Here is a 72,089-nt window from a genome sequence, read left to right as displayed (position 1 = left end):
CATGTTTTTATCGGGAAGTTTTGTGTTACTTTTTTTTCATTTTAGAAAGCCAAACGAAGAGACCAAAAAGAAATGGAACCTGAGTCCATTTGTCACAATTTATATTAACTTTCCCTGCAAAAGAGTAGACCATTTGAACGTGCCAAATTCGTCCATCTCATAATGGTGATACCTACAGAATACGATTTCGTTTGCTGGGAAAGTGTTTGAAGAATATAAAAAATCAATGTCAAATATCTGAACATCCATTTGTTCATTTTAATGTAACAAAACAGTAATAATAGGTATCATTTTTGAAAGTAAACATCTCAATTATTTCTTGAGAACTTTCCAAAATATACATTTTTATTTAGGACTTTAAACTCAAATCAATGTCAAATATCTGAACATCCATTTGTTCATTTTAATGTAACAAAACAGTAATAATAGGTATCATTTTTGAAAGTAAACATCCCAATTACTGAGAACTTTCCAAAATATACATTTTTATTTAGGACTTTAAACTTATTGGTCTCTTTCCTAAACTCCTTAATAACGTACATATTGTCTTCTTAGAATAGTGTTATGTTAGTTTTGTTTTACAAGTTGCACTTCGCAAAATTTTAATCAGTTTATATTAATATTTATACTTAAAGTTACTACCTTGACAGGTCTAAGATATTTATTTTATTAAACAGTTCAAAGATATGGTTTTGTTTGAAAGGTCGAGACAACTAGATATAGTTAGGTATCTCTGCCTTTATCATCAAATCTTGATGACAGTCGAAAGAAGAATGGTCCTAGTTTGAACTTTGATCCACATATAGAGTAATGATGATTCATTACAACATTGCTGTGTAAGAGACAATCTTATTCTTTGCCAATGCTCCAACCTGCCTTTATCATCAAATCTTGATGACAGTCGAAAGAAGAATGGTCCTAGTTTGAACTTTGATCCACATATAGAGTAATGATGATTCAGTACATTCATTACAACATTGCTGTGTAAGAGACAATCTTATTCTTTGCCAATGCTCCAATAGCCACTCAACATATTAGTTTCCCTGTAAAAAATAACATTTTTTTCCGTCAGACTAGCACTGGAGACTAAACAAAGGTAGCAGTGATTATGGCAGATAATTAAACATCTTTGCACACAAACCCCCTATCCTATTCTGAATGAAACAAAACAACTTGCCACTCATGCACTGAAAAATAAAAACTAGGCAATCAACACAATCGAGGGACTGGGTTCTGGAACTCTAATAGCAGGAAACTCCACATTTTAATACAGTAGAACCTGGATATAAGAGAATCCTGGATATAAGAGAAACTTCTATATAAGAGAATTCTTGTACCTTGGACCTCTATATAAGAGAATTTGCTTAAATCGTACCTCTATATAAGAGAATTTGTCTCAAAGTCAACATTATGAACTGCAATTCCTGTCTCTACAAGAAAGTGGATTTAGTGGAAACCTGGATATAAGAGAAAAAAAGGGTGGTCCCCTGGATTCTCTTATATCCAGTTTCGACTGTATAGCATTCCAACACTCTAAATCACGGGAAATAACCCAATAATAGAATTCTTCAAATCTTCAACCCTAATCACTCTTTATTTTTTCAGAGTGGCATCAGCTCCATCACTTTAATAGATAATTAGGACTAATTTGTCTATAAATTTATTTCAACTTTTACCCTATCAGCAAAGTCAAGTTACCGTTTTCCTATAGCAATTAATTGTTTATCCTTTGTATTGATTACATTTTATTTGAAAGGTCTGGGAATATTTTTGACAGTTATATTGCATGATTGTACTCCCTACTATGTATACTTTTCCACGAGATTCCAACAGCTAGAGGGTTAACTCACATACGGTAGGTACTAAATAGTACCTCAAGTCATTGTTATATTTTCTATTTAGAATTTAGATGTTGTGATTCCCAGTTATTTTATGTCAAGACTTTCTTTACCTAGAATAAGAATTTATTTTATACTACGTTATTTCTTTGTTTTATATTAATTTATTTCCTGGAATTAACCCGTGAATAGTGGAAACACATCTTTTTGTGTTATTTTCCTACCTTGAACAAAGGTGTGTTCCGGCGGAACATTTGATTTTTGACAAAAATACGGATTGTTCCGGGAAATAACGTACGGTTGGCAACCCTAAATGGAGGTCTTATCATCCTGAAGTTTTGAAGAGAGGACAGAAGAGGTGGGAATTGAACACACAACCTAGAACATGGGTTGTCAACCTTTTATGGATTGCAAGCTACCCAGAAGACTAGGAGACCCTTGGTCAAAAAAACCTCTCGCAAGCTACCCGGTAACTTGTGATTGACAGGTTAGGAAATCCCTGACCTAGCACTTTTACACAGCAATATAATGTAACCTAATCTATTTTATTGTCAGCTACAGACTGTAGGTCCAAGTTATATGAACATGAATAAACATTTTTTTTATCCTATTCACCTATTTGAATTTTCAAAATAACTCTGTATTCGTGGGCACAGTTTCAATGTGTTCATTTATGCAATAATCAACAAACAAATGTGCTCAATAAAAACGGCACTTAAGTTGTGTTTTATTTAAAGGGGGAAAAAGTTGAACATAAAGGGAGAAGAACAGAATGATATACTTTTAATTTTAACCTCACTTCGGTCTGTCCATCATGGCAGAAAATAACTTTAATTCATTAAGTTATGTTTTATTTAAAGGGGGAAAAAGTTGAACATAAAGGGAGAAGAACAGAATGATATACTTTTAATTTTAACCTCACTTCGCTCTGTCCATCATGGCAGAAAATAGCTTTAATTCGCCTTTTATTTTTCACAGATAAAAAATTGAATCGAGTTTTAACTCTGAGGGAAGAGCTCCAAGTATACTTGCAGCATTCCCCGCTGTATAACCAAGCTGATTTTTTGCTTCAAATATGTTATGGCTCTTCCATCTCCGCTTTTTTCCATCATTATTTCCTCTGATTACCTAATTCACCTTTTATTTTTCACAGATAAAAAATTGAATCGAGTTTTAACTCTGAGGGAAGAGCTCCAAGTATACTTGCAGCATTCCCCCGCTGTATAACCAAGCTGATTTTTTGCTTCAAATATCTTATGGCTCTTCCATCTCCGCTTTTTTCCATCATTATTTCCTCTGATTACTACTTCTCTTCTCTCATTTCAGTCAATGCACTGGGCCACATTCAAGACCAAGGACCGCATGTTGGGAGAGGGGGGTGCAGAGGCCTCCACTTCCTCCCCTGCTGCCCGCTCCTCCTCTGTATCAGCCGCGGCCAGGAGAGCCTCCGAAGGGGGCGCTAACATCCATTGGGGAGCCAAAGGCACTATGAAATGGGACAAGGATGCATCCAGCGATGTGGTCAACAAGTTCCGAAACTACGAGATCTAAGCGGGCAGACGATCCCAAGTTCGCGAAATTTACGATAATTTTGTTTACTTTTTTTTTGTTATGGAGAGCCTCCGAAGGGGGCGCTAACATCCATTGGGGAGCCAAAGGCACTATGAAATGGGACAAGGATGCATCCAGCGATGTGGTCAATAAGTTCCGAAACTACGAGATCTAAGCGGGCAGACGATTCCAAGTTCGCGAAATTTACGATAATTTTGTTTACTTTTTTTTTGTTACATCCCTTTATACAAGGAACCACCTCTATTTTAATTTTTAAGTTTATAGAAAATTGAATTTCATTATAATTTTTAAGTTATAGAAGAACATTTGGGTTTCACTATCTTGCCGTTTTAAAGTTTTATGCGTTTATACGTTCATAGTTTAATATCTAGGTAGAAAATACACTTGTAGCGATCTTGCCCCATTTCCCGACCTTTGGAACAATACGTACCTCTATTTTCTTTTCGTCCATGTTTTTATCGGGGAGTTTTGTGTTACTTTTTTTTTCATTTTAGAAAGCCAAACGAAGAGACCAAAAGGAAATGGAACCTGAGTCCATTTGTCACAATTTATATTAACTTTCCCTGCAAAAGAGTAGACGATTTGAACGTACCAAATTCGTCCATCTCATAATGGTGATAGAATACGATTTCGTTTGCTGGGGAAGTGTTTAGATTTTGTAACCAAAACCAAATGTCAGCCCAAGGCAATCAACCTAGGTAAGGCTGCGACTTTTAATCAAGGTGCTTGATGGTCCTCACGAGGTTAACCTTGCCCCATCTAGGTATACACCTCACTGGACAACCACTGAATTCACAGATATCAGCTAGAAATATTTTAATTTAATCTGAATGAATATGTAATAAAATTATAATTACTTCCAACCCTGAAGTGTTGCTGGGTGTCAATTCAAATAGACGAAAAAATTAATGGTTGTCAACTTGTCACCACGACTCGACTGTAGAAAATTGGGTACAAACCTTAGTTCCCCAGTCCAGGATTTCAGCAGTTCCAACTGTTTAGGAATGAAAACATCTACCAATTCTGTGAAACAAGCAACAAGAAGACATTTTATACATCTAAATATTTTTTCATTTGCATAATCTAAAATTCCAGCAAATTGAATTAGGTTCCTTCAGTAGGAAAATTCTGGGACAAAATACGTGAGTGTAACAGACTACCTACATTTTTCTACATTATTTGTTTACCTGTGGCTGACAAATATACCTACCATTCATTTGGATTTCTAACATTTAAGTACTTTCTTCAATTTAAAAACCACAATATGTATTAAACCAGGAAATACATGATTTGAATAAATTTGAAGTAATACAAGAGATATTTTATTTTTAGAATTTTTTCCCCTTCCTTACATACCTACTTATTTCAAAAGGACTCAAAAAATTTGATTTTGATTGTAAACTCAGATTACCACATAGCAATAAAAAATAAACAAGTAGTTCAGTACAAGTCAGTAAGTACTGTATGTTATATATCTCTCTGTTGATAATTAATCTTTGCATAAAAATAAAATTCCATTCCACTTTCTTCAAATATATTCTCTCTGTTATTTTTCCCCCATTCCAAATTTTCCATGGAAGAATAAATTCATATTCATCTTGTGTTTTCAAAAAATCTTAAAAACAGTTCTCATTTATATAGGTACTTCAAATTTATTTTATAACTAAATTATATACTTAATTTTGGATTCATAATTTATTCATTATGAAGAAAGATAAATGTTATGATAAACTCATTGTTAAATAGTCTCTCTTCTTTGTGTATCTTACTTCCCACTTAGAAAGTTGAATGCAGTTGGTTCAGGGTTAGTGGTGGCAGCAGCAATTACTTACCTATACCACAGCCAAGATATTCCTCCATTTCTCTCTTCTTAGAACTCACAAGCACATCTTCTCTACTGGCATGTTGGCGGTTTTTCCTTTGTCCAACAGAATGTTTCAATTGTATCTGTTCCAGCTCCTCATCAAACCTAGCAAGATATCTGAAAGTAATAAGCAGGTGCCTTTAGGGAATTTGGAATAAAAGGTGCTGCAGTTTTTTCGCCAATACTAGGCATTTTATAGATTAATTTACTATATCAAAAAACTATTTAAAAAGACCCCTCAGACATACTTACAGTCTAATGAGTTCATCTAGAATTTCAGCAGTCATTTCTTTCATTTCTGGATTTATGTGTTCTTGAAACCATAGCAACTTTTCACCGAGAAGGTTTTGTTTCATGTAAGTTTGCATCTTTGATTTATCCCTTGATAATGCCCTGGAAAATACAATAAAACACATGATGTGAATAACTTGGAATTGTAAATGGAGTTTAGTGATTGGCAAAACCCAGGACCTAGATCTAGTCTAATGTGACAATCAGGCTTATCACATTTTTGACATTATGGGCCATTTTACATAGGTAATTGGAAAACAACAAATTGTTATAAACCCAAGTGTTTATGAAGCCTCTGTAATGGATTGGCAAAACCCAGGACCTAGATCTAGTCTAATGTGACAATCAGGCTTATCACATTTTTGACATTATGGGCCATTTTACATAGGTACTTGGAAAACAACAAATTGTTATAAACCCAAGTGTTTATGAAACCTCTGTAATGAAAAAAGAGGTGACTTACTTAATTTGCATAATCTAAAATTCCAGCAAATTGAATTAGGTTCCTTCAGTAGGAAAATTCTGGGACAAAATACGTGAGTGTAACAGACTACATTATTTGTTTACCTGTGGCTGACAAATATGCCTACCTTTCATTTGGATTTCTAACATTTAAGTACTTTCTTCAATTTAAAAACCACAATATGTATTAAACCAGCCTATACATGATTTGAATAAATTTGAAGTAATACTTACAAGTAGGAATACAAGAGATATTTTATTTTTAGAATTTTTTCCCCTTCCTTACATACCTACTTATTTTAAAAGGACTCGAAAAATTTGATTTTGATTGTAAACTCAGATTACCACATAGCAATAAATAAACAAGTAGTTCAGTACAAGTCAGTACTGAATGTTATCTCTCTGTTGATAATTAATCTTTGCATAATAATGAAATTCTATTCCACACTCTTCAAATATTTTCTCTCTGTTTTTTTCCCTCATTCCAAATTTTCCATGGAAGAATAAATTCATATTCATCTTGTGTTTTCAAAAAATCTTGAAAACAGTTCTCATAAATTATATGCTTAATTTTGGATTCATAATTTATTCATTATGAAGAAAGATAAATGTTATGATAAACTCATTGTAAATAGTCTCTCTTCTTTGTGTATCTTATTTGAAAGTTGAATTGCAGTTAGTTCAGGGTTAGTGGTGGCAGCAGCAATTACTTACCTATACCACAACCAAGATATTCCTCCATTTCTCTCTTCTTAGAACTCACAAGCACATCTTCTCTACTGGCATGCTGGCGGTTTTTCCTTTGTCCAACAGAATGTTTCAATTGTATCTGTTCCAGCTCCTCATCAAACCTAGCAAGATATCTGAAAGTAATAAGCAGGTGCCTTTAGGGAATTTGGAAAAAAAAGGTGCTGCAGTTTTTTCACCAATACTAGGCATTTTATGGATTAATTTATTACACCAAAAAACTATTTAAAAAGATCCCTCAGCCATACTTACAGTCTAATGAGTTCATCTAGAGTTTCAGCTGTCATTTCTTTCATTTCTGGATTTATGTGTTCTTGAAACCATAGCAACTTTTCACCGAGAAGGTTTTGTTTCATGTAAGTTTGCATCTTTGATTTATCCCTTGATAATGCCCTGGAAAATACAATAACATGTAATGTGAATTACTTGGAATTGTAGTTATGTTATACAAAGAGAACTTCAATAAGTTCTGGAATAGAGCTTAGTATTTGTCAAAACCCAACCCCTAGGTCTACAGTCTCATGTAACAATCAGCCCCAACACATTTTTGACTTTAACTCTTTGACCGGCACAGCTGCAATGTACATGTGTTTGCAGGATGCCACAACCAATTTTACCGCTCAAGTAACACCGGCACTGTATGAAAACGTTGAACAAAATTTTCACGCCAGTGCCGGTGATCCATGTAAATATTGCCCAGTAAACACATACCTACACCAAGCTAACATAAAAAATAAATAAATAAACCTAGTCCATATAATGAGCTAAATCTGTTGTGATTTTAGTCATACAACAAAGAGGGAAAAATTCCCTCCTTGTAAAATTTGAATTTCTTGTTTTCTATAAGTCTCAAGAAAAACCCTTAATATCCCTAGATTGCTAGAAGCCTTGAGAAGCCATTCCAGCAATCAAAAATCCTATCGGTGACAGGTACATTGAAGTAACACCAAGGGCTTCAAGGGTTACCTTGACGTAGCATGGTTTTGCCATTAGCACACAAAAAAGGTGTTACTTTGGCGTAACACTGGCAGTTAAAGAGTTAAGTAGGGGTCATTTTACATACTCAGAAATCACACATATTTTTATAGACCAAGGGTTTATGAAACCTCTATAATAAAAAAAAGAGGTGACTTACTTGTGGGTCTGTTTGGAAAGCTGCTTGGCCTTCCTACTGTTAGGGTGACTAATTGTTTTCACACTGATGCTTTTTTTCTTCCCCTGGAATGAGAAATAATTTGTTATTATCCTCAAGTAGCTTGTGGACCAATTGCAAAGATCAAGATGAAGATCAAAGGTATTTTTGGTAGAACCTTAGCTAAAAACTGAGTCCACTAACTAGAAAGACAAAAAATACTTGCTTTGTCAGTTATCAACTCATTGTCACTAAGGGATTGGTACTTGTGCAGAAGTCATGTCAGTGGAAGATTGCTACCAAAGGAACTGGCAAAAATGAGCAGTGACCAGTGTTATTGCAGGGTTAGGTTAAACGCAAAAAGGAGTTTTCACAATTAGAGCAGTGATTAGTGTTATTATAGGGTTAGGTTAAATACGAAAAGGAGCTTTCTTTTCCACTGTTGTGGCTTCTGCATAATTACCAAGGGATTTCAACAGGAACTGTTGCAATGGAGGTCTTATCATCCTGAAGTTTTGAAGAGAGGACAGAAGAGGTGGGAATTGAACACACAACCTAGAACATAGGTTGTCAACCTTTTATGTATTGCGAGCTACTCAGAAGACTAGGAGACCCTTGGTCAAAAAAAAACTCTCGCAAGCTACCTGGTAACTTGTGATTGACAGGTTAGCAAATCCCTGACCTAGCACTTTCAAGGCAACTGTGTTACCTTCCAAGCTAACAAGGCTGGGGACAAGATATACACATCTACCTCAAGTTATCTTCACCACATTCACTTTTACGTTACCTATACATACCATCGTAATATGAAATCTTCACTTTCCAGTTTCCAGTATAGTTTCAAAATTCAAATTCTTTAGTCTTGTTCTTGTGGAGTTGTGGTATTTCTGAAATATCAAAGTCCAAGAGCTTCAGCGGGTAGAATGTGTAAGGCTTCAATCCGTAATCCAGAAAAACCAGATCATTTAATCCAGAAAAATCAAAAAATCCAGAAAAAAAAAATGAAATGGATAAGGATAAAAAAAAACGATTTAAAATCGAATCGATAAACGAAAAAATCGATAGTTGGAATTCAATAACTTTTCTAAGCTCTTTCACACGATGCACAAAAGCCAGCGTTCCATTTAAAAACTGAACTTGGCCGGGCCCATTTAGGCCGGGTACTACAAAGTGAGTTTAAAATCCATTCAAATTTTAAATCTCGGTTCAGGCCGGGGCAACGAAGTGATTTTAACTCGGTTTAAGCAATCTGATTGGCTGAAATACTACTTTTTATTTAGGAATTGACCTTCATTCAATTTTTTTACACAAATGCATTCAATAGGTATATTTTGTTACTGAAACCCCTGAACTCTTCAGACAAGCTAACAAGGCTGGGGACAAGATATACACATCTACCTCAAGTTATCTTCACCACATTCACTTTTACGTTACCTATACATACCATCACTTTCCAGTCTTCACTTTCCAGTTTCCAGTATAGTTTCAAATTCTTTAATCTTGTTCTTGTGGAGTTGTGGTATTTCTGAAATATCAAAGTCCAAGAGCTTCAGCGGGTAGAATGTGTAAGGCTTCAATCCGTAATCCAGAAAATCCAGATTATTTAATCCAGAAAAATCAAAAAATCCAGCAAAAAAATTAAAAATTAAATGGATAAGGATATAAAAAAAACGATTTAAAATCGAATCGATAAACGAAAAAATCGATAGTTGGAATTCGATAAGTTTTCTAAGCTCTTTCACACGATGCACAAAAGCCAGCGTTCCATTCAAAAACTGAACTTGGCCGGGCCCATTTGGGCCGAGTACCACTTAAATTTTAAATCTCGGTTCAGGCCGGGGCAACGAAGTGATTTTAACTCGGTTTAAGCAATCTGATTGGCTGAAATACTACTTTTTATGTAGGAATTGACCTTCATTCAATTTTTTTTACACAAATGCATTCAATAGGTAGATTTTGTTACTGAAACCCCTGAACTCTTCAGAACATCAAAATTTCGTCAAGGCCGGTCTAGGTTAAATTAAATAGAAACGTAATAACGTAGGTACGTAACGCTTCTGTAGGGGGCTGTCTTGCTACATTTTCTGTTGTTCGGAAAAAAAATTGTTCATTTTAAATTACATTGCCTACAGTCCAATAAAAAAAAAAAAAAAAAATCGGGTTAACTTCACGACAATTCGGCCGGGCCTTGATTGACCTGGCCAAAAAAAAAAAAAAAAAAAAAATCGGGTTAACTTCACGACAATTCGGCCGGGCCTTGATTGACCTGTTTTCTCGTATTACACCGTGCATCGTCCAAACGTACCTTTTTTGATATCGATAGTTCATGGTATCGATTTTTTAAAAATCGATTTCTGTCCATTCGATATTGTAAACAAAAGCACGTGCTTCTCAAAATGGCATCTTCAGTTCTTCAGTCCTTTTCTGCTTTTCTCTTTTTTAACTGTTTCTAAAATTTAATGGCTCTCTCTTCTGTTCTGTTATTCTGTAGTGTTTATCATCTGTCTATAGTGTCTATCACAGTCGTTATCAATAGTTAATTATTGTTCTGTTTTCACCTCCTTATTATTCTACTCAAGGGCTTATTGGCACAGTTATTCTACTCAAGGGCTTATTGGCACAGTTATTCTACTCAAGGGCTTATTGGCACAGTTATTCTACTCAAGGGCTTATTGGCACAGTTATTCTACTCAAGGGCTTATTGGCACAGTTATTCTACTCAAGGGCTTATTGGCACAGTTATTCTACTCAAGGGCTTATTGGCACAGTTATTCTACTCAAGGGCTTATTGGCACAGTTATTCTACTCAAGGGCTTATTGGCACAGTTATTCTACTCAAGGGCTTATTGGCACAGTTATTCTACTCAAGGGCTTATTGGCACAGTTATTCTACTCAAGGGCTTATTGGCACAGTTATTCTACTCAAGGGCTTATTGGCACAGTTATTCTACTCAAGGGCTTATTGGCACAGTTATTCTACTCAAGGGCTTATTGGCACAGTTATTCTACTCAAGGGCTTATTGGCACAGTTATTCTACTCAAGGGCTTATTGGCACAGTTATTCTACTCAAGGGCTTATTGGCACAGTTATTCTACTCAAGGGCTTATTGGCACAGTTATTCTACTCAAGGGCTTATTGGCACAGTTATTCTACTCAAGGGCTTATTGGCACAGTTATTCTACTCAAGGGCTTATTGGCACAGTTATTCTACTCAAGGGCTTATTGGCACAGTTATTCTACTCAAGGGCTTATTGGCACAGTTATTCTACTCAAGGGCTTATTGGCACAGTTATTCTACTCAAGGGCTTATTGGCACAGTTATTCTACTCAAGGGCTTATTGGCACAGTTATTCTACTCAAGGGCTTATTGGCACAGTTATTCTACTCAAGGGCTTATTGGCACAGTTATTCTACTCAAGGGCTTATTGGCACAGTTATTCACTTGCAAAGTGTGGGTACATTGGTGGTGTAGTGGTCAAGGCGCTCGCCTGGTAAACAGGAGGGCGTGGGTTCAATCCCAGCCGAGGTATGGAATTTTATCCTCAATATAATTTGAGAATTTGACCACAATAATAGTAGTAGCCTACTGCTGGAGTAAAGGGACTTTACAGTCCTATGCGAGCAGTATAAATAAGCACTATTATTATTATTATTATCCACTAGTCATTTCTGGCAGATTGAAAAACAGACTGAAAATAAAGAGAGAAAAAAAAATCAAGTTTAGAGAAAAGTTCCAACTTTTTCTTTCTGGGGTTATGTAGGACTGTAGGTATAGGTAAGTGTTGAAAAAATAATGATAAACTTTATGAGCTTTCAATCCTTGTTTGCACTAAATTTATGTTGACTTGCAGTACTGACTTAATATTAGTTGATTAACAGGGCAAGTAACAGTGAAGTTTTAAACCTCTAGTAAGTAAGTCCAGTCTTTCAATCTCACTTTTCTATTTCTATAGCTGCATATGTAGGTACTTTGTTTAATCCTGAAATCTCCCAGTATCAAATACTGATGCTCAGTCATTTCCTGACTGAAAGGTCCACATGCCAGCCAAGAAACTTTCTAGAAAGTCCCCCCCTTTACTCTCAGTAATTTTATTAGTTCTATTAAAAAATGAAGATGATAATCTGATGACCTCCAGGGCATTATAAGGAAGAATGCAATTTTTCCCAGGACTCTGCTACTGCTAATACTGATGATTTTTGATCCTGAATGTCATATAGGTAAGTACCTATTTCATGTACTTAGGTACTTTTGCATGAGAAAGAGGAGGAACTAGAGGGAGAGATTAAGAGAGGCCTTCCCTCTCTTAATCTCTCCCTCTAGTTCCTCCTCTTTCTCATGCAAAAGTACCTACATGAAATAGGTACTTAGCTATATGACATCCAGGATCAAAATACATCAACTAGATTTCTACATAGGGTAACATAGGTTACCACAATGTCAACAACAAAGCCCATAACTACCCAATGCATCTATTGTGGATTGTGATTTGGTCTCTATTTACTACTCGCACCTCGCACCATTCCAAACAAACATATGTAGCTACATATCCCCTTCACCAGCGGCTCTCAACCGTTTTTCGCCTGCGTACCCCTTAGGTACCCGGATTTAATCTCGCGAACCCCCGCCAGCCACCATCATAATGAGTAATTGTAAAGGGTAACCAATGTTGATGTGTACCATTACTATAGAGTTCACCCATTGTCCGCCATTGTACAATTTTTTTCGTGAACCCCAGAGGGTCTCGCGTACCTCCGCTCCAGTTGAGAATCGCTGCCCTACACCTTCAGTTCCTCCTCTTTCTCATGCAAAAGTACCTACATGAAATAGGTACTTAGCTATATGACATCCAGGATCAAAATACATCAACTAGATTCCTACATAGGGTAACATAGGTTACCACAATGTCAACAACAAAGCTCATAACTACCCAATGCATCTATTGTGGATTGTGATTTGGTCTCTATTTACTACTCGCACCTCGCACCATTCCAAACAAACATGTGTAGCTACATATCCCCTTCACCACCGGCTCTCAACCTTTTTTCGCCTGCGTACCCCTTAGGTACCCGGTTTTAATCTCGCGAACCCCCGCCAGCCACCATCATAATGAGTAATTGTAAAGGGTAACCAATTTTGATGTGTACCATTACTATAGAGTATAGAGTTCACCCATTGTCCGCCATTATACAATTTTTTTCGTGAACCCCGGAGGGTCTCGCGTTGAGAATCGCTGCCCTACACCTTACAAGTTCATAATGGCCAAAATGGAAACTGCCTTTGAATAATAATTTCAAACGAAACTACGCGAGGAGTGGCAGGTATAGGGGAACGTGGGAGGGGGCTCTTAAAAATGGGCGCTTTCACAGCTATTGACTCTCTTGTTTCACTATGTTGAGGTCCGAGCAATTAATAGTAAAGTAGGTACATAATAGTAATTAGCCAGCGTAATAATTACCCCTACCTCCTAACCCGGCATTTCCCACGTGCCTTTTGGAAACAAAGTAATAGAACCCCCCTGTATCCCCCTTATTCCAGTCTTGTTAAAATAGGGACCTTCACACAGCACAGCAAAGGACACCGCATTAATTTTGTTTCATTACGTCGAATATACAGGGTGGTCTCATTGCTCGTTCACATCCACGCTCGAAGGGAGGAAAAGTTCAAGCTAGTGTAATCTCAGTGGTGTATTGTTTAGCACGGTCGACTTCGGATTTGAAGGTTGATAGTTCGACCCCATGTCAAATCATAAAATTGGGTACATAATAGTAATTAGCCAGCGTAATAATTACCCCTACCTCCTAACCCGGCATTTCCCACGTGCCTTTTGGAAACAAAGTAATAGGACCCCCCTGTATCCCCCTTATTCCAGTCTTGTTAAAATAGGGACCTTCACACAGTACAGCAAAGGACACCGCATTAATTTTGTTTCATTACGTCGAATATACAGGGTGGTCTCATTGCTCGTCCACGTCCACGCTCGAAGGGGGGAAAAGTTCAAGCTAGTGTAACCTCAGTGGTGTATTGTTTAGCACGGTCGACTTCGGATTTAAAGGTTGATAGTTCAACCCCAAGTCAAATCATAAAATTTACCGAGTCGTGTTAAAGTGGGGACTGAATTCTTACAAGATGCATTTTGTAAAGGGAAAAAAGTATCGCGCACGGCGTGAATCAGGCTGTTGTAATTTAAAGTCTCGATATTTAGGCGATTCTCTTGGTTCCCCTAAATCTAAGTAGTTGAAGTGCTTCTTTTTGATCAACACTCTTGATCGTGCCATTGTCCAGATTTTCAACTACCTATTCTGTCTGTTCTTCAAAGTTCAGCATTTATGCAGGTGTTACTGTGTTAGACTGTAGAAAGGAATCGTGAATAGCCTTCCCAAGAGCTCTTAAATATTTCCTTTGTCAGGCAATTTAACAAGCTGACACTGTATTCAAGTAAGTAGCTAGCTCCTTTCCTTTATCTAATGTTGGTTTCTTCGATGAGACATGTTATTAAGGTGATGACATGATGGTGAGTTCAGACATGTGTATCAGTCGAGTAATAGACGTCTGTAGAGGGGACATTCCGAAAGGAAAATACGACTTTTCTAATACTTCAGCCAGCCTAGTTACCTTGGTTGGTAGCGCGTCTGCCTTGTAAGCGCTAGGCCGTTGGTTCGACTCTCGCCCGGGGCGGATTTTATCCTGAAGAGACGATAAAACCTTAGCAGTTGATTAGACCTTAGCAGTTATAGTTCCCTCTATCAAACTTCTTAAAAAAAAAATAATAAAAATAAAAAAAAAAAATATCTAATACTCACTCCTTGGTTAAAATATCGATTGGACATATTTTCATTTAGGTATTTTCTAGTCAGCACTGTAATCTGATGTAATTTATACGTGGCTAATAGGTAGGTTTATTTATGAGTGTTGTGAATTATTTATGCATCTGGCCACCAACACGCAACATAGTAGCCTGTATAGGTACTTACTTTCCGAGACTGGACTCAGTTTCCACAATACAATACACTTTTTATTACCTGTAAGCCAGCCTAGGTGTTGTAGCGGCCTCAGCTGTAGCCTAGTCTGCCTTCTAAGCGCTAGGTCGCGGGTTCAACATCCCCCCTCCCCCCTGGAGAGGATTTTATCCTAAAGGTTCGCTCCCAGAGAAAGCCAGCCGTTCTCCTATCCTTTCTTTTTAACAGTCTGTATTGTATATAGCTCCCTCCCTCCCTCCTCTCTCTCTCTCTCTCTCTCTCTCTCTCTCTTGCTCTCTTGCGGCCTTTCTAACTTTCTCTTTTTTGTTTCCCTCCTTTTCGTATACTCTGAGAGCGTGTGAGAGGGAGAGAGAGAGTTACTGAAATTAGTTCGATGTTCTTTAAAATCCCTTTCAACTTTGAACCACTACTTAAAACTTTTAACAGGAGAGCGAGCGGTCCTCTTTTACCCTGAAAATCAGAAAGGTGTAAGTACATATTGGGAACCTATGTGACAAGATTGCTTTTGGTTGTTTTTATTTTCTCTTTGCTTTAAACTTGAAACTTCGAAAGTTTGTGGAACAAAATTCATCTATCTCTTTTAAGTTGCCCTTAGGAGTAAATCCTTATGGAATGGAAAGCCTGCTACATACGCTACGATTTGTACGCAGCATCTCACAATCAGAGTTAGATGTGAAACCTACCTGTGTCAATAATATGTCACAAGTTGGGTTGATAGCTCCAGATGTTCAATGGTCATGTTTCCATCTCCACAGCAACTTCACTTGGTTCTTCTTTTTGAGTTTTGTCTTTGGAGGTATTTTGTTTGAACTTCTTCTGCAGGTTACTTTTATTGAATCGTTTTAGCACAAAGTTGGGCAAATACCTGAGGAGGACAACAGAGCCATTGTTGTTTATCAAAGGTTGAGGTCAGGTCAGGTTCTGTCTGGCTGGGGGACTTTAAATAGGGAGTAGACCAGCTTAGTCTGGCTTGGGGACTTTAAACAGGGAGAATATCAGCCTGAAATTTCCCTTGCTAAAGAAATAGCGAAGGTTGAGTGCGAAGGGCATTTACTAGGATTTTGTAACCAAAACCAAATGTCAGCCCAAGGCAATCAACCAAGGTAAGGCTGCGACTTTTAATCAAGGTGCTTGATGGTCCTCACGGCACACACCAATAATGTACACATCAGTGATGCCTCAATTGTGTAGTGGTCAAGACCCTCACCTGGTAATCAGGAGGGCGTGGGTTCAATCTCCGCTGAGGCATGTAATTTTATATGCAAACTTTCATTTTGCCCTTTACTGTCTCCTATTGCTGACCTCCTATACCTAAAATTGAGTTTCAAGAGTTGATAAAAAGTATTGCAGTAGCTTATAATAATTGACATTAAGTACCTTATAATAACTGACAAACTAATCTTTGTTCCATCAAAAAGATATTGCTAGGTTGCAGCAAGGATCAGTGATGAAAATTTTAAAATAAAAAGTTTCCTACAGATTTACGTACGAGAGACCATTTAGAATTTAGGACGCTTTCATTTTGCCCTTTACTGTCTCCTATTGCTGACCTCCTATACCTAAAATTGAGTTTCAAGAGTTGATAAAAAGTATTGCATAGGATATGCAAACCTGTTTAAGAATTTGGCCACAAAATAGTAGTAGCTTACTGCGGGGTAAAGGGACTCTTTAGTCCCTTTACGTACAGGAAAAATAAGCACTCTATGAGTACTTACACCTTAGATCAATAGGTGTTCCATTTCCGTACAAACGGACGTTATCTATTATGCCTCAAGATACCAACCTGACGTTTATTTCCCCTGTATCTCCAGATATTTGTTTCCTTATCATGCTATTTTTGTATCTTTTGTTACATTAAACAATAGATAGTAAATATTTAATAATATTTATTATCATTAATTTTTTTCCCAATTCAATGTCTAATATCCCTAAGAAAGATATTTTGATCGATTCGATCCTTTTTGAGAACGTTATATTTATTAACAACAACCAGTAAAAAAAAAAAAAACCTCTATTCCTTTTGAACAGAGATCCAGAATCTTCATATTAGGTGTGTGTGATTTCTTCTTTTTTACCCAACTTTGAGACCAAATTCTTACAATCCTTTTTATTTAAGCGATTTTTTTCTTTATTTTTATTTCACTTGGATATTTTCGAAGTTAATTTTTTTTTCTTCTAAAAACCAGCAGGCTTATTGAGCCTTAGATGGGCTGAAGAGTTGGAATCAAAAATTTATTTATGAATAGCTTCGAAAATTTCATCTTCAGAAATTAAATGGCACAATGCAAGTGAGTAAAAAAAAATCGCTTCTTTTAACCTACCTATATTAATATTTAAGGACAATCTCTTACTTTAGTAAGGTTGGTACTGAGACCAAATTGTTTTATTTTATTTTTACTCCTAGTTAATGTGTATTTTAAATTTCAAACCATTATAGATAATTAAGTAAGAAGATTATCGACATATCTCAATGCGTAAACGTAAGTGATAAACCTCTTAAAATAAAGTTTAGTATGCGCTCTGAGAATCACGTACGAGTAGCTTATATTGCCTACAGGCCAAAAAAAAAAAAAAAAAAAAAATCGGGTTAACTTCACGACAATTCGGCCGGGCCTTGATTGACCTGTTTTCTCGTGTCACACCGTGCATCGTCCAAACGTACCTTTTTCGATATCGATAGTTCATGGTATCGATTTTTTAAAAATCGATTTCTGTCCATTCGATATTGTAAACAAAAGCACGTGCTTTTCAAAATGTCATCTTCAGTTCTTCACTCTTCAGTCCTTTTCTGCTTTTCTCTTTTTTAACCGTTTCTAAAACTTAATGGCTCTCTCTTCTGTGTTCTGTTCTGTTATTCTGTAGTGTTTATCATCTGTCTAATTTTCACAGTCGTTATCAATAGTTAATTATTGTTCTGTTTTCACCTCCTTATTTACACAGTGTTCTGCTGAATTTTTCATGAAAGTTTTGCTTGTATTCAATCCCAGCATTTCGACATAAGACCAAATAAGACTGTGATCCAAGGGTTAATTTGTTACCTCGTTGTTTCAAGTCAACAATGAATTATCAGTTCCAGTATCACGTGCTCATCATGATTACAATGGTGTTTCATTTGAGGTTTAGGAGGCGATCAGGTGGTTTGAAAAGATGTTTTTACAAGCCTGAGGCCCAAGATGTTGATGGAATTTCCAATAGAATCCACGTAGTCCTTTATTTCCAACAGAATCCGCCCACGACATGTAAACCACACAGCCATGGTAAGTACCTACACCTACCTTATAACTCTCCCTCCCCCTCCCTTTCCCTCTTTTCATCCAGCATCCTTTTCCTCCCCCTTTTTTGTCTAATAGTTTCTATCCTAAAGGTAATTTCAGGAAAGTTTTATTAAAGGGTTGAAAGTTGAAAAAAATTGAAAAATGAAAGTATAAGAATAAGATAGATGAGTAGATAATAGCTAGATTAAAAATTGAATATTTGTAGGACTGCTCAGGGCATCCATATGTCAGTCTATCTATAAGTTTCTATACACCTACTTATCCACTAGTCATTTCTGGCAGATTGAAAAACAGACTGAAAATAAAGAGAGAGAAAAAAAATCAAGTTTAGAGAAAAGTTTCAACTTTTTCTTTCTGGGGTTATGTAGGTATAGGTAAGTGTTGAAAAAAAAGATCATTTTCATAATGATAAACTTTATGAGCTTTCAATCCTTGTTTGCACTAAATTTATGTTGACTTGCAGTACTGACTTAATATTAGTCGATTAACAGGGCAAGTATTAGTTGATTAACAGTGAAGTTTTAAACCTCTAGTAAGTCCAGTCTTTCAATCTCACTTTTCTATTTCTATAGCTGCATAGGGAGAGAAAGAGTTACTGAAATTAGTTCGATGTTCTTTAAAATCCCTTTCAACTTTGAACCACTACTTAAAACTTTTAACAGGAGAGCGGTCCTCTTATACCCTGAAAATCAGAAAGGTGTAAGTACATATTGGGAACCTACATAGGGTAACTATTGGAAATTGGAAGGTAAGGAGGACAGCAGCGACAGCTAGAAATAAAACTAAGAGGAGAGAGAGAGAGGGGGGGAGAGAGTACTCTTTATTATTTTCCTTCTCTCGTGTAAGTAGGTACAGCGTTTAGAATTTTCCAATTTTTCGAGCTTGTGTTTCAGTCATCGTGTTATCGTTCTACAGAGCGGAGGTTTTGTGAACTCTCGAAAGCTCTTCTTTATTTTTTTTTTTCCGATTTTTTCCATTTCCCAAGTTTCGTTTTTCGTTAATTTTTTCTTCGTCACGTGGTTTTCTTTGGATTTTTTTCTTTATCCTTTAAGACGGATGTGCTTTTGAAGTAATTTCGATAGGACTTTTACTTGAGACATTTTTTGTTTTTAGAAATCTCTAGGATGAAGTTGATGTCATTTTCTTGGTTTGGATTTTTGGAACAGACGTAAGTTTTGCTTGTACATTGTTTTATTTTATTTTTACGATCTCCTACGTTTTTACATGCTGGTTTTATTTTAGTATATACCTACATAGTTGGATATATCACAATAGAAAAATGGCCAATTTAGAATATTTTATTTGTTTTTCATTCAAAAAGAAAACGTTGTTGAATAATTTACACATTTTTTGCCACAATGAAAATGAGAAATTCCAATTTGTTTACATAAAGGAAGGGGAGGAAATTAGTTTGGAAACTTTCGAATTACAAAGAACAATACAAAAGTAATTATAGTGTCCAAAGCGACCGGCCGGATTAGGTTTTAGGACAGGGGCTTTTTTTTACATGGTCTGTTTATGTAGAAATCTGAAACTCATGTTAAAGGCAAGGATTTGGTATATTATCCGACGCGACAAGTAGCGGCAATGTAGTACCTATGTATTTAACAATTGAGTGCTACTTATACTGTGTTCTTTAAGGTTGGAAGCTTTCTTCTAAATGCATGCTAGAACCTGAATCCAAATTTCAAACAAGGTTGATATTCAAGCTACAGCTTTCCTTAGTTTTCTTTACAGAAGAACAGATGTATTGTGGCCTTTTTTACCCTTTAGTATCTATCTAAAAGCTAGTAACCTGCGGCAAGTGACCCAAGTGTGGCACTGATACATACATTCAGTACCAAGTAAAAATCAAAAGCACCAAGTACTTATTACATTCAAGGAAATCAAGGATAAAGAACCAAGTAGTATTAACATAAGTACCGATGGACAAGTAATTTAGCGAAGTGTTCTAACGTGATATCCGCTAAAGTTTTGTGACATGCCTCGGGCATAAGAGAGAATACACATTTGCATAGAAGTCTACTCCACAGCTGGTCTGTAATAAAAATGATTGATGTTTCATTTTCTTGACATTGAACAAACAAATTTCCCCGGAGAGAATTTTTTCAAAAAAAGTTTTGCTTATGTTGAAAAAAGTTCTCACAACATGCTTTTTTACTGAATTAATTAGCACGAGGAAACATGGAAGTAGGCTATGTGTTCGTTACGTAAGCCATTAGTGCGTCCTCCTAATATCTCTGGACATGATAATGCTTACTGACATGGTTGTGAAGTAAAGTTTTATTTGCTGGAGAGTAAAGCTTCTTGTCTTCATGGACATCTTTTTAACGATATCCCTGTTTGCAACCAAAATTTGTGTGTAAATTTGTTATTGACAGTGGGAATTTGAACCTAGAACTTTCTGTATGGCAAACAATCGCATTATTCATAGACAGACTTAGACCTTGTGTATTCTTTGATTTCTTTGGATATTTTTGTTTTTAGTAAAGAATATGACCTATCACCTTTTTATCTCCAATTTATATAAATTGGGCTAGCATTGAATTGTGTAGAATATCCGAATAAAAAGTCAATTAGGTATATCTATAGATACATTATTTTGTTTTGCAAAAGTCATGGGATAATTTTGTTTTGCAAAAGTCATGGTCAAGTCCAGTGCTAAGATGGAAAGCTTACCCTGATATCAAACGACACAAAACTTAGCTTGCTGAATAATTGACGAAGAAAAACAACCTTGGTCCCCTTCATGAGATGTCCCGTTTTCTCAGAAATGTCGTGCCAAAAAGTTTTTGTTTTTGTCCAAGACTTGTGTGTGTGTCCTTGTGGACATTTTGTCCCGGTGATTGCATTTTACTCTTTGTTAGCCGAGATGAAAATGGTCAAATACATTGCAAACACGGAATGACATAGGACATGGATAAGTGGCACGAAGGAAATTGCACATTGTCTCATTTTTGTTGGGAAAGTCTTTTCACATGCACATACAGGATGCTGTTTGGTGCTCTGTTAATACTGAGTTTCATCCTGCGAAACTCGAAATGGAGATTTTTCGTGTCTCGGTTGTGTTTGTTCGAGGTTGTCGTCAGATAAAGTTCTTGAGCAAATGACAATTTTTATCTTAAAAGTGCCACTTTTGGATGCCAAACTCGGTTTTTTTTACGCCATCATTGATTAGCATCTTTATAATTATCGGATTGACCAGAATTTTCGAATTCCTTACCATTCAAAAATCGTGTCGTGTGTAGTTTAAACACTATCATTTAAATTACATTACCTACAGCACATTCGGAAAAAAATCGGATGAAACTCACGGCAAATATGAATAGGCCTTTAATTGCCTTTATTCCAAACCACCATTGTTCAATCTCCTATAGTCTCCTTTCCAGGTTTTCGTCCCCAAGCCGCTACCCTATCACCATACTCCAAGACACTCTCTCCTTAGTCCCCTTCCTTCCATCTTCCTACCCATCCCACTTCTGCTGCCTTCCTCCTTAACACGGGATTATGATAATACCCACCAACCTTTATGACAGGTTGAAGACACAAATCAGACGCAAGATTAAACCCCCAGTGGAGTCTCTTCGCGTTTTTTCTCTCCTTAGTGTTGGAACATTTAAGATTGAATTATGACCCACCCCCAGCCTGCCGCCCGTTCTTAAAACCTTTGAAAAGTCTATTTGAAGCTATAAAGAAACAGGACAGAGAGAGGGGGGAGGAGAGAGAGAGAGAGAGAACGAGAACTTTATCTTGGAGCCTTTCAAGAAAGAAAAACTCTAGATTTTTAGAACCTTAGGATACTTATCCTGAATATAGGACACCGATAGTTGAAAAGGATAGTGAAGAAACAGTGAGATACCAGGAGAAAGAAAAAGAAGTTGAAAAAATAAATCAAAATAATAGGTGCCTAATACTATTTTGTAAAATTAAGGAATGAGATATTTTATTCGAGGTGAAGAACACACATCCACCAATTTTTGATGTAATGTTTGGTCAGCCTTTCAAGAAAGAAAATCTCTAGATTTTTAGAACCTTAGGATACTTATCCTGAATATAGGACACCGATAGTTGAAAAGGATAGTGAAGAAACAGTGAGATGCCAGGAGAAAGAAAAAGAAGTTGAAAAAATAAATCAAAATAATAGGTGCCTAATACTATTTTGTAAAATTAACGAATGAGATATTTTATTCGAAGTGAAGAAGACACGTCCACCAATTTTCGATATAATGTTTGGTTTGGTGGGTTTCTCTCTTAGGTAAGAATTCAACGATTACTCCGAGTGCTTACTGTAACTTTTGTTTTAATTTATTCTGAACACATCTATCGAAAAAAATTACTAATAAAAACTATGTTTGTAACTAGAGAAACATATTTCACTCAGCATTGCAGTATGGTACCTTTATTGGGGCCAAATCTCTTGTTTAGCCCGAAGAGATTTACGGCTCCGTTCGAATTAAATGAGTTAGAGAAATGTTGGATAAACTTTTTTCCTTTCTTGGTGTATATGTACCTTTGTATAAAAACAAATTTGTTTAATCATTTAAAATAAATAAAAATAATAAAACTTTTGCAAAAAGTTTCTGCTTTTTGTTTTATTATTTTCCTCAGACAGTAATTGTCATTTTTTACTGGCCCGGCTTTAGCTTTAATGGAGCCTGCTATGTAGCTATGTACATTCTGCATTCCAGTAAACATACATAAGTGCAGCTCTGTTTTTGTGTTATGTTGGTCTTTACATTATATTGTATCGTTGTAAATATAATACCTTTTGGTATGTATAGGCACAATCTACATTTTTTCAGCTGTAAGGGCTCCCACATTATTATTTTAATTTGATTTAGGTTTTTAGGCATACCTTTATTTATTGGGTAATTTAATTTACAAAACCACTAATGTATGAATCCCCCCTTTGTCCCCCTGTCCTATACATATACATAGGTTATCCTATAGGTACCGTACAAATTCCGTGAAAGTGCACTTTTGAAAATGTAAAAAAATAAAATAAAAAAAATATTAACATCAAATATTCTATTGTACCCTTTTAGTATATCTTTCTAATTAAAATTTATTTTCAAATTATTTTTTCGGGTAAAAGGAAACTTTATATTAGCTGCTATCTATGTATTCTAATGAAAGTTGAACCTATATAGGGTAACTATTGGAAATTGGAAGGTAAGGAGGACAGCAGCGACAGCTAGAAATAAAACTAAGAGGAGAGAGAGAGAGAGGGGGAGAGAGAGAGAGAGAGAGAACAATAGGTAATAGGGAGGGAGAGAAAGAGACAGAGATAATGGGATTATGGGATAAACTTCCAGCAAAAGGGAAGATTTTGAAGGAAACTTTTTATCAGAAAAGGATGTAAGAGTGAGAGAAAAACGAAAGAGAGAGAGAGAATATATGTGAGAGATAGGTAGGTACCTATTGGAGTTAACTAGAGTGTGGGAGGGAGAGAGAGAGAGAAAAAAGAGACAGAGGGGAAGAGCAATAAGTTTTGTGTTGCTATCAGAATTCCTTCCCTTATTTCTCTCTCTCTCCCTCTGTCCCCTTCATCACACCCACTTACAGATCGTCTTAGTGTCCAATATTGTAAGGATGGAGAGGGAGAGAGAGAGAGAGAGAGAGGGGGGGAAGGAGAATAGGTTAGAAAGAAAGAGATAGGGAGAGGAAGGAATGAAGCTTTAGGATGAGACAAGAATATTCCTGGTATTTCTTCTAAAGAGGAAACTTGATTACTTCTAACGAATGATGAATGTATTATGTACAAACATTGTGCCATGTGAAGACAATGAGCGAATTTCAAAAGAGATTGACAATTTCTAAATTCTATGAAATGTCGTCATTACAGGAATTGATTGGTGTTCTTATTTCACCTCCTTATTTACACAGTGTTCTGCTGAATTTTTCATGAAAGTTTTGCTTGTATTCAATCCCAGCATTTCGACATAAGACCAAATAAGACTGTGATCCAAGGGTTAATTTGTTACCTCGTTGTTTCAAGTCAACAATGAATTATCAGTTCCAGTATCACGTGCTCATCATGATTACAATGGTGTTTCATTTGAGGTTTAGGATTAAGAGGCGATCAGGTGGTTCATTGAAATTGGGAATCAGATTTTCCCAAGAGCAAGGAATGAGAGGCGGCTGGACATCTGGATATAGGTACGTACTTAGGTTGAATATAGAAGATTACTATGGAAGCACTATTTACTAGAGTTGCTATGGAAGTACTGTTTGATTACCTACTAACCTGATCCTTATTATTTGCACGGTTCAATTCCAAAGCTGAAAAGGCATGCTTTCAGATAAAGAAAATGTAAAGCTAAAAACACACACAATAGTTTTCCGGTCCTTTATTTCCAACAGAATCCGCCCACGACATGTAAACCACACAGCCATGGTAAGTACCTACACCTACCTTATAACTCTCCCTCCCTCTCTCTCCCCTCCCCCTCCCTTTCCCTCTTTTCATCCAGCATCCTTTGAATGAAAGTTTAGTTTGCTTATTATATTTTTTGTAGGTTGAAGCACTTTTTTGTTTTTGGAGTTAGTGTACCCATTGTGTAAAAAAAAAAGGCAGAGAAAGGGATTGTAAATAAAAAAGGACAAGAGGGAAGGAAGCAAAAGAGAGAAGAAAAGAACCAATATTAGCTTTTCGTTATCTCCGGGCTACAGGTTTTTAGCTGTGTTACATCAACAATGTATTCTCTATTCAAATATTCCGTTTTTGTCCCCGGGGTGCTTTTAAATTTCATTTTCTCATAAACCAGGGCACATTTCTCGCACCCGTATATCAGTGCCTTATACAGAAATTCATTTTTAGAGGTGTCTGGTGTTTTGTTCCTCTGTGGAAATATTCCGTTTTTGTCCCCGGGGTGCTTTTAAATTTCATTTTCTCATAAACCAGGGCACATTTCTCGCACCCGTATATCAGTGCCTCATACAGAAATTCATTTTCAGAGGTGTCTGGTGTTTTGTTCCTCTGTGCACGCAAGATTAAACCCCCAGTGGAGTCTCTTCGCGTTTTTTCTCTCCTTAGTGTTGGAACATTTAAGATTGAATTATGACCCACCCCCCAGCCAACCGCCCGTTCTTAAAACCTTTGAAAAGTCTATTTTAAGCTATAAAGAAACAGGACAAAGAGAGGGGGGAGGAGAGAGAGAACGAGAACTTTATCTTGGAGCCTTTCAAGAAAGAAAATGTTTGTTGTCTCTCTCTCGCTGCTGAAAATTTACGGGTTTTGCATGCATGTAATATGTATGTGTGTGAAAAATGCCGGGTAAAACTGCTGGAAGAGAGTATGTCAAAAATTTATTGCTAACCCTTTCCCTGGGCGATATGTCTTGGGTTTGTTGGTACGATTCAAAATTTATCCAAGGTAGTCTATTAATTTTGGTCTGTAGTATAAAAGTGTAATTTTACGTAGGGCAAGGCAAGGGACATAGGCTGTGAAATTGAAACACACAACCCCCATCAAATTACTCGTAGGTGCCTACATTGACAGGGATTTCTTATTTATACGTCAAGATAAAATATTGAAGAAATGAAACTTCAATGCCATCAGGAGTCTGTAAATATGGAGAAAAATACTCCTTACTTTCTCAAAAATGGGGAAAAGCTGTAAAAACTGTCATATCAATATTGCAGGAATATAAAACATTCTTTTATTTTGGGAGAATCGTTCTCCTTTATTTCAGACTTTTCAGAGTAAGATATTTTTGTGTTCGAATTATATCTACGTCTATGGAATTTGTAAATATTCATTATTTGTTTCTTGTCCTCCTGTGTTTACCACTCACTATGAGTAGTTGAGTACTTTACCATTTACGAACCAAAGATCAACAGGGGCCTAAATGTGCTACAAGCCGTCAATATAATATTATCACAACTGTACTCTAATATATCTGATTTTTTAATGACATTTTATGTTTTAGGTATATTAATTTTGGGTCGATATTCAAGGTAAAACAAACACACATTGGGTAAAGCATATCATTATTATTAAACACCAAAATGCATACAACCCAGGTACGACTATGCAATGTATGATGCATATTATGTGCAATATGTTCATACTGTACAGTAAAGCTGTTCTGACATGTAATAAAATTATTGACGAGCTAAAATAATTTTTTTTCCATTTCCCAAGTTTCGTTTTTCGTTAATTTTTTCTTCGTCACGTGGTTTTCTTTGGATTTTTTTCTTTATCCTTTGAGACGGATGTGCTTTTGTATGATTTTGAAGTAATTTTGATAGGACTTTTACTTGAGACATTTTTTGTTTTTAGAAATCTCGTGGATGAAGTTGATGTCATTTTCTTGGTTTGGATTTTTGGAACAGACGTAAGTTTTGCTTGTACATTGTTTTATTTTATTTTTACGATCTCCCACGTTTTTACATGCTGGTTTTATTTCAGTATGTACCTACACCTGGAGATATCACAATAGAAAAATGGCCAATTTAGAATATTTTACTTGTTTTTTATTCAAAAAAGAAACGTTGTTGAATAATTTACACATTTTTTGCCACAATGAAAATGAGAAATTCCAATTTGTTTACATAAAGGAAGGGGAGGAAATTAGTTTGGAAACTTTCGAATTACAAAGAACAATACAAAAGTAATTATAGTGTCCAAAGCGCGACCGGATTAGGTTTTAGGACAGGGGCTTTGTTTGTGTAGAAATCTGAAACTCATGTTAAAGGCAAGGATTTGGTATATTATCCGTTGCGACAAGTAGCGGCAATGTAGTACCTATGTATTTAACAATTGAATGCTACTTATACTGTGTTTTTTAAGGTTGGAAGCTTTTTTTTTTAATGCTTGCTAGAACCTGAATCCAAATTTCAAACAAGGTTGATATTCAAGCTACAGCTTTCCTTAGTTTTCTTTACGGAAGAACAGATGTATTGTCTTTTTTACCCTTTAGTATCTATCTAAAAACTAGTAACCTGCGGCAAGTGTGGCACTGATACATACATTCAGTACCAAGTAAAAATCAAAAGCACCAAGTACTTACTACATTCAAGGAAACTAAGGATAAAGAACCAAGTAGTATTAACATAAGTATCGATGAACAAGTAATTTAGCGAAGTGTTCTAACGTGATATCCGCTAAAGTTTTGTGACATGCCTCGGGCATAAGAAAGAATACACATTTACATAGAAGTCTACTCCACAGCTGGTCTGTAATAAAAATGATTGATGTTTCATTTTCTTGACATTGAACAAACAAATTTCCCCGGAGAGATTGATAATGTGTTCGACATAGATGTTGAAAAGTAGAGGTGAAATTACGCAACCTTGTCTCACTCCTTTTGATATTTGAAACTCTTCGGAGACTCCCATTGATGTTTTGACTTTGCCTGATTGTCCCCAATATAGCCTGTTTAAAAAAGTTCTCACAACATGTTTTTTTACTGAATTAATTAGCACGAGGAAACATGGAAGTAGGCTATATGTTCGTTACGTAAGCCATTAGTGCGTCCTCCTAATACCTCTGGACATGATAATGCTTACTGACATGGTTGTGAAGTAAAGTTTCATTTGCTGGAGAGTAAAGCTTCTTGTCTTCATGGACATCTTTTTGGCGATATCCCTGTTTGCAACCAAAATTTGTGTGTAAATTTGTTGTTGACAGTGAGAATTTGAATCTAAAACTTTCTGTATGGCAAACAATCGCATTATTCATAGACAGACTTAGACCTTGTCTATTCTTTGATTTCTTTGGATATTTTTGTTTTTAGTAAAGAATGACCTATCACCTTTTTTTCTCCAATTTATATAAATTGGGCTAGCATTGAATTGAGTAGAATATCCGAATAAAAAGTCAAATAGGTATATAGATACTTTATTTTGTTTTGCAAAAGTCGTGGGATAATTTTGTTTTGCAAAAGTCATGGTCAAGTCCAGTGCTAAGATGGAAAGCTTACCCTGATATCAAACGACACAAAACTTAGCTATTTTTTGTTTGCTTTCTAGTCCTGAGGGAATGCAAACTTAAAGGTCTTGTAATTTTTCCAATTTACTTTCGGCGTCTTGCCATGTGAAGACAATGAGCGAATTTCAAAAGAGATTGACAATTTCTAAATTCTATGAATGCCGTCATTACAGGAATTGATTGGTGTTCTTGGAAGTTCACGGACCAATGAGAACTCGCGAGCTTGCTGCAATTTGAAATTGGGAATCAGATTTTCCCAAGAGCAAGGAATGAGAGGCGGCTGGACATCTGGATATAGGTACGTACTTAGGTTGAATATAGGAGATAGTACTATGGAAGTACTATTTACTAGAGTTGCTATGGAAGTACTGTTTGATTACCTACCTACTAACCTGATCCTTATTCTTTGCACGGTTCAATTCCAAAGCTGAAAAGGGATGCTTCCAGATAAAGAAAATGTAAAGCTAAAAACACAAACAATAGTTTTCCATCCTGTCTTTACCCAAGTTCTACATATAGGAAGCCTAAACAACACTATTTTTCAACCCCTCCATCACTCTCCAGACAATTTCAACATTGCTGCACTCATTTTTCACTCTTTTTTGTGTGTCAGTACCTTTTTAACATCATTTCATTGTACTCTTTATTATTTTCCTTCTCTCGTGTAAGTAGGTACAGCGTTTAGAATTTTCCAATTTTTCGAGCTTGTGTTTCAGTCATCGTGCTATCGTTCTACAGAGCGGAGGTTTTGTGAACTCTCGAAAGCTCTTCTTTATTTTTTCCGATTTTTTTCCATTTCCCAAGTTTCGTTTTTCGTTAATTTTTTCTTCGTCACGTGGTTTTCTTTGGATTTTTTTCTTTATCCTTTAAGACGGGTACTCTGAATTGCAAAAATATTTTATGAATAATAAAATGGCTTGTTCTTTTACTACTTATTTATTTATCCAACAAAAAGCAATGCCGTTTTCCAATAAGTTACATGCGTCTGTCAATATAATTATGCATCTGACGTCGATGGTAGATGTCTAGACATTTCGACATGCAACTTTACAGTAGATAGTGGAATGATGAAATGAATTCGAAATAAGCTCTCGCTGGTTTCTTCCTAGATTCTAGACATTTCGACATGCAACTTTACAGTAGATAGTGGAATGATGAAATGAATTCGAAATAAGCTCTCTGGTTTCTTTTTTCCTAGATTCCTGCCTTACCCATTATCCTGCACAATGTAGTTATTCTTCCGCTAAGCTTCATGTACGTACACAATTCACACAATATTGTGTTGGAAAGTTGTAAAGGTATGGAATTATGGATGGATGTTGTGTTGTGTATGGATGGTAAAGATATTGTTTTTGTGTCCATCTTTTTTCTCCTAGGAAATAAACAGGTGATATTTTTATGGACATTTGAAGCTTACCACATTGCATAACTGGTATTAATTTCGGCGTTCATAAGTCTAGAGTTCAGCAAGGGTTCCCTGCACAATGTAGTTATTCTTCCGCTAAGCTTCATGTACACAATTCACACAATATTGTGTTGGAAAGTTGTAAAGGTATGGAATTATGAATGGATGTTGTGTTGTGTATGGATGGTATGCTTGTAAAGATATTGTGTTTGTGTCCATCTTTTTTCTCCTAGGAAATAAACAGGTGATATATTTTTATGGACATTTGAAGCTTACCACATTGCATAACTGATATTAATTTCGGCGTTCATAAGTCTAGAGTTCAGCAAGGGAACTTGGCAAGAAATTCGAATTTTAAATTTTCAAACAGTAGGTTTACATAGGTGATATTTTTATGGACATTTGAAGCTTACCACATTGCATAACTGGTATTAATTTCGGCGTTCATAAGTCTAGAGTTCAGCAAGGGAACTTGGCAAGAAATTCGAATTTTAAATTTTCAAACAGTAGGTTTACAAAGTTAAAGTAGATCACAAGTGATAAGTAAAGTAATACGCTTCGTGGGTGGGTAAGATCTTAACTGTTGGGACATACCTTTTAGTTACTTTCTATTATTTTTTTATTTTTATTTTTGAAATTTTAAGAAACCCGATTTCAATTTTCCCTCATAATCTCGCCCTTGGCAGGTTCAGGACGTAATGTATAATGCAGTATCATATCGTCCTCTACTTCTCCCTCATATTGTCCTGTGCTCTTCCTCCCAACCTCTTTTTCATATTCACAATGTTAACTTGACAATGCATTTACATTTTTTTATAACACAATCTTAAAAGCTTAATATTTTTTTAATTAAAAAAAGCAAAAAGGTATAGAAGTAATTTTGTAAGGGTGGATTTAAGTATCAGGCCTGAATGAAAGTACGAAAATAAGAGGGAGAGAAAAGGAAGGAGAGGAGAAGTAGGTAACAGAATTGTTGTAAGGAGCGAAACCACTTTCAGTAAGTGGCGTAAGTTGTACTCTTATTTTATTTTTATGTACGCATGGCTTCTGACAAGTTCCGACTCCTGTAGATAAGTTAACTATCAATCTATCAAATAAGTGCTATTCATAATAGTTGTAACGTAATTATACTTTTTTTAGCTCCCATTCTGTTAGAATAATTTAGATTCGAACGTAACTTTGTCTTGTACGCGCTACGCGTTCATCTAATTGGAAAATTCCTCATCGCAAATCACTTTTCGAGCAATTTATACTTCCATTTCCAAGCTCGTTTTTTTTTAGCATCTTTATAATTTTCGGATTGAACCAACCTCAGTGGTGCAGTTGTTAAACCAACCTCAGTGGTGCAGTTGTTAACGCGTTGGACTTTGGATCTGGAGGTTGGTGGTTCGAGTCCAAGTCATGCGAAGAAAAATAACCTTGGTCCCCCTCATGAGATGTCCCGTTTTCTCAGAAATGTCGTGTCAAAAAGTTTTTGTTTTTGTCCAAGACTTGTGTGTGTGTCCTTGTGGACATTTTGACCCGGTGATTGCATTGTACTCTTTGTTAGCCGAGATGAAAATGGTCAAATACATTGCAAACACGGAATGACGTAGGACAAGGATAAGTGGCACGAAGGAAATTGCACATTGTCTCATTTTTGTTGGGAAAGTCTTTTCACATGCACATACAGGATGCTGTTTGGTGCTCTGTTAATACTGAGTTTCATCCTGCGAAACTCGAAATGAAGATTTTTCGTGTCTCGGTTGTGTTTGTTCGAGGTTGTCGTCAGATAAAGTTCTTGAGCAAATGACAATTTTTATCTTAAAAGTGCCACTTTTGGATGCCAAGCTCGTTTTTTTTTAGCATCTTTATAATTTTCGGATTGAACCAACCTCAGTGGTGCAGTTGTTAAACCAACCTCAGTGGTGCAGTTGTTAACGCGTTGGACTTTGGATCTGGAGGTTGGTGGTTCGAGTCCAAGTCATGTCATGAAATTTATCTAGGTGAAATAATCGGGGAACGATGTTTGTGACAAGCATTTAAATATGCTTAACACAATTAAAATTCCTTTTTTAATTTTCGGATTGACCAGAATTTTCGAATTCCTTACCATTCAAAAATCGTGTCGTGTGTAGTTTAAACACTATCATTTAAATTATATTACCTACAGCACATTCGGAAAAAAATCGGATGAAACTCGCGGCAAATATGAATAGGCCTTTAATTGCCTTTATTCCAAACCACCATTGTTCAATCCCTCCCTCTCCTATAGTCTCCTTTCCAGGTTCTCCTTCCCAAGCCGCTACCCTATCACCATACTCCAAGACACTCTCTCCTTAGTCCCCTTCCTCCATTTCCAATCACAATTGACATAATACATAATGTGGTTAGTTCGACTCACACTTGCGTTGTTCCTGTAGACTTTTCCAGGGGCTTTGTTGGTAAAATGGGAAGAAATACACAAGCTTAAGAAATTGCAAGGGCGGAGAAGAGGGGTATTTCCTTTTTTTATTGTGTCTCCTGCCTTTCTTTGAGAATAATAAGCCTGCTTACAGTTTCGTGTGCCAATTTAAAATCTTCATCAATATAAACGAAGGCAATCTTGAACAGTTATGTAGCTATGTAGGAAAAGTACTTTTTTCCCCCCCAAGAAGAGAAAGTTTTTCAAACATTTATGTGGTTTTTTAATATTGATATATTCAGGTAGTAAATTTTATAAGCCTTCCTGTACTCCTGAGTAAAGCTTTTGCTCGTTGTTCCTGTAGACTTTTCCAGGGGCTTTGTTGGTAAAATGGGAAGAGATACACAAGCTTAAGAAATTGCAAGGGCGGGGAAGAGGGATATTTCCTTTTTTTATTGTGTCTCCTGCCTTTCTTTGAGAATAATAAGCCTGCTTACAGTTTTGTGTGCCAATTTAAAATCTTCATCAATATAAACGAAGGCAATCTTGAACAGTTATGTAGCTGTGTAGGAAAAGTACTTTTTTCCCCAAGAAGAGAAAGTATTTCAAACATTTATGTGGTTTTTTAATATTGATATATTCAGGTAGTAAATTTTATAAGCCTTCCTGTACTCCTGAGTAAAGCTTTTGCAATTACACAACTGAAGGTTTGCGTAGTAATTTAGTAATAGATGCCTAATATATCTATCAAGGCAGTGACACGAGGTAGATATCTATCCCCCATCCAACACATTGGATAATAGTATACCCGGCACATGTTCTTAATCCTCTCCCAAGAAACCCTATGAGTGCAATTTGCAGGTTGATCCGATGCCGATGGCTTGAAATGTATCTCCGATTGTGAGTTCACAGTTCAAGTGTAAAGATGGTGTCTATTATATTCATACTTGAATAAAATACGTTGTAAAAGTCCCATCAAACAAACGGTAAATTGTCCCGAACAATTTAATTTCTCTTGAAACTTCTGTACTATGTACTCTCTTGGTTGAGTTATTATCATTAACTTTGGGCCAGGAAGACAGGAATAAAGTGAATCGTTATGAAGAAGAGGTTTTTTTTTTCTTTTTAACTTGCCAATTTGGCTACAAATTTGTTAGTCGACCATTAGAGATATTTAACTCGTAAGAGCTCTCGCTTTCCTTTATCAGTATCATTTCCCATCTAATTCTTGAGTACTCGAGAGTCAATAAAGAAGCTCCAGGTATGGGATAAGTAGACGAACAGGAGGTACATGATGTGAGTATGTAGAAGCCCGCATGTTTTAACACAAATAACCTATCGGCAAAGATAAACAAAATCATGTCGAGAGCAAAAGAGAACAAACACGAACTTATTTTATCGGAAAATAAGAAGCAGGGGACATTTTTAACTTTTTCCCCCGTCGCGTCGTAAAAGTAATTTTGAGGGAGACCAACAAAAAAATATTTTTTGTTCGAGAGTCAATAATGAAGCTCCAGGTATGGGATAAGTAGACGAAGGGATAAGAGGAGGTACATGATATGAGTATGTAGAAGCCCGCATGTTTTAACACAAATAACCTATCGGCAAAGATAAACAAAATCATGTCGAGAGCAAAAGAGAACAAACACGAACTTATTTTATCGGAAAATAAGAAGCAGAGGACATTTTTAACTTTTTCCCCCGTCGCGTCGTAAAAGTAATTTTGAGGGAGACCAACAAAAAAAATATTTTTTGTTTGCTTTCTAGCCCTGAGGGAATGCAAACTTAAAGGTCTTGTAATTTTTCCAATTTACTTTCGGCGTCTTGCTCTGGTTGGTTTTATTACTCGTATTCTTTGATTTGTTATTATTATTGTACTAGCTGAATTCCGTCGCTTCGCTCCGGAATCCCGCTAGTTCATCCCGAGGCATGGCCAAACTTGTGGAAAAGGCAGGGGTAGGTATGGTGTTTTGAAATAGATTGAGGTATAAAATGACTTCTAATTTCCTTCTCACATCTTTGTTATTAGAAAAAGATCTGTTCCCAAAACATGACTTGTGTTTATAGAAACCCCACATAGGAAAGCAATCTCACCAAAGTTATAGGTAGACAGCCAATTAGGTTTAAATGAAATACAGCAAATCGAGCAACTATGAAAAATCCAGAAGGACTAAGTTTTAACCCCCCTTGCCTCCCTTCAGCAACCCTTGGTTGAGTAAACAGTAACTTTTCAATTAGTCTATATTTCGACCATTTGTGTACTCGCTATAAGCTATAACAGAGATGAAATATTTCCAATTTACAACCCCCCTTACCTCCCTTCAGCAACCCTTAGTTAAGTAAACAGTAACTTTTCAATTAGTCTATATTTCGACCATTTGTGTACTCGCTATAAGCTATAACAGAGATGAAATATTTCCAATTTAGTCTGTCTGACTTTTAAATGTCTCTGGGTTTTTATTTTTTTATTGTTATTGTTCAGTTTTTTCCTTTCCTTTCTTTTTCCTATTCATTCTTCAAAAACATTATTGTGGTTGTTGAGGCAAAGAATATTGTCGTGTATAGTTTGTTTTATCTTTATTTGATTGTTTGTTCTGTACCGATTGTTACTTTTTTATGGGTGTACATAGTCTTGGGCAGTTGTAGCATTTTCTTGAATCAGATCTGTATCGTTATCGATACATCCATTTAATTAAAATTTCCATTAGATACTTCAAAATGGAATAAAAATGCCCTTGGATATAGCGCTCTTTAATCTTTATGCTGGATAATTATTTAAGAAATTTTCGTCAAAAATTAATTGTATTTGGCAGAGAAAGGGATTGTAAATAAAAAAGGACAAGAGGGAAGGAAGCAAAGGAGAGAAGAAAAGAACCAATATTAGCTTTTCGTTATCTCCGGGCTACAGGTTTTTAGCTGTGTTACATCAACAATGTATTCTCTATTGTACTAAGAATTATTTCCTTTGTAAGCTAATAATAAGCTTTTCACTAATTTCCACCTCTTTCTCATTGTTTCTTCTTTGGAAGAATCTTTCTTTGAATTCTAATTGTTAATTCAAGATGTAAATTTCAATGGGAATTTACCAAAACCCAAAAGTTCTTGGAAAGGAGAACTTTTGATAACACTCATATAATAATAAATTTCTAATAATTTTGAACTTGTTCAAGTTCACCTAAAATGAATAAAACGAACATGGTCATGAATTATTAAAGGTCACTTTTATTTTCATGCCGTTTTTTCTCTCCAATAGATGTTACTTTTTCAGATCTGTATCGTTATCGATACATCCATTTAATTAAAATTTTCATTACATACTTCAAAACGGAATAAAAATGCCCTTGGATATAGCGCTCTTTAATCTTTATGCTGGATAATTATTTAAGAAATTTTCGTCAAAAATTAATTGTATTTTCATTTGATCAAGCATCAAATTACAAGCGATATTTAATTTCTTTTGACAAAACGAAAAGCCGAGGCCTCCTTTTTGAATTTATTTCCATAGCATCAGTTCCTAATTTTATTTAATTTAGCTATTTATTATTATTATTTTTTTGTCCAATTTGATTTTTTTTTTCTTTTTAGGAAGTTAAAAAAGGTCAGAAGGGCAAAAGTAACAATACCTAGTTCTTCGGTATTATCTACCTACTCTGAATTGCAAAAATATTTTATGAATAATAAAATGGCTTGTTCTTTTACTACTTATTTATTTATCCAACAAAAAGCAATGCCGTCTGTGTCATTCTTGTCTGTGGTATAACGATGAAAGAAGTGAGAATCAAGTTTCGCATAAAGTAGGTCTGTCCCCTGGGTTCAGGTTAGCCTGACTAGAATTTTATTGCTGAATATTTTCTCGGCTTTTGCACCAAATTCTTTTCACAACATAATAATTACGACACTGGTCTCTGTACACCACATTTCTCACTCTTAACTTCATTAAATTTCTCCCCCCCTCTCTCTCTCTCTCTGGAGCACTATTTCTAACCTAATGGTTTGAATAAAATGTCTGATCATTTCATTTTCGGAGACTTTTCCGAGAGCTAACATTTTGTAGAACAGTCTCACCACTTCATACACACGGCTGCTGTGTGACCCAAATACGAAAAATATGGGAGCTTTACATCCTCCAGAATTTTACATTATTACGTTCGTTTTTGTGGAATGAAAAGTTAAAATAAATATATTTTCAGTCATTCTTTTCTTTCATTCTTTTTTCTCCATTTCTCATTCTTCACTTCATCGCTCAGCTTCACTTTAAGATAAGGAGAAATATGTAATAAGCTTCTCTTTAACATTCTATCATCCGATCTATCTTTGAGTTTGAACACACTTCTTTTTCGCTCTCCGTCATTTTGCTTTTCAAATTCTCCTTGTTTTTTATTATTTCTTTTCGTTTCAACAAAGGTATTTGTGTCGATATTCCATTCTATTATAAGTAATGGCCATAGCTTCGATATATGGGGTATATTGTATAATATATCCTCCATGTGCGCTATTCTGCTGACAGTTCGAACGTTTTACAGATGAAGTGCAATCCACTACACGTGTTGTCATGTTCTTTGTAAAGTCTTTTTTCTGCTAAGTTGCCATTCAAAGATATCTATGTATATTTATTCTAAATGTCTTCTCAAATGTCGCCTCCTGCAGTCAGCTACTCAACCCATCAACCTATGAACTAGCAGACCATGACCTGGCTTGAATTACTCTTGGCCTGGTCAAGGGTCCTAAGTAAAGTAATACGCTTCGTGGGTGGGTAAGATCTTCACTGTTGGGACATACCTTCTAGTTACTTTCTATTATTTTTTTTATTTTTATTTTTGAAATTTTAAGAAACCCGATTTCAATTTTCCCTCATAATCTCGCCCTTGGCAGGTTCAGGACGTAATGTATAATGCAGTATCATATCGTCCTCCCTCTACTTCTCCCTCACATTGTCCTGTGCTCTTCCTCCCAACCTCTTTTTCATATTCACAATGTTAACTTGACAATGCATTTACATTTTTTTTTATAACACAATCTTAAAAGCTTAATATTTTTTTAATTAAAAAAAAGCAAAAAGGTATAGAAGTAATTTTGTAAGGGTGGATTTAAGTATCAGGCCTGAATGAAAGCACGAAAATAAGAGGGAGAGAAAAGGAAGGAGAGGAGATGTAGGTAACAGAATTGTTGTAAGAAGCGAAACCACTTTCAGTAAGTGGCGTAAGTTGTACTCTTATTTTATGTTTATGTACGCATGGCTTCTGACAAGTTCCGACTCCTGTAGATAAGTTTACTATCAAGCTATCAAATAAATGCTTTTCAAAATAGTTGTAACGTAGGTAATTATACTTTTTTTTTTAGCTCCCATTCTGTTAGAAATAATTTAGATTCGAACGTACCTTTGTCTTGTACGCGCTACGCGTTCATCTAATTGGAAAATTCCTCATCGCAAATCACTTTTCGAGCAATTTATACTTCCATTTCCAATCACAATTGACATAATACATAATGTGGTTAGTTCGACTCACACTTTCGTTGTTCCTGTAGACTTTTCCAGGGGCTTTGTTGGTAAAATGGGAAGAAATACACAAGCTTAAGAAATTGCAAGGGCGGAGAAGAGGGGTATTTCCTTTTTTTATTGTGTCTCCTGCCTTTCTTTGAGAATAATAAGCCTGCTTACAGTTTCGTGTGCCAATTTAAAATCTTCATCAATATAAACGAAGGCAATCTTGAACAGTTATGTAGCTGTGTAGGAAAAGTACTTTTTTCCCCAAGAAGAGAAAGTATTTCAAACATTTATGTGGTTTTTTAATATTGATATATTCAGGTAGTAAATTTTATAAGCCTTCCTGTACTCCTGAGTAAAGCTTTTGCTTAAATTTTTAATTTTAAGAACTTCTGTACTATGTACTCTCTTGGTTGAGTTATTATCATTAACTTTGGGCCAGGAAGACAGGAATAAAGTGAATCGTTATGAAGAAGAGGTTTTTTTTTTTTTTAACTTGCCAATTTGGCTACAAATTTGTTAGTCGACCATTAGAGATATTTAACTCGTAAGAGCTCTCGCTTTCCTTTATCAGTATCATTTCCCATCTAATTCTTGAGTACTCGAGAGTCAATAAAGAAGCTCCAGGTATGGGATAAGTAGACGAACAGGAGGTACATGATGTGAGTATGTAGAAGCCCGCATGTTTTAACACAAATAACCTATCGGCAAAGATAAACAAAATCATGTCGAGAGCAAAAGAGAACAAACACGAACTTATTTTATCGGAAAATAAGAAGCAGAGGACATTTTTAACTTTTTCCCCCGTCGCGTCGTAAAAGTAATTTTGAGGGAGACCAACAAAAAAATATTTTTTGTTTGCTTTCTAGTCCTGAGGGAATGCAAACTTAAAGGTCTTGTAATTTTTCCAATTTACTTTCGGCGTCTTGCCGGAGCACTATTTCTAACCTAATGGTTTGAATAAAATGTCTGATCATTTCATTTTCGGAGACTTTTCCGAGAGCTAACATTTTGTAGAACAGTCTCACCACTTCATACACACGGCTGCTGTGTGACCCAAATACGAAAAATATCGGAGCTTTACATCCTCCAGAATTTTACATTATTACGTTCGTTTTTGTGGAATGAAAAGTTAAAATAAATATATTTTCAGTCATTCTTTTCTTTCATTCTTTTTTCTCCATTTCTCATTCTTCTCTTCATCGCTCAGCTTCACTTTAAGATAAGGAGAAATATGTAATAAGCTTCTCTTTAACATTCTATCATCCGATCTATCTTTGAGTTTGAACACACTTCTTTTTCGCTCTCCGTCATTTTGCTTTTCAAATTCTCCTTGTTTTTTATTATTTCTTTTCGTTTCAACAAAGGTATTTGTGTCGATATTCCATTCTATTATAAGTAATGGCCATAGCTTCGATATATGGGGTATATTGTATAATATATCCTCCATGTGCGCTATTCTGCTGACAGTTCGAACGTTTTACAGATGAAGTGCAATCCACTACACGTGTTGTCATGTTCTTTGTAAAGTCGTTTTTTTGCTAAGTTGCCATTCAAAGATATCTTTGTAGTTATATTTATTCTAAATGTCTTCTCAAATATAGCCTCCTGCAGTCAGCTACTCAACCCATCAACCTTTGAACTAGCAGACCATGACCTGGCTTGAATTACTCTTGGCCTGGTCAAGGGTCTCAATTTTCACTCGATTACCTTTTCGTTCAAAAGAAATGTTTTCCCTCCACTGAGAAGTAGATTATTGATACAATAAAGTGCACCGCAATGGAGTTTGTATCGCACATGAGGATATAGATGGAGGCGGCATGATATACGGAGGGGTTAGGGACGAAATTTATGACCTCACCGAGCAGTTCCTTTTGGTTTGGCTTTCCACCCTCTCCTTCCCATCTTCAGTTTGTCCCTCTGACCCTCCATCTTGGATTTTCCTTTCCATTTAATCTTTCGGAGAAAAGTTTCTCATGTTTACCCTCCATCTCTTTTTCCTCAAAGCGAAAACACAAAGCTGAGTTTGATTAGATTTTATTGTGAGGTTCGTCATACTTCATTTCCAAATTGAGGTTTGCTCTCTTGATAAGTATGCTGATGATTGTATTCTGTATGGGGATTGGTATACGATTGAAGCAAAGCAGTGGTCGATAGAAGCTTGTAGTACTTCATAGGTTTGGGGGTGATTGTCACGAAGCATAATTGGGTTTGAAGTTAATAATGTGATCTTTTTAATTTTATACATTGTATGGTCAACTCTATATTTTCCTCCTTCCTCTCCATCTCTCACCCAACACCTATAACATTGCACATGGATACTATACTCCATTACACAAGTGAAGGTTTGCGTAGTAATTTAGTAATAGGTAGATGCCTAATATATCTATCAAGGCAGTGACACGAGGTAGATATCTATCCCCCATCCAACACATTGGATAATAGTATACCCGGCACATGTTCTTAATCCTCTCCCAAGAAACCCTATGAGTGCAATTTGCAGGTTGATCCGATGCCGATGGCTTGAAATGTATCCCCGATGGTGAGTTCAAAGTTCAAGTGTAAAGATGGTGTCTATTATATTCATACTTGAATAAAATACGTTGTAAAAGTCCCATCAAACAAACGGTAAATTGTCCCGAACAATTTAATTTCTCTTGAAGAAAACAAGTAAGTGAAAAATAAGATTTTTCTTCTCTTATGTTCGCCTTTCTTTTTTTTTATTGAAAACAATTTTCTCTCGCTTTACAAAACGATTTTTATTCTTTATTCATTGCTGAACGATGCTCGGTCATTAACGTGTTTATTCAGCTAGGCGTTAATTGTTCTTGGCGTTACGGGGTGCAACTAATTAGGAAATTTTAGTTTCGTCACCCGCCTTACATTAATTCCCTGCGGGGTTACTTTATGCAAAATTTTGAAAAACCCCTTACTCATCTAGTTTATATCTTTTGAAGGTGGGAGAGGTTATGAAAGTTGCTAATAGAGTATCTATTCGTGCAATCTTCAGGAGATAAATATGCTCTCTGTGCAAATACTTCCTGTAAACAACTATGGGGTTGCAGTTTCCAAATATTTGCTGCATCTGCATTCATTTCAATTCCCAGCTAAAATTGTCTTCAAAAGATTTGTTTCTGATTCTAAATCATTTTCTTAATGATGGAGATATGTATATTTGGTATACATAAGTAGTTCGACTTAAGATGTTGAGTTCTACTTGAGATATTGTTCACTATTTTGTTTCAACTGTTACCTTGTTGGGCAAGTCATCCAATGATTGAATGATTTGTCTCGATATATTCAATAGCACACTCTATTATAGATATTTGCTGGTTTTCGAAGATGAAATTTTCATGTAAACCAGTGAAAACTTTATTATTTTACGAGTAATTTAACAATAATCAGAAACTGTAACAATAAATTAAACGATTTTATAATCTCCTCACAAACTTTTTTCTTTAATTAAAATTATAGTTTAGGTTTCCAGTTCATTTGCATAATTTTTAATATCGATAAGTACACCAGGGGCAACAAACGGGAGGGCGAATTTTTCGGGTTTTGAATTTCAGGGTATCAGGTATTGTATTGACCAACCTCACTGGTTTAGTGGTTATTGAACTTCGGATCTGGAGATTGGTGGTTCGAGTCCAATTCATAAAAGGTATCTAGGTGTTTTAGATGGAGAACGCGACAAGCATTTAAGTATGCCTTGCCCAAAATTCCCTCCAGCCTAGTTAGCTTGGAAGGTAGCGCGTCTGTCTTGTAAATGCTTGGTCGCGGGTTCGATTCCCGCCCGGGTCGGGTTTTATCCTGAACAGATAAAGTTCGTTCTCGGAACGGCCGGCTTTCTCTTTTCCTGTCTTCCTTCTCTCTTCGCTTTCGGGATGATAAGACCTTAGCAGTTACAGTTCAAGAGGAATAAAAAAAAAAAAAAAAAAAAAAAAAAATGTGACTCGAATTTTAAATTCAAATATTTCGAGTTAATCCTGATATAATATGTATTAGGGTTAGGAAAAATAATTATCTTGTTTCATTCGGAGGTTCAAGATTAGGTGACATTTTATCCTAGCAGACACAACAAGAGGGATAATCTCTGCAAAACAAAAGGGTCTCTTTTCTCTGTTATTATCTTTTGAAACCCTCCAAGTCTTTGAAATAAACATAGAAGTTATAAAAACAGAATGTTAGACTGTCTGAAGTTAAATTGACGTGTTTTTATCAAAGGCTCCAGCTCCTGAATGGCCTGGGGATCTCATTTTCATTGCAAGAAAGTTAATTAAAACTAGGAAAAGACAATTTAAGGAACTGGTCATTTCAAAGAAAAGGGTTTTGTCGCGTCTTCTTTGTTTTTTCCTCTCCCTCTATCATTGCTTTTATGATCTGTTCCTTTATTTCACTCATCTTTCTTCTATATTTTCTGTTCCTTTAGTAATTTTTTCATTATTGCGTTTCCCTCCATTCTTTTCTCAACTTGGTCATTTCAAAGAAAAGGGTTTTGTCGCGTCTTCTTTGTTTTTTCCTCTCCCTCTATCATTGCTTTTATGATCTGGATTATTTCCTTTATTTCACTCATCTTTCTTCTATATTTTCTGTTCCTTTAGTAATTTTTTCATTATTGCGTTTCCCTCCATTCTTTTCTCAACTCATTTCTCTTCATTACAAAATAAAAGCCTCCCCGTCGTAGTCAATCTACTTTCAAGTAAGTAATGCGTTTGCTTCTATTTCTAATATGACTAGGTACAATATATTATCTACTTGTGTGTATATCTATTTCCTGTGTTGTTCGAGTAAACTTTATCTTTATTTGATTGTTTGTTCTGTACCGATTGTTACTTTTTTATGGGTGTACATAGTCTTGGGCAGTTGTAGCATTTTCTTGAATACGACTGAAATGTTTCATTATAGATTTTTTATTATTTGTTGAACGAAATGCCTAGTAGAATCAGACTGATTAAATGTCAGGATAGAAATTACAAAGAAATTAAAATCTCTACCGAATCTCGGTCTCACATATTTTGCATGTTTATTAAATCTGTTACGCCAATAATGGTTTCAGCTCGTATAGTTATTACTTTTCTATTCGTAATCTTAAAACAATTGATTGTTTCAGATATCAGCATGTGAGTTCAACACAACAATAGAATTATCAACACTGGCATGTTGAGTTGAAGGTAAGTTTGCAAGGTTTGCATCCAAACATTTTGCAGACCAGGCACCAAGCTTTTATAAAGCTGCACCAAGCTTTTATAAAGCTTGTAATACGGAGGTTGGTGTCTATTTCAGCCTTTGTGCACTTTTATGGGCTCATCAATTTAATTTTTTAGCCTCCCCGTCGTAGTCAATCTACTTTCAAGTAAATAATGCGTTTGCTTCTATTTCTAATATGACTAGGTACAATATATTATCTACTTGTGTGTATATCTATTTCCTGTGTTGTTCGAGTAAATTTTTATTTGTTGAACGAAATGCCTAGTATTGTCATTGTCAGGATAGAAATTAAAATCTCTACCGAATCTCGGTCTCACATATTTTGCATGTTTATTAAATCTGTTACGCCAATAATGGTTTCAGCTGATATCGAGATGCTATTACTCGTATACCTAGTTATTACTTTTCTATTCGTAATCTTAAAACAATTCTTTTGATTGTTTCAGATATCAGCATGTGAGTTCAACACAACAATAGAATTATCAACACTGGCATGTTGAGTTGAAGGTAAGTTTGCAAGGTTCGAGTAAAATATGCACACCAAATAATATAATTTCCAAGTTGCCATACTGCAGATTTCTTGGTCCATGGGTTTCCTAACTTTGCTCGTACGCATAACTCTTTAGGGTTATTTTCCCCTATGTTTCATTTACATATTGTGTTGGTTTTAAAAATGCCTTTTTCGTGTGCAATTTGATATATTCATCAAATTAAGGGGACCTAGTGGTAGCTGGAGGGTAGTGAACCACCCTTCATACCCGAATGTCAACATGTCCTAGCTATGGTGACATTCAAAATGACACTTGACACTTCTCTATGGGACGAAATAAAATTTGTGTTAATTTATTCCACAGAGCAGAGAGCTTACACAAAACTTTTCTTCCATTTTAATTCAAATTTGTTAACTTAACCATTTCAAAAGATAATATGAGAAGTACCTACTTTAAATTCAACTCTCTCACTACTACTAAAAAAAAATATTATTTATTTGTGGAAAAAAAAAACTTTTTTACTTGATAAAAATACCATCAGTCTGTCAGTTTATTTTGAAACTCGCGAAGTTTTTGCTCTTTCACAAATTAAATCTTGAACAGAATTAAATAATTTCATCTTTTTAACATTATTATTCTTATTTTATATTTCCAAAAAATTGTTAAAAGGAGGAATCCAATTTGTTAATATCTTTCAGTTTTCCAGGAAAACCTATCTAGTATCTACTGGGGCCCACTACCCACTATTTATGAAATGTGCGTAGACGTCAAGAGTTCGAAACGCCGGCGCCGCTTTCATTTACTTTAACCTATTTTAGCTACTTAAAACGTGATTTCATAGAATTGATGCTGAACACCCAAAAAATTACCATGGATGGAAAACACGACACACAGTACCGTCGAGTGTTTTCTTTCAACTTTAACCTATTTTAGCTAGTTAAAACGTGATTTCATAGAATTGATGCTGAACACCCAAAAAATTACCATGGATGGAAAACACGACACACAGTACCGTCGAGTGTTTTAAATTAAACTTGGTAACTCAATTGTGAGAATGATTATAAGATTACTTATTTTATTACGACTCCCGCCGAATAGAGGGGTCAAAAATATTCCGTTTTTGTCCCCGGGGTGCTTTTAAATTTCATTTTCTCATAAACCAGGGCACATTTCTCGCACCCGTATATCAGTGCCTCATACAGAAAAATACGGAGGTTGGTGTCTATTTCAGCCTTTGTGCACTTTTATGGGCTCATCAATTTAATTTTTTATTTATTTTTATTATCATGCCTTTTGGCCATTCTAATCATTATGAAAACTTGCATAACTACATACATCAGTTAATTCAGCATGCAGCACATTTTATTTTTATTATCATGCCTTTTGGCCATTCTAATCATTATGAAAACTTGCATAACTACATACATCAGTTAATTCAGCATGCAGCACCAACACAACGTTGGATACTAAAACGGGAAGCAATTTTTTTATATTTTAATTTTCGCCAAGTAGTTTTGAATCCGTCTTTTCCCACCCCTCACACAATTACAGTTGAACTTTTTATTACCATTGCAAACGAGACGACCTTGCCGTTGTGCTAACTGCCATGACCAATTTTCCACTGTTTGCTGTAATCAGAGTTGATATTTGTGTAGGTAGAATGTAAATAGAAATATTGAATCTAGCTTGAGCAAAAAAAAAAAAAAAAAAAAAATTTTATTGTAGAAAATATTAAGTTGTAATTCAAATATTGCAACATAACATTGTGTACACAAGGTGCTTTTCCACTATGGCCGATTAAACTCCCATTATACCATGTTTATGTTACATAATACAGGCTATCAGAATGTAGAAATGACGTGACCTTAACGACTGACGACTCTAGTATCCAGTAGTTCTATTGCATTGGACACCATCAAGGCGTTTCATTTTAACACAAATAGTTTTTGATTTTAACGATCCATTAATATGGCGTTTTCAATAAAAAAATTAATATGCTATTTTGCTATAAGCTAATCTAAGCGTTATTATTGAAATTAACTTTTCCACGAGTACTCTTCCTTGCTACCCCTTTGAATGTTTTAGACCTCCAGAACCCGATCTACTTGTATCATTGGATTACCAACCATACAATTTAAACCAATCATTTAATTAATAAATGGAAAGCTTAACTACCAAAATAACATTTACTTTTCTCGCTAAAACGAATGTTATCACATTGTAAACTGTGTTCATTCACAAATATATGTATGACTTTTTTGCGAGGGGCAAAATAAATCTACCCACTTTGATAATAATGAACTGTTTTGGACCTTCTCAGGTGATCCATGGTTCCATAACTCAGTCCATAGCCAATACCTTGTCATTCTCTTTTTACTTTCCTTTTCCTATAGGAAGGAAAGTAATGTAATCGGGTCAAATTTCCGATAGTCAGTTTTTAGTGCCAAAACACGTTTTGAGGTCCCTAGAGCCATCCATAGCCACATCCCTGAACCAAAGTTCCACATAAAGCAGTGTTGTAACAATGGGTCGGGATTACTCAAGAAGAAAATGAAAATTACACTATGAAAACACTTCGCTCGAGACATTATGTAAGCAAATTCCAAGCGAGGTTGTCTGGGGGAATAAAGAAAATTTACAAGTAAATTGTTTGTTGTCTCTCTCTCGCTGCTGAAAATTTACGGGTTTTGCATGCATGTAATATGTATGTGTGTGAAAAATGCCGGGTAAAACTGCTGGAAGAGAATATGTCAAAAATTTATTGCTAACCCTTTCCCTGGGCGATATGTCTTGGGTTTGTTGGTACGATTCAAAATTTATCAAAAGTAGTCTATTAATTTTGGTCTGTAGTATAAAAGTGTAATTTTACGTAGGGCAAGGGACTGTCCTTACAAATCTTCCTTAAATTTCCCCTAAGAAGAATTATTTAGGTATGGTATAAGAACCTATTTCACAAAAATCGGGAGTTTTCTTTTTTTTCTAAGAAAAAGGTGCAAAAAGTGGATTGAACTATAGGTTGATCCACATTTATAATGTTTTTAGTCCATGGGCTGTGAAATTGAAACACACAACCCCCACCAAAATACTCGTAGGTGCCTACATTGACAGGGATTTCTTATTTATACGTCAAGATAAAGTATTGAAGAAATGAAACTTCAATGCCATCAGGAGTCTGTAAATATGGAGAAAAATAGTCCTTACTTTCTCAAAAATGGGGAAAAGCTGTAAAAACTGTCATGTCAATATTGCAGGAATATAAAACATTCTTTTATTTTGGGAGAATCGTTCTCCTTTATTTCAGACTTTTCAGAGTAAGATACTTTTGTGTTCGAATTATATTTACGTCTATGGAATTTGTAAATATTCATTATTTGTTTCTTGTCCTCCTGTGTTTACCACTCACTATGAGTACTTTACCATTTACGAACTAAAGATCAACAGGGGCCTAAATGTGCTACACGCCGTCAATATAATATTATCACAACTGTACTCTAATACGTATATCTGATTTTTTAATGACATTTTATGTTTTAGGTATATTAATTATGGGTCGATATTCAAGGTAAAACAAACACACATTGGGTAAAGCATATCATTATTATTAAACAACAAAATGCATACAACCCAGGTACGACTATGCAATGTATGATGGATATTATGTGCAATATGTTCATACTGTACAGTAAAGCTGTTCTGACATGTAATAAAATTATTGACGAGCTAAAATAATACTGGTAGAATAAAATGTTCCTAATTAATCTCATACACATTTTAGCATCATGGAAATTATCAGGAGAGTAACCTGACAGTGTAGGGATGGGTTAGTTTGTTCAGCCAGGAGCGAATGGAAAAGTTCTGGGGGTTATCTTTGAGGATTTTGTTCAACGAATAAACCATTAAAAATAAACGCGAATTTCGACCATTGAATGAATGGTAAGGCCCTAAGCTTCCGCACCAAGACTGGCTCGGCGGACCGTCCAGGGAAAATATAAAAAATCCTTCCTACATCTGTTTGGCGGAAAAATGAGAATTCTTGTACTTACATATTTATTTATAAAGTTATTTAACCCTACTAAACAAATATCATTATTTCTAAACTACAATAAGTACCCAACCTACAGCAGTCAGCTGCTGCCCTCATTTTACCGTCCTTTGTTACTGTATGGATATTGTCAGGGGAACTACAATACTGCATACAACAATCCACTGTTTTAAAATTAAAATATTTTTTGCTGGACGATGATTTTAATTAAAAAAAAAGAAGCAAAAAAAGCAGAAATTTTAAAATTATTTGAATGATGTAAATGGTGTCCTAATTTTATATGTATTTCTATTTGCCCTCAACTAGCGAATTACATCTAGCGAATTACAAATATTGAAAACGACGGCATTTTGTGGGATAAACTCATGACATGGGAAATTCTAATGTGATAATTTTGTTTCAACTAGCGAATTACAAATATTGAAAACGACGGCATTTTGTGGGATAAACTCATGACATGGGAAATTCTAATGTGATAATTTTGTTTCAATCACAAATTTCGGGTTCAAATTTAATTCGCCATTAAAACCATTGTCCTCGTAAAGTAGACGTAACGTGTGCAACGTAAAGTAGATGCCAAAGCCTGATATCCTGTACACATTAATGGATGACCCTAATTAATGCATTAATGTGGTATTTTGTTTTCAGATGCAATCCTATAAATTCAGTGCAATGATTATTGTTACGTTGCTGTTCATGTTCTTCTTCAACACCGAAGCTGTCAATCCTGGTAAGTAGAAGGTTTCTTCTTCAATACTTGTCGACTATAGCTTGCCTTTATTTTCAAAAAAACTTTATTTATTGGCTGCACCAACAGCTGAACATAATTGCCGTCAGCTAGAGTTTGGCAGGGAAAGTAAAAAGTATTGAAAATTCCATAGTTCAAGTTAATATACATTTCCGATACTTTATTTGTTCTTTCATATCGAGCTGGAAATTTGTCACATTAAATATGCATAGATAGCTGGGGGTAGGAAGTAAATATGTAATATTCGGTAAGAAATTTTCACTACAGGTAAAAATTCGTGTGGAATTTCATTTTTACCGAGAACTTAGCGAATAATTCAATGTTTCCATCTTGTAACTTCATCATCTCAAAATTCCGTTATTCTGGAAAAGAGTTTTAACACTGACGGCACATTACTTCCCCCTTTAATGATAATTTTATTTCTACGATAAAGGAAGAATGGGATCAACAATATGAAAATGGAAGTAACACTATACCTACTCGTATGTAAATCAAATTGTAGAAATATGAAATTCAACTAAACAACCGTTGAATAGGTTGTGGGATTATTGATGATTGTATAAAAAAATATAAAAATTGTATCATCGAAACGTTTAGTCTAGAAATACTTACATAGATGTGCTATTATGGAGAGAATATTGCAGAGTACAACTTCAAAATTACTCTTACATTCTTGAGTATTCAACATTCAGTAGAAAAGTAGGAAGATCTGCAATAATGAACACCTGAAATATTCTTTTCTTAAGCCAAAGCTTCTTCTTCATCATCAGACCAACTCGGGAACAAAAATCCATTTTCTCACACCTTTTTGAGGGAAAATTTCCCGTCGACAAGATTTCTCATTCTTTCAACCAAAAATACCACGATATCGCGACGAAAAGAAGAAATTGTTCTCTCCCTCGGAACTTTTTGAAGATACAATGATAAAAAAAGAGAGCATACCGGGAAAAGTTTTTAAATTTATTGGCATAAATAAAAGGGAATTACATTCTTTTTGTACTTTGTGTGGGAAAAACAAACTTAAATACTAATTTACATTGGTACAAGTTTTGTTCTACACAAAAGTTTACATTCTCAATCCCTTGCTTGCTTCTCTCACTCCCACTTTACTCTTCCCAAAATTACCATTCTCTCTCTCGCTCGCTCCATTGTTTTTCCCGCCTCTTCCTGTCTTTCTCTTGTTTTACATAAGTTTATGAAATATTCTAATTTTTCCTCTGTCTCTCTGTCTGTTTGCAATACTAACTTGTCGACTATAGCTTGCCTTTATTTTCAAAAAACTTTATTTATTGGCTGCACCAACAGCTGAACATAATAATTGCCGTCAGCTAGAGTTTGGCAGGGAAAGTAAAAAGTATTGAAAATTCCATAGTTAAAGTTAATATACATTTCCGATACTTTATTTGTTCTTTCATATCGAGCTGGAAATTTGTCACATTAAATATGCATAGATAGCTGGGGGTGTCTGTTTCTCTCTCCCTCTTCCTCCTTCTCTCTCTCCCTCAAAACAAACAGGCTGCGATTGTCCTAAAAGTTTGGTCTCCTATAGGAACTAGTGGAGATGCCAATTCTCTTTTTTCTCACCCAACAGTCTCACTGTCTGTTTCTCTCTCCCTCTTCCTCCTTCTCTGTCTCCCTCAAAGCAAACAGGCTGCGATTGTCCTAAAAGTTTGGTCTCCTATAGGAACTAGTGGAGATGCCAATTCTCTTTTTTCTCACCCAACAGTCTCTTTATTTGGTTGACAAACCAAGCGGTCACACCTTTCAATTTCCAGCTATTAATTACAGGAATAATCGCCATTTTTCTCCTCGAATTTCTTCGTTCACTTTCTAATTCAATTCCTCAGAATTATTTGGCCAAGCGGTCACTCCTTTCAATTTCCAGCTATTAATTACAGGAATAATCGCCATTTTTCTCCTCGAATTTCTTCGTTCACTTTCTAATTCAATTCCTCAGATTGCTTTCAATTTTTCTTGTCTCTTATTGATAATCCATTATTTATCTCTGAAATAAAAATCAGGAACATAAGGTAGTTACTTCTTTCTTCTCACAAGGAGAACTGTTTCTTTATTTAATTAAGTTTCTCAGCCATTATTCCAGCCCGTAGTCACGAGCTAAAGAAAGATATTCACTTTGTAAAGGATATTACCTTGAAGCTTGAAATTTTCCACGTGGTTTTTACTTTCTGTTATTCATGTTTTTACTTTTTATTACGATCTGTATGCTGATGAGTTGCAGTCCATGTGAATCCAATTACGGTGATTTGTCTGTCTATCATAGCTGTCAGATAGATTGATCTTTGGCTCTCCTAATGGAAAGAAAATTAGATCCGCCTTCCAGCCTCTTCCTGAGGTACGTCATACGCTCACATCCATATTCATACTCACACCCAAAGCAAGCAAATAGATAATTAAACTTGACTTCGGGCCTGTCTAATTTCCCAGCATCCAGTTTTCTTCTCTCATACATATTAGAGTTTAGAGTAAGATTTTTCACCTCTCTGTTGTGTATGATGGTGGTTTCGAACCAGTGTATTTCGGTTTTCCAATATCCAATATTGGCTAGAGGGAATTGATTCAATCCTCAGTCTTGGTTTTCACTGAGAGTTTGCTCTTTACCAGAAAAGATTTCGGTTGAGCGGTTTTTGTTTCTTGAAATAAGTTTTCTCTATTCCAACGGAACAGGGGGTTTGTCCTTGAGAGTTTGCTCTTTACCAGAAAAGATTTCGGTTGAGCGGTTTTTGTTTCTTGAAATAAGTTTTCTCTATTCCAACGGAACAGGGGGTAGGGATAGAAGTTTCAGATTTGAATACAAAGAGAATAAAGAAATGAACTGGGGAGAATCTTCTTCGCTTCTTGATCCTCAGCCACACTCGCTAGCCCGCTACTCATTGAGTTAACATTAACATCTCTTGTTTCTCTTTACCTTGTCATTCTCTTTTTACTTTCCTTATCCTATAGGAAGGAAAGTAATGTAATCGGGTCAAATTTTCGATAGTCAGTTTTTAGTGCCAAAACACGTTTTGAGGTCCCTAGAGCCAAAGTTTCAGCCATTGGTCCGTGTGTCTGTCCTTCCGTCTGTCTGTCTGTCTGTCTGTCTGTCTGTAAATAAAATATCTCGAGAACGGTAAGAGCGAGAGACTTGAAATTTGGTATGTATCTGTCAAGTGTGTTGTTCAACGAATAAACCATTAAAAATAAACGCGAATTTCGACCATTGAATGAATGGTAAGGCCCTAAGCTTCCGCACCAAGACTGAAATAAAATATCTCGAGAACGGTAAGAGCGAGAGACTTGAAATTTGGTATGTATCTGTCAAGTGTGACAAGGATGCGACACGAAACTTTTGGTTAAGATAGGTGCAACGCTTGGCGGCATTTCGGCCGCTTTTTGGCAGTTTTAGGTTCACACCAGATTTTTTGAACAGGAGAACTTTTGTTGGGCCTTTGCTACTCTATCTTTGTTTTTACTTATAGTAAGAGCATTTGCCCTTGACCCCTTACAATTTTTAACTCCAAAATTCCTCGGGTCATAACCTCGCGTAGTGATTTTCAATTCCATCTGATTTGATCATTAACCAGGTAATCCAGGTATCAACGGATTTGTATCCCTTTGTAACAAATGTGACAATTTATTTTCAATCCTAATAAATCCCAAGCTTCCCACTCTAACCCGTTTTGTTTTAAGCTGATTGTTTAATTTTTTGTACGAGTACTATTCTAGATTTCAAGATTATAAGAGAGATGTTCTGCTATAAAGAAGACCCTAGTATTGAAGAGTTCGCCTGAATTAAATCTTCGCTAATTATACAATTTCGCTAAATACAGAGAATTGTATATCACACTCACATACATAACTATGTATACGGTTTTCATTCTAAAGACGCCGACTATAGCCTTTCTCGTTTTCAGTTAATTTATTTCATTCTCGGGATCTTTTATACCGTTTCAGTCAAAACACACATATCCACTTTATACTGAGCCCCTAAAAAACGACTGAAAACAGTGTAAGAATTGTAGTTCAGTAACTTAGTACATTTTTTTAGTGTGGAGGTGTATTGGGCTTTGTCGATCGACAACGATCTAGTATCTATCGATCGTCATATCTCCTCACCCTGCCGTGCTTTTCATTGGAGGCATACACTCGTTTAGCCTGCGGAACTCTATGAATAGTATGTATACTTTTATGTAACTATAGTATGTAGGTAGTTAATGTATTGTAATTTGCAATGTATGTAGGTAATATTCCGGGAACAAAAACTTTATGATTACCCCTTCCATCTTTCCATACTTACATAATTTAACATTAATGGTAGCGAGGAAAAAAGTAAAATGCATGTTCCCCAAATTTCCAGCAGTTTTGAAAAACATTTTAAAATTTAATTTAACGCATTAATAATAAAAGCATTATGCAAGCTAGCGCATTGTGTGCAAATTTGAAGGAAAGTGGAAAAATGTAAATATTTATACCATGTTGTGTGTTTTTCTCATTTATCCAGTAAGTAGATCACGGTTAATTTCCTGTTCAAAGAATGGATGTTGCTCTTATGCTTCGGGCAGTATTGTGGGAACTCTGGATTAGTGTTGTGGATAGGAGCAGTTGTGCATATTGGAATAAACTGAAGAGTTGTTAAATCGAACGTTGCATTTGTATAAAATGGCATATTGTTTGTTTGAAGTGGTTAATATGGCTGTTTGCTCCCTGGGTACAGAGTGAATGTTTTGGGAAGCGACCCTGTTACCTCGGAACACAATCTCTTGGTCTGATAGTTTTGCTGGACCATTTGGTCTCTCCTCATTTTCTTTCACAGAGTCTTGTACACAGTCATCGTTCATAAATAATTCTCTTTTCTTGATTTTCATATTAAATTACGAAGATATTGAAGTTTCAAATGACAATGGCCAGGATAGTATTTCAAAAGCTTCCTTTTTAGCATTGTCAAACTTTGTTTCTTTTTTCTGGAGTCGAGCTTCAGGCAGGAGAGAGGACTTCGAGATATATCTTGAGAGCTGTTTTAATAAAAACAAAATAACTCTTACTTTACTTGTCACAATGTCATTTGAATTTGTTCAGACATGAGTTTAATATTGCTGTTCCTTTGTATCGCCTTTGTTGGACGGGGTTGACCTTTTGCCTTCAGCTCACTTGACACCTTTATTGTTTTTCTTCCAAGAGGTTTCCGTCGAAATTGATGGCGACGGAGCGCACAGAAATGAAAGCATGTATGTATTTTTAGAGGAGAAACAATAGGAGAGACGATAAAGCTCATGAGTATGAACTACGAGTATGTGGTGTGAATAAATTGTGAACTTCCATTTCAAAAACACAATATGTTAGGGGTGACATGAGTTGGCAATTTTCAAGAGCTACAGAGAGCGAGTCACTTTTGTGGAATAACTTTACACCCCGTTTGACCTGTTTTTCGAACTGTATTAGGCTGCAGTTCTATTTGATGCTTTCGAAAAATACAATATGTTGCGAAGTAGGTACATAGAGATTAGTGTCGCAACACTAAATTTAATTTCATAACTACTCATGTCTCGTATTTCAGTTGTATTCAAACTCTGCAGTTGTCTATCCCCTCTCTTTTCCAATTGCCTCAATTAATTGTCCCCTTACACTATTTCTTTCATTTTGGCTCTCCTAAACCCCTAAAACAAACGACTCGACAGCTTTTAATAGCCGTTGAAAAACAAAATGGCGATGGTAATACTCCAGGATTCCAGGTATAAAAAATAATTATGCTAACTTAATGAAATTACCTCTCGGTGTGTTTGTATGTTTATGCTGTAAATCATTTCGAGTGTACGCCCTCTCCCCTACTTCCCCGTAGTTGTTCCTCTTGATACTTTAGCACTCCCCTCCCCTATCACCCTTGACACCTTTGTGGAATGTCACTAACAAACACACAAACAATATTCAAATCAGGACGGGTTGCTGCTAATGGCTTTTCTTTTACTCTTTGTAGAAACTTTCGTCTTTTACGGTGCTCTTTCTCCTCCTGAGCTCCCCCCTTCCTACTCCATAGATTTTCTTCTCCTCCTCTTCATCATCTTCCTCCTCCTCCTCCTTCTTCTCCTCCTCCTTCTTCTCCTCCTCCTTCTCCTCCTCCTCCTTATTCTTCTACTCATCCTCCTCGTCTAAAAGTTCCTAGTTTTTTTTTTTTTGTAACTAAAAAAAGAAGAAGTGTAAATGGAGTCGTTATTATCATTTTGAACTTTCAAAGGAACTATCTAACTGATTTTGGATAGTATTAGTACCTTTTGACTTTTTATCAGGATAGTTACCATGGAAGTAGTTGAATAGAACCTACATTAGTCGAAAAACTTTGCCTCAGACGAATCTCATAAACAGTTGTAACCAGAGATCAGGCGGACTATCACTGTAATTAAATAACAGAGATCGGAATTACTATGGGCAACCAATTCACTAACCGCTGCACCCTACACCATCAAGTCCTCTTGAGTCTCAAGCCTTTTGAACACGAGCTATTCAGTCTCTTTTGGGATAGTAAATGGGAAAATATTTAAGTTTTCAACTTGAATTCATTCAAGTTTTTTTGCCCTCCAACTTATCATCCGAACAAAGTTATGGAAGTATCCATTTTGTTCTATGTCTCGTGATATATTTCACATCCTGGGCACGGAGCCAACGGTTTGCCAACCTTGCTGAGCGCAAAGTCTAATTGTGAGAATTTATTGAACTAACGACCAGTGTTCAACTTCTTAATTATTATTTCTTCTTTTGTTTGTGTGACTTTTTTAACTGTTTTCTTGCGAATTATGAAGAAGAAAATAGAATTCCTGTGGAAAGAAAAGCTGGGAATCTTCCCAGGCCCGAATTTTCAAGATTTGAATAGGATTTTGGAGACGCAAAAGGTTGACTTTTTAAAAACTAAGGAACAGCCCTTGAATCGTTGTTCTTCTTCTGTTTACAATATGTATCTATCTAATGCTTGAATTTCCAATTTCTTACACACAGTCTGCCTATAACTCTTTTAGGAGTCATGTATGTAGAAATAACAAGGAGGTATACTGTTAACACCAGATGAACTCAGCGGAGTTTGTAATTTTTAAGCCGTAAAACTTGTAAGGCAGTTTTGCAGATGTCAGGGAAAACTTTTTTTAAGCAAAAGCTCATGCTTAAATCTAATTTTCAAACTTTTCTACTTGAGTAAATTAGAGCTAGATCTTTAACTAATTCCATTATTCATTCCACGTATTGTAAGTGGAGGATAAAAAATGACTGGAAAACACGAGAATACCTATGTTACCCATATAATCATGTACCAAAAGCTCTGTCTGAAGGAAAGATTTTTTCTTTGTAGGCTGGATAAAAAATTTGTTCACGTTTTATCTCGAGAAGAAGATATGCCTAATCTTTATAATAACTCCTATTAAGAGTTTCAATTACCATAATCTGTAGGTATGTATATTCAAAATTGATGATATTTGATTTTTTTTCCAAGATACGAAGATAATCGTCTTTGAAATCACACAAAGGCATTCTTCGTTCTATAGTAGGATTAGTATGGGATTTATTAAACTCATGCACAAGTCTCATAAGAGCAGAATGCTTCTATATTTTTCTACATTCTTGTTATGCTAACATTCCCCAGAAGCTCAATATTCTCCGATTTTTTAATCATTTGCGATCTTTCACGTTTTCCTCTTTCACAAAGATATCCGAATCTTTGTTTTCATTTTAAGGAACGAACATTGTAAAATATCATCCTAGATGAAACGAAAGTAATTTCCTCAGGCTTCCTTTCGACTTCCTAAAAATATCAGAAATTTCCTTTGACGACGAACTTAAGGAAACACGAGAAAATTTAATTTAAAAATTCTTTACATGCCCTTGTCAGCCCACGATGTTACAAAGTTATTCGGTTGCGCACTTCCATTCCTTTATTGGGACCATTGTTATCTTTGAAATGTGTTCTTATTGGGCTGACAAATTATTACATACCAGTGATCATGTTCAGAACATTCAGGTGCAACCTATCGAATAAATCAATAAATAATTTATTTCTCCTTAGTGCCTAGGTTTCCTAAAATTTACCTCTTGACTGTTCCTATATTTCTTCAAGAAGAGGCTTTGAAAACATGTACTCGTGGTGACAATATGGGTTAAAGCTGTAGTATGTACCAGAGACAACGGTATAGGCAAAGATACTCGTGTATATCTACTTTTACCTATGTTAAAGAGATAAGACAAAATATATTCTAGTATAATATATTCTATACCTCTTTTTTACTTGGAATCCTTTGTGGAAATAATTTCCAGTGAAGTCTTATCATTTTAGCCTTATCTATCATACATATACACGTATGATAGGGTCGGTTGTGCGGAATTTTATTCTAAGGAATATGTAGGTGCACAGCTTTCTGTAAGTAGTTGTACATGAGCAAGATCTTCTATACAAAGCATGTGATAACAAGTACAAGGGATTTCAAAAGTACTCTGAATGAGTACGAAATAATGCACCATAATTATTATTTCTGATTGTCACATCAAAGGAATTAAATAATCACGACTATTCTTGGTGCGTAGAATATATCGTACTGATATTGTTTTTTAAGAATTTCTCTTCTGCCCTCTATCCCCACCTTTGTCACTCATCTGAAGCATGTTTAAACGTCTTTTGAAAATCACATCAGAAATAAAGTTAAGGGAAAAATTCCTCAACACCGTTGTTTGCATAATTTATATCTACGCAGGTACCTATACGTTGGGAAATTTTTCAAGTTCAAGAGCAGTTCCCAAAATGAGTCCCGTCGTATAGAACGGTTTGTTAAAGTTCAATTAATAAAATTTGTTGACTTTGGCTCGTTACAAGCTCATATTTTGTTAACCGTCATTGCTAGAGGTCTTATACGTATTCCAATCGATTTCTCGTGAAAAGTTACATAGAAAAGACTCCTTGGTAATCTTAAATACTCTAATGGAAACTTTGTTAAAAAAAAAAAAAAAACATGTTGAAAATAGTTGAAATAAATTTGGAGACATCACAGAGAGGGAACAGAGAACCTTCCAACCTGAAATCAGAAGAGAGAATGAGCTCTCTCAAAAATCTAGGTATAAAGAAACCTCCCCTTGACCCCCTACTACCAAAATTCAAAGTAGGAGATAGGGGAATTGTAGGGGGTTCAGGAGAGGTTTCTCCTACATTTTGACCTTAGATTCCACCTCCATTCTTCTCCCTCTGTTGAATTGCTCATTGTTCTCTTTTCTTCGTCTTTCATTATGTATTTGCCGTCTTTTGTTTGCGTGAATAATTCGAGTTTTATAAATTGAAACTGTTTATTGCATCTCTCGAGATTGCTCGAGGAAACAAATAGGTCCTCATTTTTAATGTTAATTGCTCAATTTTCCACGTACGCTCTGTGCACGAATGCTGTTCATTTTCACAACTGACGTAGTGACATCATGGAAATAGAAGAAAATGTATGGGTAATATCTATGATGGATTTATGACGTACGAGTAAGACGTATACTTTGCTACTAAGATATTTTATTTGTTTATTTACACGCTAAGCAGCAAGGTCATGGGTGAAAAAAATCACTAAGATTTGAACTACCCAGTAACTAGATAACTGTTACCAAAACTAGGTAACTGAACTTGAAAGGATGAGTAATTTGAGGCAGACGAAATCCTTAGGTAGGTAGGATTTTTAGGAATCAATAAAAAAGAACAAAACAAAATTAATGAATACTAAATTAAGTAATAAATTATAGGGGAGATATAATAAAAATAGAATATAGAGAGGAAAAAGATACGAGCGAAAAAAGAAAACATGGACCAAATGTTAATTTGTGGACCAAATAATCGGATGCAAAATTCCATTTCGATACGAAAATGGCCTTGGTTCCTGTTAGATTTACAGTTGGACATGGCGTGGGTTCGAAATTTAGTCGAAACAGAGGATTGATTATCATTTGAAATTAACTCTTGAGTTTACTTAACGTAGCATGTAGTTATTGTAAAAAAAAAAAAAAATGATGGTAATCTTAAATACTCTAATGGAAACTAATGGAAAAAAAAAAAAAAAATGTTGAAAATTGTTGAAATAAATTTGGAGACATCACAGAGAGGGACCAGGAACAGAGAACCTTCCAACCTGAAATCAGAAGAGAGAATGAGCTCTCTCAAAAATCTAGGTATAAAGAAAACTCCCCTTGACCCCCTACTACCAAAATTCAAAGTAGGAGATAGGGGAATTGTAGGGGGTTCAGGAGAGGTTTCTCCTACATTTTGACCATGAGTTTGAAGATTTCAGATTTCTTAGTTTCCTCTGTGATTACCTATATGCTGTTCGTTCACGGTATCCGCGCCGTGGACTGTTCGCGGTATCCGCGCTTTGTTCGCGGTGTCCGTGGTTTGTTCGCGGTGTCCGCGGTTTGTTCGCGGTATCCGCGGTTTGTTCGCGGTATCCGCGGTTTGTTCGCGGTATCCGAATAATTATAAACATCCTAAATTTCTTGGAATTTTAGTTAAATAGCCTTTCCTCATTTTGCATAAATTCTCCAATATGTAAAAAATTAATAAAATAATTATCTAGTATTCTAGTATGATATGTGTGTTTGAAGTTATCTGAATATGTTCCCATATTATCTACAATGTGGAGTTATACCGCTTTATTTCATGACTATTTGCTCCAGTGTTGTTATTGTTATTATTCCACCTCCATTCTTCTCCCTCTGTTGAATTGCTCATTGTTCTCTTTTCTTCGTCTTTCATTATGTATTTGCCGTCTTTTGTTTGCGCAGATTTCCATCTTTTCCAAGTATTGATATACAAGGTGATGGAAGATATGAGGTTAGATGTACTGGGTGGGTATGATTCATCAGTTTCACCTCTGACTCCGGCCGGGGTTGAAATAAATGCTTCTTCCTTAGCAAATAAAATGGAATGGAGACACAAAGGAGCGGGTTGCAAATTTACGGCAGAGAATAATCACAAAGTTTGCAAATTTTTCTGCAGAAGCATTTGGAGGTTTAGTTGAGGTACATAATTTGGCAATTCTAGTTCATTCCTAATTACATAATTATTTGTCCATTTGCCGTGCACAAAAAATTACCACAGTCTTTTTGAAATTATTACCTACGAAAAACCCCCATTAACCTGCTTATTTTACCATGGATATTTACTTATGTATATTTCACATTTGTCATAATTAATAAATTTCACTGTGCTCCGAATTTACAAGCTAAGAGGGAGTGCAGTAATTTGTAGTCACAACGGCTCCGCGGTTTTTTTCGCGGTCTCCGCGGTTTCTTCGCGGTATCCGCGGTTTCTTCGCGGTATATGCTATTCGTTCGCGGTATCTTCGGTTTGTTAGCGGTATCCGCGGTTTATGCACGGTATCCGGGGTTTGTTTACGGTATCCGGGGTTTGTTTACGGTATCCGTGGTTTGTTCGTTGTATCCGCGGTATTCGTTTTTTGTTCGCGGTATCCGCTGTTTGTTCGCGGTATTCACGGTTTGTCACGGTATCCGCGGTTTTTTCGCGGTATCCATGGGTTGTTCGCGGTATCCGTGGTTTGTTCGCGGTATCTGCGGTTTGATCGCGATATCTGCGGTTTGTTCGCGATATCCACGGCTTTTTCGCAATATCCACGGTTTCTTCGCGGTATCCGCGGTTTGTTCGCGGTATATGCGATTCGTTCGCGGTATCCACGGTTTGTTAGCGGTATCCGCGGTTTATTCACGGTATCCGGGGTTTGTATGTTTTTCTGCTCCCATATGTTCGCGGTAGTCGTTTTTTGTTCGCGGTGTCCGCGGTTTATTTGTGGTATCCGCTGTTTTTTCGCGGTATTCGCGGTTTGTTCGCGGTATTTGCGGTTTGTTCGCGGTATTTGCGGTTTGTTCGCGGTATTCGCTGTTTGTTCGCGGTATTCGCGATTTGTTCGCGGCATCCGTGGTGTCTGCAGTTTAATCTTTAAGCAATACTCTAGAACTTTCCTAATGATAATGGTATCCAAACGCCTCCCTTCTCCCCCCCAAGTCTAGAGTTAGTTATGAAGTTCGACTTTTTACCTCCTACGCCTTTTCAATTCCCTCTTCTGCCTTTAACGTATTCAATTAACAAACATTGATTGAAAGGAGAGGAAGAAATTGAATGGTTTTCTGCTCCCATATGTTCGCGGTAGTCGTTTTTTGTTCGCGGTGTCCGCGATTTATTTGCGGTATTCGCTGTTTGTTCGCGGTATTCGCGATTTGTTCGCGGCATCCGTGATGTCTGCAGTTTAATTTTTAAGCAATACTCTAGAACTTTCCTAATGATAATGGTATCCAAACGCCTCCCTTCTCCCCCCAAGTCTAGAGTTAGTTATGAAGTTGGACTTTTTACCTCCTACGCCTTTTCAATTCCCTCTTCTGCCTTTAACGTATTCAATTAACAAACATTGATTGAAAGGAGAGGAAGAAAAGAAGAGAGCAAAAGAAAGAAAAGCACAGCATGTTTGTCTGAACTCCAAGTCATAGTCATTTATCATTATCAAACTGTTTGACAGAATTTTTCCATCCACTCTTCCTCTGACTCCTACCATCTCACCCTTAATCTTAACTCACCTTCCTGCACTTTTCCTTCACTTACATTACAGCTTTCTTTTTCTCCTTCTGTTTCCTACTTACTTTTTCTTGAGACCTCCCTCCCCCCCTTTTCTCTCTTTCACACTTCCCTTCTCTTCTCTTCTAAAAATTTCTAACTTTTTTAGTCGCAACTTAGGTCCGGAATACTGATACAATCAATACAACACCAGTGTGTTTATATTTCAGCACATCCTGATGAGGTAAACCGACAACATTCTGCGCTGACGAGTCCTAACGTTGCAAATATGGCAGATTTCCCTTTTTTAAGATAAACTTCACCATTACGATGTACTATCATGTAGTATGATGTGCAAATAAAACATATTTGTATTCTATTCTATTCAAGCATCCAGTGATCAGAGGCCAAGCAAGCAAGTTGAATTCTATTTTGACTTAACTGCCCCTCAATACAAAGCCCGTGGAAAACAACAGCAATATTATGACAGGAGACACAAAGAGGAAGAGCAAGGGGGAGCAGGAAACATGATGCAGGAATGTCAAAAGACAGAAGGAATTTGATGACAATGCTCTGTGTGATGCTAGAGTGAATTGCAATTACCGACTGACATTCCTGGTGACGTGATCTGACTCAGCCTTCAACTCACCTTCCTGCACTTTTCCTTCACTTACAGCTTTCTTTTTCTCCTTTCCTTACTCCTTCTGTTTCCTACTTACTTTTTCTTCAGACCTCCCTCCCCCCCTTTTCTCTCTTTCACACTTCCCTTCTCTTCTAAAAATTTCTAACTTTTTTAAATTAGTCGCAACTATTATCAGACTATTTAGGAAGTAAAATAATAACACTGAGAGTTATCCTTCTTCATGTTCTCTCCTCCAAGCAAGAGCCTAAGTATTTACTCTCTGAAGCATACCAACTACCAATCAATGTTAATCCAATATTTATAACTTTTTTTAAATTAGTCGCAACTATTTTCAGACTATTCAGGAAGTAAAATAACAACACTGAGAGTTATCTTTCTTCATTTTCTCTCCTCCAAGCAAGAGCCTAAGTATTTACTCTCTGAAGCATACCAACTACCAATCAATGTTAATCCAATATTTATTCTCTTATCGGCATGCATTGTCCTTCATATCTTGAGGATTACAAACTCTGGGTTCATAAGCAATCTTCATGTCTATCACTTGACCATTTAGTTCAGAATAAATGTAAGTGTACTCCTCATCGGCATGCATTGTCCTTCATGTCTTGAGGATTACAAACTCTGGGTTCATAAGCAATCTTCATGTCTATCACTTGACCATTTAGTTCAGAATAAATGTAAGTGTACTCCTTCTTGAAATCTTTGGTATCATCTGGTTTCCGATGGTAAATTATACCTTGCTGTTGTTGGCTTTTAGTTTGCTGTAGATTAGGTTGCTGTGCCTTTTGTGATTGTCCTTTCGATTGCTGCAAATTTGGTTGCTTTTGTTGTAATTTTTCCATTATTTGAGAGTTCTGTAACTGATCTTTCTTTGACATTAACTCTGGTTGCAATTTATTTTGTTCTATGTTCTTTACTGGGTCCTGTTTCCCCGTTTGCTGTAAATTTCGTTCGGAACCCGTCAAAGGTTTTACATTTGACTGTTTCTCCATTTGTTGCAAGTTCTTTGGCTGATCTCTCTCTTTTTCTAACTTTGTTTCTTTATTTAGAAAATCCTCTTGCTGTTGTTTCAACTGCTGTGAAACTGGTCGGGTGGAACGTCACAACGGATGTGAATTACAATGCTATAACATGCATTAGGGAAATAAAACCACCAAAGAGCACCGGAATTCATGAGTAATAACTCCCTGGTTATTTCCTTCATAAAAATCCTCACTGCCAAGTTCTTAAATTGCAGAATCAAATATGCAAGAGTTCCTATAAATCTTGGAATTGACAATACTCGGTAGATATAAATTCATCGATCATGATATTTGCGGGTGAAAAAAATTGCAACGTTTTCTTTTTAATATGGTTGTATTTTTCTTGTGTCTGAGGTTCCTCTACATAGCTTAATCTGCTTAATGCATATGAAGTTATGGAGGGATACAAATTTTCTACCCCTATTCAGTTACACCAAATTTGTTGCTTTTCTAAATAATTATTTAATTTTAAATTGTTTGGCATATCTAATTCCCAATTAAAACCAAATTTGAAGAGAATTGAGCTATGGAATCTCTTTCTTTCCCACACACCTTGTTCTTTTTCTCCCATTGTTCCCTCTCCCTCTCAATAGGATATACATAACTTGGGAACCTGAGGGATGGAGAGAGGGAGAGGGAGGGAGACTGGGGAAACAGTCAAAGAGGGGGCACCGGTAGCTATCTAGCTCTTCATAATTTAGGGAAAATAGTTTTCACTGGGGGATTGAGTTATATATTATTTAATTTTAAATTGTTTGGCATATCTAATTCCCAATTAAAACCAAATTTGAAGAGAATTGAGCTATATTTAGTCCCACATGGAATCTCTTTCTCTCCCACACACCTTGTTCTTTTTCTCCCATTGTTCTCTCTCCCTCTCAATAGGATATACATAACTTGGGAACCTGAGGGATGGAGAGAGGGAGAGGGAGGGAGGGAGGGAGAATGGGGAAACAGTCAAAGAGGGGGCACCGGTAGCTATCTAGCTCTTCATAATTTAGGGAAAATAGTTTTCACTGGGGGATTGAGTTATATTCAGAGCAAAATGCATTCTACATCATAGCTAGGTGCCCTAATAGTGCGCTACAATAGCATTGTGTGTGTTTGCTTCGTATTTAATTATAAAATAAACGGGTTAGCAGTGCTGCATCACAATCCTGTGTATTGTATGAGAAATTACCTACTACTCTAACTACCAGGTGGCCTAAAAATAACTCATGAGTGATATTGTATGAGAAATTACCTACTACTCTAACTACCAGGTGGCCTAAAAATAACTCATGAGTGTTATTTAATCATTTTTCAGAGATTCATATGCATAATTCTATTCGTTTGTGGAATTTATTCAGAAGAATCCACTTGGCACAATTTCATCAAACTTGGATCAAGATGTTATAACTCATGAGTGTTATTTAATCATTTTTTAGAGATTCATATGCATAATTCTATTCGTTTGTGGAATTTATTCAGAAGAATCCACTTGGCACAATTTCATCAAACTTGGATCAAGATGATGTTGGGGGTTCATGTGAGCAATACGTAGAAACAGATTTCTAATTTACTCTTCTAGTTAATTGAAAATGGACCAAATAATCGGATGCAAAATTCCATTTCGATAAGAAAATAGCCTTGGTTCCTGTTAGATTTACAGTTGGACATGGCGTGGGTTCGAAATTTAGTCAAAACAGAGGATTGATTATCATTTGAAATTAACTCTTGAGTTTACTTAATGTAGCATGTAGTTATTGTAAAAAAAAAAAAAAATGATTTCAACCACCTCCAATAGTTGTCATCTAATAAAAAGTGTGCTATTTTATTCCTCTGTGTCCTCATATTTTCATATAGCTTTTTGAACGTTATGTACAAACTATACAGGATTGTGAGTAGTTATTTTATTCTCGTCACATGAGATGTCATGTCCCATGTCAGAGAGGAGAATAATGTATGACATGAGATTCAATGTTATGCTCTGTACATTATTATGCTCCATATGATGGTTTATGCTCGGAGCATGTCACTATTATGTCTCACTAAAAGTCGTGTTATATTAGAACTTTCCATTCAGGGCCGAGGCAAATTTGGAGTCTTGGGAGACCCACCCTTCCTGGAGTAGTTTTCAGTGGACAAACCACGGTTTTCTGATAAACTGGGTGAAATATGATTCTTTAGTATAATTTCCCTTACTTCAGGCGTGTTACAACAATTTTCATTTGATTTTGGGTATTAACTGCAAATTTCATTGTTTCTATTTCCCTGTGTGTAATACATAGTACCCTATTGGTGTCCTTTTTAGTCCGTCCTTCCTTTAATAAAAGGTATAGGGACGGACTATTGTATTCGCTTCGGTGTCTGTCCCCATAGAAGGACTTGTCCAAACCTGGTCGACCTATACATATATCAAATTAAAGGTCTTTTTACCAGGAACACGAAAGTGGTGGTGCAAATTTTGTCCAAAAAACCAACATTTTCTCACACAAATGAGCTCTGATCTTGAAATTTGTCGCGACGACCTATGAACTCAAAGCGAGAAAGTTTTAGATAACACTTCAGTCGATAATTTAAGATCGGTTTTAGCGTCACCTATGTCAAGCTACGCCGAGCAAGGCCAATAAATGGATGGGTGACTTAAAGGAATAAAGGGAGAACGGGCTCTAGTCTTGATTTTAAATCATTACATGAAAGTTAAATCAAAAATCAAATCAATAATAATAATAATGAACTGAATATTAAACCAATCAGGTAGGTATAGGTACATAGGTACTGATTTTCTTTAACCACGATCGAATAAGTCGAATAAAATTCCCGGAGGGACGGGCCCAGCTTGTTCTTGCTCTGTACATGAAAGTTAAATCAAAAATCAAATCAATAATAATGAACTGAATATTAAACCAATCAGGTAGGTACATAGGTACTGATTTTCTTTAACCACGATCGAATAAGTCGAATAAAATTCCCGGAGGGACGGGCCCAGCTTGTTCTTGCTCTAGGTTAGCGTCAGTATCTAATATGGTATCCATTTATTCTGCTCCCATTTTGACTACGAATACTGCAAATCTCTTCATCCCTAAGCGTCCCGACATTTTTCTCGTGTTAAAACTTTTTATTTAGTTTGCAATTCTATCATTTTATGCTATTGCAAATCTCTTCATCCCTAAGCGTCCCGACATTTTTCTCGTGTTAAAACTTTTTATTTAGTTTGCAATTCTATCATTTTATGCTATAAATATTTTGAAAACACCAAACCCGACTACGAATATGGTTCTTGGACTTTTCTACTTCCTCCTTTTGATGTTGGGTTTGGGTTCGTCTTTATCTACTAACTCGGTGTTTTTTGCTCTCTTTTACAACGACAATCAAATTTAGTATTTCCCCCACTCTCTTTTTACTTTCTATTACCCTTACGTATAGGGAACCTATACAAGGTAATGAGAAAGTATTGCAATCGGTCCAAATTTTCAAAATCTTGTGTCTCCATTTGTTGCAAGTTCTTTGGTTGATCTCTCTCTTTTTCTAACTTTGTTTCTTTATTTAGAAAATCCTCTTGCTGTTGTTTCAACTGCTGTGAAACTGGTCGGGTGGAACATTGTGAGATGTTGTATGCTTCTTTGTTTGTATCTGGAATTTCTCTTGTATTCAGCATTTGGGGTTGTGATGGAATAATGGTTATTTCTGTACCTGTGTAATGAATAAAGGTTTCTTTGTTTGTATCTGGAATTTCTCTTGTATTCAGCATTTGGGGTTGTGATGGAATAATGGTTATTTCTGTACCTGTGTAATGAATAAATCACATCGTTAAACATTGAAATGTACCAAAATGTAAAAACCTATTCCTTAATTTATCTAACAATCAAACTACCATCATTTGTGGTTGGATTTGTTTCAGCTTGCACCTATTACCTACTTTTTGTAGGCATTTTCTTTTATTAAAGACTTACCTATATTTAGTGAAGGTTCTTAACTCGAACTAACCTGGTCCTATCGATGTTGCAAGTGAGTTCCCAAACATTGTAAATCGTATCCCCAGAAAAATAGTTCCAACTTGTTCATTTCCTTGTCTGATCACATAAGCACCTTCCATATCTTTTATTACAGGGTTATCACTTTTCACTGTGTCCACAGCGTTTATTATATGCGTCAATTCATTTCCCACTTGTATCCTTGTGTACCCGACAACCAAGTTATGAATTCCAGCCTTCACTTTATCTTCGTTGTCACTTTCAAGCAATACCTGAAAATCCACGAAAGCTGTTTTCAAAACGCTTTCTATTTTGTTCGTTGCTATCGAGAACATGAATGTTTTGCCTTCGTTCACTTTGACATCCGTCGTGCCTTCTTCATCATTACGTTTGAATGGGGTGGTGGAAATATCTATTGCTGGATAATGCAAGAATTTGCTGATAAACACTTTCAATTTTCCATAGTCACTATCGTATTTGTAACTGTTATACATATTTACGGAATCGATCATGATTTGAATGAAGAATATTCTGTTATCTGATATGGTTGTCATTTTGTTTTGATAAATTCGATTAAAATAATACTACGTTTTCACATCAAGCAAATGGATATATCATTGCAAGGTCTGTATGATGTACCACCGAATAGGTGTTTCTGCAAGTCTGCTATTAGAATTTTCTCACTGTGTTGGTGTAGAATTATTCAAACTGGTTGGCCTCTCTTGAAGTCCAAGCTGAACGTCTCTTCATTTTCATCTTGATTTGAACCGTCCATTCTTTTTCTCCTTTATTTTTGATCCAAGTATCTGAAGAGATCATTTACCGGTACTCTCTAACTAGAACAAAAAAGCAATTTGCTACCATTAACACTGTAGGTATAAACTTTAGTAACACCGCAGACAACACTCTACTAAAGGTAACACTCGGAAAAGTCCTCTTTGTGTGCTTCTAATTAGTTTGTTATTATGTTTTCATTCTTGTGAAAAAGCTCCCTTGGCGATAATTTGGTGTTGTTGATAAAATGGTTTAAAGTTTGAAAAGAAATAAAAATTGATTAACTTTTGGAGGCATTCAGAGGAGGTATTTATTTTTATAGAGGAACTTTTACAAAAGTAATAACGAATTCTAGCTGTTCTTTTTGGATTATTGCAAAACATCATAGACATAGGTGTGTTCATATCTCATAATAATTATTTAAATGTAGTCACATTAATTCATCTAAATAAATATCGCAAATTCATCTAAATAAATAAGTATCACACATTTTGATTCAATGTAGATTATCTACATACAGGTGTACAAAAAATATGATGAATCCAGGCATACATAGTTTTTATCATTGATAAAGAAATACGAGACAAGTACAAATCCATATATAAATTAATAATTAATGTGAAATTGGAAATCAAACCGCAATCAAATACCTAACTGCGCCTACATGATTTATCATTATTTTGAAAGCACGATAACGCTGATAACCCATGCAAAAAGTTCCACATGACATTTTGGTGGTTAAGCCTGAATTTAAATATTATTACTGAAGCGTTATAATTAGCCTAATGTAAATTTTGTTGGCAATAATCATATGTACACTGTATAGGTATACAATACCCGGAAGACTCCACTTCTACAATAGTTTTAACACTTTTAACCTATCAAGTGACAAATTACGTGTATAATGGTTTTTTGCAGCGATTGGGTAAGTTTATAGGATCTTTTTTTATAAGGTTTATTGCTTCACAAAAACAGTTCTATTCATAAAGGATTTCAGAATAATTATGAACATCCCTAATTTCTTGGAATTTTAGTTAAATAGCCTTTCCTCATTTTGCATAAATTCTCCAATATGTACAAAATTAATAAAATAATTATCTAGTATTCTAGTATGATATGTGTGTTTGAAGTTATCTGAATATGTTCCCATATTATCTACAATGTGGAGTTTACCGCTTTATTTCATGACTATTTGCTCCAGTGTTGTTATTGTTATTATTCCACCTCCATTCTTCTCCCTCTGTTGAATTGCTCATTGTTCTCTTTTCTTCGTCTTTCATTATGTATTTGCCGTCTTTTGTTTGCGTGAATAATTCGAGTTTTATAAATTGAAACTGTTTATTGCATCTCTCGAGATTGCTCGAGGAAACAAATAGGTCCTCATTTTTAATGTTAATTGCTCAATTTTCCACGTACGCTCTGTGCACGAATGCTGTTCATTTTCACAACTGACGTAGTGACGTCATAGAAATAGAAGAAAATGTATGGGTAATACCTATGATGGATTTATGACGTACGAGTAAGACGTATACTTAGCTACTAAGATATTTTATTTGTCTATTTACACGCTAAGCAGCAAGGTCATGGGTGAAAAAAATTACTAAGATTTGAACTACCCAGTAACTAGGTAACTGAACTTGAAAGGATGAGTAATTTGAGGCAGACGAAGTACTTAGGTAGGTAGGATTTTTAGGAATCAATAAAAAAGAACAAAACAAAATTAATGAATACTAAATGAAGTAATAAATTATAGGGGAGATATAATGAAAATAGAATATAGAGAAGAAAAAAGAAACGAGCGAAAAAAGAAAACATGACACTCTGCAGTGAAAATTTCTTTAATAAATAAAAAGAAATGGCAGAGAATGTAGCAGATGGCCGATTAGGAATTGATATTGAGCAAAAGAAAAAAATTAATTCAGATCAAGAACAAGAAGTAGCACAGGGGAAAGGAAAGATGCAAAGAGGAAGAATGACAGGAAGACTGGGAAGGAAGAAATTTTCATTCTCTTGTTCACAATAATATTTATGAGATATAATAAATCCTAATCTCCTTGAGTGTTTAAAAATCAAGCACGTTTTTTCCTTCTTCTTTTTTCGTTGCAACAGAAGGATGAAATGAACAAAATGTTCGAACTGAAATAAATTAATAAAAAATGCTAATTGAATTTCATCTTGAAATTCACAAGAGCTGATATTTAAAATTAAATACACAATCTAAATAAAACATAACTTGCTTACAGATTTTGCCATATTTATTTTAAAATCATGTGATGCAACATTGAAACTGTGGAGCGGCATAATTGGTTTTGCATATAAAAATAATAGGGTGCAAAATTTACAGTAAAAAAACTGGAGAAACTCTGTTCTAAAGGCGAAGAAAAGAATTGTAGGAATTCAGGATGAATGAAAGAAGTGGGTAGGCTATACTGCTATACATGAACAGATGTAGAAATTCTAATTGGATGTCTAGTGTAATTTGAGGAACGAAGGAAACTCAACAAATAGCTTATTTGTTTATACGGGATAAATAGTCAATAGGTATGTAGGTATATGATAAAAACATAGAATCTATAGACTGGAGAAAACAAGTCAAGTTTGTAGCAAAGAACATTGCAAAATTTCAACTCCAATCCAGAAACACATTCAGTGGAGTTTTCTCCAATATTGCTTCTAAACCCACATGATGCATTCCGAAGTGCTTTTAACATAATAACGCTCCAATTTCAGCTCCCACCGTTTCAGAAGTACTTTCATTACACGACGTGAAAAAGGCACTTGCACAGGGGTTCCAAATCTATAGTATCAACTTCCATGTAGAACTATTTGCAATACATACCTATTTGCATTCCGAAATCAGAAAATAATGAAAGACAAGGAGAATGAAATCATTTCGATTGGGCAGAAAGTTCCTAAACGTCAAAAAATATGATGCGATCTATAGTATCAACTTCCATGTAGAACTATTTGCAATACATACCTATTTGTATTCCGAAATCAGAAAATAATGAAAGACAAGGAGAATGAAATCATTTCGATTGGGCAGAAAGTTCCTAAACGTCAAAAAATATGATGCCTGGAGAAAACAAGTCAAGTTTGTAGCAAAGAACATTGTAAAATTTCAACTCCAATCCAGAAACACATTCAGTGGAGTTTTCTCCAATATTGTTTCTAAACCCACATGATGCATTCCGAAGTGCTTTTAACATAATAACGCTCCAATTTCAGCTCCCACCGTTTCAGAAGTACTTTCATTACACGACGTGAAAAAGGCACTTGCACGGGGGTTCCACTAATGTGTTGCAAGCAAGTCCTTGTCAAGGATGTTAATCTACTCTCACCACATTACCGCGATGAATTTTAATCTATGCTGGGATAGCAAAAATAGCGGAGCCTGTCAGACGTGTACCCAATATAACATTTGTTTTGAATTTTCATGTGTTTTACACATGTAACTTCATCGTCTTCAGGTTTGATACTAGAGAAAGTTTCAAGATATTGCTGTTGTTTTGACAAAGTTGAAAACAAAGGTAGCTAACATTAGGAAGCAGTGTGTATAGGAAACAAAACCACATATAAATTACATTTTGAATGTCGCAGTAGTAATTATTATTCCATGGGAGGGACTAATGTAACTTTGATATCTCCCTGCGCCTTTCCTTTCGTTTCTCTATCCATTATCATGTGACATTCTACTTAGTCCCCAGGGATGGTTTCGGGTTTTAGATTCGGGGGGGGCATGAGGTTAGGAAGAAATAATAGAGTAAACTTTACGAACAAAATATAACACAAGGTCTTTAAAAGCCCAGGACCTGGGATTTGTCATTAAGCAGGAAAACCCTAGGAAGTTACTTAAGCCGACCACTCTGGGGGCATGAGGTTAGGAAGAAATAATAGAGTAAACTTTACGAACGAAATATAACACAAGGTCTTTAAAAGCCCAGGACCTGGGATTTGTCATTAAGCAGGAAAACCCTAGGAAGTTACTTAAGCCGACCACTCAGGGGTTCCACTAATGTGTTGCAAGTCCTTGTCAAGGATGTTAATCTACTCTCACCACATTACCGCGATGAATTTTAATCTATGCTGGGATAGCAAAAATAGCGGAGCATATTTTAATATTCTAAAATGGCTGAGATACATCAGGTGTTTCTAATATCATTTTCAGAATATGACGTCATACGTCACCGACTATATCTTGATTATGTGACACAAGGTGTCTCCAAAACTAAGATGTTACAGGAATCTATCTCTCCCCTAGATATAGCGAACTATTTGATGCTGTGCGCATTGCATACACAGTATGTTTCCAGGCATTCATACAAAATTTCTCCGTATAGTAGGTGTTAACACGGTAACAGAAAACTCACCAGTTTAAATACAGATCGGGTAAATCGAATAACAATATTGTTTATTTAATCCCTGTCGAAAACAAATTAATGTTAATCAGACGCCTGATTTTCTTTCCTATGTGGCATCGGCGTTGGGAGTGGGGGTAAAAATTGTGGAAACAAATATGACTTCTAGCTAGTGTAGAAAATGAAGGAGAAAGATTACTCCTCTAGAAATAGCGAACTATTTGATGCTGTGCGCATTGCATATATAGTATGTTTCCAGGCATTCATACAAAATTTCTCCGTATAGTAGGTATTAACACGGTGGTAACAGAAAACTCACCAGTTTAAATACAGATCGGGTAAATCGAATAACAATATTGTTTATTTAATCCCTGTCGAAAACAAATTAATCAGCACAGAACCTTCTGTTCATCCTCAATCCAGGTACCTAACTTGTGAGACCTCGACTGAATTAATATCCCATCTATGTACTTTACATGAAGAGGAATCCCATCGGAGCGTTATAATCCACTTGGCAACAAATTAATCTCCTTGACCCAGGCTATAGAAAGTGCAAACTACACCTCAGGCGCTTCAGGGATTTCATTCATCATAATTTTCCCTCGGATTCCTTGGAGAATTCTGGGGATAAAGGTTTCCCCGCTAATGGCATCTTTCTAAACTTTTTTCACTGGAAAAAAAGGGAGAAAAGGTTTTTTCTAGTGGGAAGTGGTATTTTATATCAATATTTTATTTTATTAAATTTGATATCAAGAAGAAGTTAGGTACTTATTATAAAAGATGATAATATAGGGAAATGGGTCATAAGTTCATAAGGCGTAATGGGGGAGGGGAAATAGAGAGATTTAAGCTACGAGGCAAAAGTGGAGGAACAAGTAGATCTCTATGCAGAGTAGGAAGACTTCTAAAGTCTATATTACTTTTACGAAT

At 35.7% G+C, this 72,089-nt stretch overlaps 3 protein-coding genes and 3 long non-coding RNA genes across 9 annotated transcripts in view; 3 read left to right on the top strand and 3 right to left on the bottom strand.

Moving 5' to 3' along the window:
* Positions 1-336, top strand: part of LOC103512654 (J domain-containing protein) — a 26,754-nt gene extending 26,418 nt beyond the window's left edge. The window contains exon 4 of the mRNA XM_008477430.3: positions 1-336. This exon is cut by the window's left edge and continues 519 nt beyond it. The gene's annotated coding sequence lies outside the window, so the exon portion shown is untranslated.
* Positions 337-374: 38 nt separating this feature from the next.
* Positions 375-2,066, bottom strand: LOC103512655. Its single transcript, XR_001809591.2, has 2 exons — positions 873-2,066; positions 375-733 (listed from the first exon to the last, which is right to left on the bottom strand). It is a non-coding gene; the product is annotated as an uncharacterized LOC103512655 (long non-coding RNA).
* A 2,216-nt stretch (positions 2,067-4,282) lies between these two features.
* Positions 4,283-9,489, bottom strand: LOC103512656 (translation machinery-associated protein 16). Of its 3 annotated transcripts, none has more exons than XM_008477432.3 (6): positions 9,371-9,489; positions 8,704-8,725; positions 7,910-7,992; positions 7,027-7,167; positions 6,742-6,890; positions 4,283-4,433 (listed from the first exon to the last, which is right to left on the bottom strand). In XM_008477432.3, exons 2-6 carry the CDS (start codon positions 8,704-8,706, stop codon positions 4,294-4,296), a joined length of 516 nt encoding a protein of 171 aa, XP_008475654.1. In that variant the 5' UTR covers positions 8,707-8,725; positions 9,371-9,489; the 3' UTR covers positions 4,283-4,293. The 3 variants fall into 3 exon arrangements, with proteins under 3 accessions (XP_008475654.1, XP_026681868.1, XP_026681869.1); XM_026826067.1 differs by having other exon boundaries at positions 8,704-8,746; positions 9,393-9,478; XM_026826068.1 differs by lacking the exon at positions 8,704-8,725 and having other exon boundaries at positions 9,351-9,482.
* Positions 8,702-9,536, top strand: LOC113468840. The gene is made up of 2 exons (XR_003392451.1): positions 8,702-8,743; positions 9,390-9,536. It is a non-coding gene; the product is annotated as an uncharacterized LOC113468840 (long non-coding RNA).
* Positions 9,537-26,293: 16,757 nt separating this feature from the next.
* Positions 26,294-63,463, top strand: LOC108252798. 2 transcript variants are annotated; one of them, XR_003392450.1, is made up of 4 exons: positions 26,294-26,499; positions 43,022-43,082; positions 47,757-47,838; positions 63,378-63,463. It is a non-coding gene; the product is annotated as an uncharacterized LOC108252798 (long non-coding RNA). The 2 variants fall into 2 exon arrangements; XR_003392449.1 differs by lacking the exon at positions 43,022-43,082 and adding an exon at positions 42,478-42,538.
* LOC103512652 lies at positions 61,441-66,747 on the bottom strand. The gene is made up of 4 exons (XM_017445486.2): positions 66,041-66,747; positions 65,535-65,746; positions 61,727-62,029; positions 61,441-61,614 (listed from the first exon to the last, which is right to left on the bottom strand). The coding sequence occupies exons 1-4, from the start codon at positions 66,579-66,581 to the stop codon at positions 61,516-61,518; spliced, it is 1,155 nt and encodes a 384-aa protein (XP_017300975.2). The 5' UTR covers positions 66,582-66,747; the 3' UTR covers positions 61,441-61,515.
* Positions 66,748-72,089: the final 5,342 nt, after the last annotated feature.

The sequence above is a fragment of the Diaphorina citri genome, unplaced genomic scaffold (genome assembly GCF_000475195.1).
Source record: "Diaphorina citri unplaced genomic scaffold, Diaci psyllid genome assembly version 1.1 scaffold870, whole genome shotgun sequence".
Classification (NCBI taxonomy): domain Eukaryota; kingdom Metazoa; phylum Arthropoda; class Insecta; order Hemiptera; family Psyllidae; genus Diaphorina; species Diaphorina citri.
This window is presented reverse-complemented; position numbering and strand designations above follow the sequence as displayed.

Coding starts and splice junctions, on each gene's coding strand:
- LOC103512656 (XM_008477432.3), bottom strand. Junction 7,168..7,909: donor CTTTCCAAACAGACCCACAA/GTAAGTCACCTC, acceptor TGTATTTTCCAG/GGCATTATCAAGGGATAAAT. Junction 6,891..7,026: donor CTAGATGAACTCATTAGACT/GTAAGTATGGCT, acceptor TATTACTTTCAG/ATATCTTGCTAGGTTTGATG.
- LOC103512652 (XM_017445486.2), bottom strand. CDS start 66,581: ATGACAACCATATCAGATAACAGAATATTCTTCATTCAAATCATGATC. Junction 62,030..65,534: donor TGCAACAAATGGAGACACAA/GATTTTGAAAAT, acceptor ATGGAGAAACAG/TCAAATGTAAAACCTTTGAC. Junction 61,615..61,726: donor TCAAGAAGGAGTACACTTAC/ATTTATTCTGAA, acceptor GAGTACACTTAC/ATTTATTCTGAACTAAATGG.